At 35.2% G+C, this 60,972-nt stretch overlaps 2 protein-coding genes across 2 annotated transcripts; both read left to right on the plus strand.

Annotated features, from left to right (window-relative positions):
- Positions 1-37,374: 37,374 nt before the first annotated feature.
- LOC122304652 lies at positions 37,375-37,776 on the plus strand. Its single transcript, XM_043116911.1, has one exon. It carries the CDS (start codon positions 37,375-37,377, stop codon positions 37,774-37,776), a length of 402 nt encoding a protein of 133 aa, XP_042972845.1.
- Positions 37,777-44,051: 6,275 nt separating this feature from the next.
- On the plus strand, positions 44,052-59,987 carry LOC122303909 (vacuolar sorting protein 18). The gene is made up of 23 exons (XM_043115904.1): positions 44,052-44,553; positions 45,077-45,289; positions 45,388-45,527; positions 45,947-46,042; positions 46,296-46,363; positions 46,586-46,687; positions 47,623-47,767; positions 48,081-48,224; positions 48,322-48,441; positions 48,586-48,642; positions 49,693-49,752; positions 50,511-50,618; positions 51,296-51,438; positions 51,830-51,908; positions 54,034-54,096; positions 54,193-54,323; positions 54,606-54,711; positions 55,320-55,508; positions 55,719-55,946; positions 57,635-57,790; positions 58,514-58,675; positions 59,247-59,366; positions 59,590-59,987. Exons 1-23 carry the CDS (start codon positions 44,391-44,393, stop codon positions 59,761-59,763), a joined length of 2,967 nt encoding a protein of 988 aa, XP_042971838.1. The 5' UTR covers positions 44,052-44,390; the 3' UTR covers positions 59,764-59,987.
- Positions 59,988-60,972: the final 985 nt, after the last annotated feature.

A 60,972-nucleotide genomic window follows, 5' to 3' on the forward strand; every position in this document is an offset into this window, starting at 1 on the left:
CCAGGTGATTGAGCGTATTGGTGAGGTGGCTTATAGGGTAGATCTCCAAGGATCCACTCAAATCCCACTTGGTACTTCATGTCTCTTTGCTAAAGAAAAATCTTGGTCACTCCATGAGTCCTCTGGCCCAACTCCCACTTGTAGATTCTCTCAAAATATTGAGCCTTGAACCAAAAGCTGTGTTGGCCAAAATGGTGAAAAAGAAAGGAGTTTTTTCCAATGATAGAGGTCTTGGTTTGCTAGCAAGGGTAGAGGGATGAAGATGTGATGTGGGAAAATTTTCACAAACTGAGAAACACCCACCCACACCTTATGGGCAAGGTGTTCTGACCGAAAGGATTATGTTACATGTCGTGCTAAGAAAGACAATGGATAGTCAAAGAGCTCAGTTTGAAAGTTGTGTACTTGGAAGGAGGGAGTTATGTGTGAAGCTGTGAGCCGTGGATCTAAGGGACGGTGCAAATTGAGCCAACGCATTAAGAGAGATGCACAGTGATTAAAGCATTCAAAAGAAGTCTATTTTACTTTAATTTTCATAAGTCTATTATTGAGTTAATTTCCTATTGGTTGTTGTCTGGGTTCCTGTTAGTCATTTCATACAAATTCATTAGAGACGTCTAGGATATTAGTTTGTTTGGGTGCAGAACCTTTTTTTTTATATATAAATTGTCAATCAAAAAATCATTCTTCAATTTCTGAAGGCTTCACACCCTCGAAGTGAGACTATTTCTTCATTTCATATTTTTTGGTAGAGAGGTCTTTTTCTTTCTTTGTTTTTCCTTTTGGCCTTTTGTTTTGTTTTGTTTTGTTTTGTTCTTTTTTTTTTCTTTTTTTTTCACATAAGTTCTTACATACAACCAGTTAGCCAACGTTTGCATATCTTGGTTGTCCCTAGCAAAGCTGAAAAAAGATTCAAAAATGCAAGACTACATTTTAGAGTATGAAAGACCCTATTGCAGAAATGTTCAACAAATTACAGCAGGATGAAATGGAAGAATTAACTTTGACTTTATGGAATCTGTGGAGGAGAAGAAATGAAAAAGTGTTTAACAATGTTCTTGATTGATCCTAACACAATTTTACATCGAATCCAACAAATGCAACATGATCTTGCAGCAATTGAATCCAACACAGACAACCAGAGTCACAACAGTGCATTGAGGAATGACACATGGGAGACCCCTCCATTAGGTGTTTGCAACGTTAATTGGGATGTAGCAGTGGACAGATTGCACTACAAGATTGGTATTGGCATTGCAGTTAGAGATGAGGAAGGCAATTACTTAGCCACCATGAGAAAGAACCAACTCATTTGTCTTGACCCTTTAATTGCTGAAGCAGTAGGAGGATTGGCAGCAGGAAATTTTACACTTGATCTGGGAATGAGAAAGGTAATCTTGGAGGGTGATTCCAAAAGAGCAATAGTGGGGATCCAAAAACATGTACTAGATGAAAGCTCTTTTAGAATGATCATCTCATATATAAGATCAAGAATTAATTTGTTTGATGTTTGTGTTACTAAGCACATTAACAAAGAAGGCAATGTAATAGCTCATACACTTGCTAAAAATGCTCTGGTTAGATAAATGTATAGTGGATTTGAAGGAAACTTCCTATCAGGGGCGGAACTAGGATTTGGTGTCTAGAGGGACGATCGGCAAAGTGTATGGTATGTGTCAGCATAAGTAATATATACTTTTTGCATGCGACTATATAAAAAAATAATCATACGTCATAAAAATTGTGTCAATTTTTCTCAACTTACTCATATTTTTATAAGTTTTAAGAAAAATTTATAGATCAAGAATAAACCTAAAAAAGTATCTAATAATATAAACGTCGTTAGATTTTTTATTGTATAATTGTATTACTATTAATAAGTGAACAAAAAAGGGTACGTGAATAACTAATAAATTCTTTACAAAAGAAAATAAATTATTCACATATTCTCTTTATCTCTCTAGAAACGTCTCATCAATCATCTAGCTAGATAAATTTGTTACCTCCCAAATACAAGAATTTTTCATATTTGTTTTAACTATTAGATAAAATCTCTTGAAACTTTTAGCTAGTTAACTGATTAATATATGGTTAAGAACATCTCAAAGTTATAAAGGAAGATTATGTACAAGTGATAGGCAAAAAATTCAATGCAGTCGAGAATAACCCAAATGAGAAAAAAAATAAAAAGAATCATGTAACTATATATGTAAGCTCAGAAAAACAAGAAAAACTTATATGATATCATTGATATGAAAATAAACAAACCACATAATGCATATCAAAAGCAAATAAAGAGAAATAGAGATGTCAAATCAAGACTATCATGTTAATGGATTTAAAGATATTTGAATGATATACTGTATATTTGAGTGTTGGGGACAATCTTAAATATTTTAAGAATATTTATACTTAAAATTATAATTCTATAATATATAAGATTAATTTTTAAAATTCACGCCCCCAACCTACGACACAATTCTGCCCCTGCTTCCCATTGTTGGCATAGCATTCATTAAGTTCAATCTAATGAAATGAGTGTGTTTAAGGAAAAAAATAAAAATGGATGGATTTAGGTTGCATTTAGATGTTAAAGTGATTTTAAATAATTTGAATTGATCTATTTTATAGGTCTCATTAAAATGCATTTAAATATAAATAAATTGTGATATGTGTTTGAAAATATAAGATAGATTTAGATGAGTTTAAAGTTTTTATGAAAAGTTAATAAAAAAAAATAACGAATCATATCAATATTTAATTTGAGAGGAGTTCAAATCTTAAGGAGATATTTTAGGGCAAGTCTAGGGAGTGAGATGAGATGAGACTTTTGTGTATAGTAGTAAGATACTTTATGAATAGTAGTTAGATAGTTTGAATCTAACATTTCTTAAGTTTTAGGAAAGAAGAGAAAAAAAATTGTATAAAAAATATTATAAAGTTCAAATATTGTAATAATACAGTTTTATAATAGTATTTTTGTTTAGGGATTTGAGAAAATTGTAATTATTTTTTTTATTCGAAATTTTGAAAAAGTTGTAATTATTTTTTTATTTAAAAATTTGAAAAAGTTGTAATGATTAGTTTGAAAAAATTATAATAATTAGTTTGAAAATTTCGTACTTAAATTATGCTTGGAAATAAGATAGAAATAGATTAAATAAGATCAAATGAAAATTTTATGCCTCATCTAAGGCCCCCAAACTTACCCTAAATTTGATTTATAATGAGATAAAAGTTGAAAATTGAATAAAATATTATTAGAATATTATTTTTTATTTTGATATCTGAAAAAGTTGAATTGTTTATTGTATTTTATTTTAAAATTTTAAAAAAATAATAATTAGATAAAATGAAACGAATTAAAAAGTTTCTTATATCCAAACGGCCCCTAAATCATTTGGAGAAACCAAACATTGTGAGGTAGATGACTAAAAATAGTTGTTTTAAAAAAAGTTTATTCATTATTCTCACATCATATATAATTTATAATCTATAATTTTTTATTTTTTTCTCTTATTAAATAAATAGTATATGGAAGTTGAGTAGAATAATTTAATTAATTTATGAAGAGTAGAATTAAAAAATTAAAATTAAAAAATAATAAATATATATAATGTATAGTAAAATGATAAATACTCTTAAATTATGTAATTTTAAAAAATTATTATTTTTTAATTATTTAACATGACAAGTTAAAGATATCTGATCTATTATTTTTTAGTCGTCAAAAACGTTATATCTTTAAAGAACAAGATAATTAACTTTATCTTTTACTTTTTATCTTTTTTATTAGATTAAGAACATTACTACACAGCAACTCCACATCTAACATATCAATATAAAATAATAAAGAATAAAATAATAAATTTATTTTTTTAATAGTATGAAAAATATGAAATTACTGTATAGATTTATTCTTAGATTAAATACAAGAGTTATTTAAGGGAATAAAAATTACTATTTAAGAATAATAAAAGCATGTATATTTTAAGATTATCTTTAATATATAGAAATATGAAATCTAACTTAATAGTAAAATGATAAATATCAAAGAATTATTTACTTATATTTTTTATTTTTATTTTGTGGGTGTCTAATCTATCACCTTCACTCACATGGCCCACGTGATGTCCCATTCACTACCCTCTTGCAAGTCATCGGGATGACTGCCTCTGTCCTGACCTTCCCACATGTTTCTCTCGTACATGCGACAGGCTGTGTATCAATGCAAAAGGACAAGATTATCCCTATGATAATACGACGAACAACTTTAGGAATCGGGACAGGACTCAAATGAAAATTTAAGACAATGAGAAGTGGGTGTGGGACCCAATGCTAAAGCGATCCCATTGGATCGGAGATGAGTCATGATTGTACTTTAAGATAAGCCCGCCACCTGTTCTCCATCCATGTCGCTTCAGCTTAATAAATAAATAAATAAGAAAAAAGATGTTTATAATTATAAATTATAGAACTATCGCTTAATGATTTAAAGAAATATATATTTATATATATAAATAATTTTTTAATAATAAATTTTATGTCCCCACTGATCCTATATACTACAACGCGTAGTGCAATTATTGATTGTACAGTGTTGAGTATCTTTTTCTTTCCTCTGGGCTTCGTGAGTATCTTTTTTCTTTTTCTTTTACAAAAGAAAATAATAATATTAAATATAATTAAAGAGTATCTAAATTTTATATAATTATTTTTAAAAAAATCAAAATTTATTATTAAAAATTATTTTTTATATAAATTTTAAACTATTTTTTTAAAATAATAAATAATTATATAAAACTGTAAATATCATTTTTTGTATTTATAATATAATAATCTTGTGTTCATAAAAATAACAAATAAAATCTCCCAGCATTATCTCTTTTGGACACTATCTCCCGAGAGTCACAAAAGTCCAGAAATAGACATCGATCATCTCGCCAACCACTCCCGCCCAAACCCACTTCCGGTTTCATAAAACCACTCCTTTCCTCTCTCCTCCTCCCCTATAAATACATTCCTTGCCTCCCCCGGAAACCCACTTCTGACTGGAACTCGGAAATTCCGGATAATAATTTATTTCCAACGTTTGTGAAAAGCATCTGAGAAAATGAATTATTTAAATCGGGTTTGGATGGCAGCGAGCGTTGCAGTTGTGCAAGGCCACACAGACCAGGGGCATAAATTGAAATCCAGCGCCAATTACCTTCAACTCGGGAGAAGGAAGTTCTTCTCTGGGAACGACTCGTCGGATCTCCGGCCACTATCTGGGATGATCGGATCGGATCTCGACGGGCCATGGGGGAGTTCCGGCGCAGACGATGGGAGGAGACAGGCTGACGATTCTCTCCGCCGAGTCATGTACTTGAACTGTTGGGGACAGGGTTAAGCCGTGGCGAAATGAGTCGAAAATTAAATCGGAGGTGATTGAGTCTGTACTCGGGGGTAGCTGAGTAAGATCGTGCTGGACCGATCAGATCCGACGGCAAGTTGAAAGTAATCGCGGGGAGGATGAGGAGGTGTCCGGATGTAAACACTAATCAAGTATTGTACAGAAACAAGAAAACAGTTTTATCTGAAAATTTTCTGGTTGTGAAACGGAAACACCTTTAATCCTGCAGTTGGGATTGATATGTTTAAGCTAAATTCTGTATAACCCATTAGTGTTATTGCCTTAATGGGACCATAATTATTCAGATAAGATTGAGGTCTTTCATTCGCTAAGATGAATCCCGCGACGTTTGAGTTCAATGTTTCCTTAGATAATTACCTTAGATATTTTGAGGAGATTAATCTGTATTTTTTATTATTTTTGATGAACAAACCACAATTCATTAAAATCAAATTCATGTAAGAGACATTATAAGCATTTTTCGTCAATAGATGAGCGATACTATTCCCTTACCAACTAACATGATGTTAGTGTAGAAATTACACCTCTTAAAGTCTTGCATTAGTCTTTTAAGTATCCGTAATGATGATGGCAAAATCTAATGATTCTGCCGTATCTTTGTATTTAATTACAAGTGGCAATTCGTGTTTGTAGATTCGTGGCAAGTTATGTTTCGATCTTCAATTATAAAATTATTGGGTCAAATTTTTAAATCGTAATTTAATTTATTTAAATAATGTGTTACATCACTCATTTTAATTGTTTAATAAATTTGATATTATTTATTTAAATTTGATATGTTTTAACATAATTTTATATAAAAATCAAGATATATAATTGTTCGTAGTTATAATATCAAAAAATAATAATAAAATTATTTACTAAAATAATATTAAAATTTTTAAAATCTTAAACAATAATAAAAAAAATATTATAAGTTCTACAATCATAAATACGAGCAAACAATCATAATTATAAATTATACAATACAAGGATAAATATATTAAAAATTATTAATATCATAATCTAATAATAAAAAATTGTAATTTTATTGACGGGTTTAAATTGAAAAGTATAGTCATATTTGATAAAGAAATTATTAAAAATTTTAATATAAAATAAAATAAGATGATATGAGATATATTTTTCAAATAAGTCCTCAAATCTTATAATTTGAAGAATTTTGATGTTTTAAAAAAAATATAATATACTATTAACATGTCACTTCATAAAACATTTTGAAAATATAAAGTTAACGTTCAAAGTTAAATAAGATTAAATAAAAGTAATAAGAATCAACTATTTGGAAAGAAATGAAAAGTTAGGCAAGGGCGACTTTTTGGATGAAATTCGGGTCACTGATGGCCCCGCAATCGACTCATGGAGATAGCTAGCCAACAGGATGCCACTTCTGTGGGTGTCCCCTTCATCGGGAGCCGGGACCACCCAAGAGTCTGGACCAAACGACAAGTCCAACCTTCTCGGAGCCTCGGAGGTGGTCCTCTTCTTCCCCTTTCCCCTTTTTTTATTTTTTTTATTTTTAATCCAATTTTTTAGTAATAAATAGTAATAAGATTATCTTATTATAATAAAAATATAAATATATTAAGAAATATTAATATCACAACCTAATAATAATAAAATTTAAATGAATTATTGAAAATTGATTTTAGATTCAACAAGTTGATCTGTTATTAATTTATTTATTAATCATATTTAAACCAATCAATCTATTTTGACTCGAATTCATTTATATTAAATTTATATTATTTAATTTTATATCGTATTCGTGTTAAATTCATAAATTATGTCACATGTTACGCATCCTAATTCTTGTCAATCGAAAGGAATACCAAAGTATGACTTGCTTTTGTTCTTTCTTGCTTTTTTTTTTCTTTTTTTCTAGCAAAAAGTAATGTTTTTTACCATATTTATGAATTAATAAAAATAATATTTTCTTAAGGCCATTTTTTAAAATAGTCTATGCAATATAATATCAAGTTTCAAACTTGTTCATTCTTCATTTTTAGAATGTTTTAAGAATGAGACGAGATGAAAAAAAAAATTTAATAGTAGTAAAATAATTTGAATTGAAATTTTTTATTGAGTTTTGAGAAATGTGAGAGAAAATTTTGAATAAAAAATATTATAAAAAATAATATTATTTTTTAATATTATTTTTGTTTTAAAATTTTAAAAAAAATATTATTATTTTTCATATTTTGTATGAAAGTTTTGGAAAGTTATAATAATTAAGTAATGATTAGATAAGAAATTAAAAAATTTGAAATTAAAAAATATTTATATTTTAATAGTATCTAGAAAGAAAATTATGGAAAATCTTAACATAAGATCAAATGAGATTAGATAGAATGTGTTTATGAAATAAGCCATAAATCTTATAATTTGAAGAAATTTGATGTTTTAAGAAAATAATATAATATACTATTAACATGTCACTTCATAAAACATTTTAAAAATAAAAACTTAAGCTTAAGACCTATTTGATTAGATGAGATGTTTTAAATAGTAATGAATAAAATATTATTATAATATAATTTTATAATATTAATTTTGTATTGAAATTTAAAAAAGTAAAATTATTTATTATATTTTGTATGAGAATTTAAAAAAATTATAATGATGAGTTGAGATGAGATGAGATGAATTTTTAGTTTTGTGTAACCAATCTGAACCTAAAAGTTAAACAAAAATAAATAAAATAAAGTTTAGATTTATAGTTGATCTCAATTTATTTTATTTTATCTCATTATTATAATTTTTTAAGGTTTAATATAAAATATAATAAATAATTTAATTTTTTAAATATTAAAATAATAAAAATATTAAAAATAATATTTTATTAAAATTTAAATTTTTTTAATTTATTTTATTTAATTTACTATTGAAACTTCACCTAATTTCGGATCACTCAATGATGCCCTGGCCCCCACAGGTCACCTCATGGAGGTAGCCAACAAGATGCCACTTCGGATGTCCCCTTCATCGGGACCACCCAAGAGTCAGGGCCAAAACTTCAAGGCCAACCATCTTGGACGTGGTCCTCTCTCTCTCTCTCTCTATTTCTCTCTCTCTTTCTTCTTATTTTTCTTTAAATTTTTAATTTTATTTTTCATATTTACAAGATGCCACCTCTGTGGATGTCCCCTTCATCGGGACCACCCAAGAGTCAGGGCCAAAACTTCAAGGCCAACCTTCTTGGACGTGGTCCTCTCTCTCTCTCTCTATTTCTCTCTCTCCTTCTTATTTTTTTTTAAATCTTTTAATTTTTAATTTTATTTTTCATATTTTATCTTTCTTTTTTTTTTTTTAATTTTTCAACTTTTAGCGTGGATTAGAGGCGGTTATCCTTGATGTGTACAGTATTAAATTATATGAGTCAATCTTAATTCGATCCGATTTATTTAAATAGATAAATTCTAACATTTTAATTCGATTCTTTTTCATTAACATGTGATATAATATGACTCGTTTATCCTATTTTATAATTAATTTTTATTAGATTAACATAGACATAACATGTACTTCAACCTGTTTCATATAAATAGATTGAGCCAATTAATATATTTATTTATTTTGTCCTAATTAAAATAATTTTATATATAATATAAGGATAATGTAAATAATTCACAATTACAATTGGACTCATGCTAAAATATTTTATTTATAATATCTAAACAAATAATATATAAGAAAACTAATATTTTAATAAAACAAAATTACATATTAACAAAAAAAAAATTAATAGTTTGAGATACAATGTAGTTAAATACTAATGATAATATAAATAATAATATCACACATTCCCAACAATGAAAAAAAACATATAAGACTAAACCATTATAAAATTTAAAAAGAGAATTTACTCTTATTATACAGATTGATTACTGGTTTCGCAGGTTAATTTTCAATTGACTCGTTTATTAATTATATCTTATCGGGTCAACTCATTTTGACCTAAATTCATTTATATCGAATACAAATCTACTTATTTCGTATTATGTTTGTATCGAATTTACTGATCGTTTCATATATTACCACCCCTAATTTAGATTTTTTTTTAATTTTTTTATTAATATTTTTATTTTAGTTTTGAAGTTCTTTCCTCATTCCTAACATGTTTTCCATTTTTTTTCCTAATTTTAGTTATTATATTTTTTGTTGTGATGTCGTTATTTATTTTAGTTTTTATTGTTTGTTTATAGTTTTAACTTTTTATGAAATGGTACTCAAATAGGAAATTTACTATTTTTTAATATTAATGATACATTTTTTACCTATGTGCTCTTGTAATTAATTTTGATGTAACAAATGAAGTCATGTTAGTAATTTTGTCAAGACATTAAGTGAAGGGATCATTTTAAATTTTGGTATATATCTAGGGATTATCGAGTTCATTGTTCAACCGGGAAGAAAACGAGAAGATTGATCCACAAAACACGAAGAGTGGGCAAGCAAAACGTGCCCTTGTAATCGTGTTTGGGAGGGGGCATTAATTACACCCCACCAATAGGTTATTACAAGTTCACATGTTGTTCTACTGAATAGGTTTTGATAATGATCCTTTTATAGATTCATCTATGAAAACTTTGTTACGTCTTCTCCTTTCTCTAAATGATAAAATTTAGTGGACTTCTCAGATGTTGCTGATAGTGAACCTGCTAGGGATTTCGGTGTAGTCCCTAAAAATTAAGATCTTCTAGCTCCGCTTCTTCTTACTATGACCGAAGTGTCTCTTCCTCTTGCTTGCCTTTACTTGAATATGGAACTTTAGTAATGGTGTTTGGTGTATAATGATGGTTTGTATTGTGGTTGTGGATTGGAAGATCTATGGAATGAATATGATATAAGGAATGTTGTGGACGGATTGTGAGATCTCACTTTGGGATTGGTGCCACTTAGGATAAAGTAGTAATTATGGAAGTGAGGCTAGGGTTTAGGGTTTCCTAAAATATAGGAAATCCTTATGGATCTAGGGTTTATGGCTAGGATTTTTGGAGGCACTACATCTAAGTTAGATATAGGGTTTTATGATTTTATGGAATAGATCTATGATGGAATATGAATGAATGGAGGCTAAAATAGTGTTTGGTAAGTAGGAAAGTATATGGAAAGTATATGGAATTGGCCAAGACGGCTTGATCTTCTTGGAAAGGTAGATCTAGTGTGCTAGATCGATGAATGAACCAATGGAATGGAGAATGACATGATGAATGATGAATTTACAAAGATGATGAATGCAAAAAGTAAATAACAAATAAAGTAAATCAACAATGGAAAAGCAAAGCGAAATTGATCATAAGATTGATAAATGAATCATCACCCATCCACAAACGTCAAGGTGATAATCCTCTATTTGGGATTCAAATAGCCCAAGTGCTAAGTATCGAAAAGAGATCTCAAGACACTAGTCCGTCCACAAAGGAAATATGTCAAAAGATGTAAAAAGAAAAAGTAAGGGTCCTATTTATAGGTTTACAAAGTGGAAACTCTAAATAGGTCCCATAAATAATAAAATACTTAAAATAAATAAATAAAATGGTTAAATTTGGCCATCCATGGGTCCCACGACTTACCTTGAGCTAAAATGGCCCATCGCATGGGTTTTGTTGGCTTGGTTGCATGGCTAGTGGGCTACACGCATGGCCTGTGTGTTGGTCAAGCTATTGGCCTGCACATTGGCCAAGCTAATGGCCTGCGTGCTGGGCAGGCAAGTGGCCTGAGTATGCGTTGGGCCTGGCATGGCCTGCACACTATGCAGGTTGGCCTATGCGTGCGCATGGCTAGCCTGCACACTAACCTCACCAACATGCTGGTGCACGCCGTGCTGTGTGCTGGTTGGGCCAACAGCCTCGCTGGCATACTGGCCGTGCTGTTGGTTGGCTGCAGCATGGGCCTTGCCATGCCTGTGGCTCGTCGTGGGGCTAACAAGGCATGTCAGTGGTCATGTTGAGGCATGGCCCGATGCCCTTTTCCTAGGGGTTCTGATATTCCCCCTCCCTTCAAGCACATCCTTGCCCTCAAGGATAAATTGTGGAAACCTCAACTCCATATCATCATAATCTTTCCAAGTGGCCTCTTCCCTTGGCACTCCTCTCCATTGAATCAACACTTGCCACACTTTCTTTCTCTTCCTCCCGCTTGTGACCTAATCAAGTGCCTCCTTTGGTTGCAAAAGCATCCTCCCTTCTTCATCAAATCTTGGCAACTCCTCCCCAATGAGCTTTGGATCACTCTCTTTTTCAACTTAGTTACATAGAAAACCAGGTGTAGTTTTGATGTTGAACGAAGTTTCAACCTATATGCCACATCTCCCAACCTTTCAATCACCTTGAAAGGCCAATAATAGTTTTTGGACAGCTTAAATTAAGCTTCTTTTTCAATGTCATTTGTCCATAGGGTTGTAGCTTCAAGTACACACAGTCCCCCACTTCAAAGGCAACCACATGCCTTCCTTCATCTTAGTACTTTTTCATTCTTTCTTGAGCTCTTTATTTACCGTCACTAGGAGCTTATCCCTAGTGAGCAATTCCTTCTCCACTTCATCACTCTAGGTCGTGCCTCTCTCATAATTCAGCAAGATAGGTGGCGATCTTCCATACACAACCTCAAAAGGACTTCTTTGGATGGAAGCATGGAATGTAGTATTGTACCAATACTCGGCCCATGACAAGTAGTCACCCCACCTCATTTGTTCTTCATGGCAAAAACACCTTAAGTATTGCTCAAGTTTTCTATTCACCACCTCGGTTTGTCCATCGGTTTGAAGATGGTAAGATGAACTTGCCTTCAACGCTCCCTTGGAGCTCAAAGAGTTCTTTCCAAAAGGTGCTCATGAACACCCTATCTCTATCGGCCACAATACTCTTTGGGAACCCATGGAGCTTTACTACATTATCAACAAATGCCTTGGCCACACTCTTGGCAGTGTAAGGGTGAGTGAGTGGAATAAAATGGTCATACTTGCTAAGGCGATCCACCACCACAAATATCACCTCATAGCCATCATTAATATAGCTAGCCCCTCCATAAAATCCATTGTTAAGTCCTCCCAAATTAAGTTTGAAATTGGCAATGGTTGCAAAAGCCCGGATGGAGGTCTTGTTGCATACTTGGCATTTTGACACATATCACATTCCGCCACCAAGGTTTTCACTACCTTCTTGAGCCCTTCCCAATAAAAGAAGTGCTTCTCCCTTATGTAAGTCATCAACCAACCTGAGTGTCCCCCTTCTTTGCTATTATGTAAATGATCAAGGATCTCATTTCCCAAGTTTGGAACATTCGGCACATACACATACTCCTTGTAGTAGATAAGGTCATCTCTCACCTTGAAGTTCATAACCCTATCTCTTTGTGCTTCTAAAAGCTCAACAATCTCAAGGAATCTTGCATCAATCCATGTTGCCTCGTGAATTTTGTCCCATATCCTCCATTCGGCCTCACTCAAGGCCGACATAGAGGACTTATCCTCCTTATGTACAAGCCACAAAATAAACTCCCCTATCTTCTACTCAAAGCATCGGTTACCTTGTTCTCCTTACCCGGTTGGCACACAATGTCATACTCAAACCCAAATTGCTTGACAAGGAACTTTTGTTACTCGGGAGTGACTATCTTTTATTGAAGTAGGTGCCTCAAGGCTTGTTGATCCGTCACAATGGTGAATTTGCGGCCCAAGAGGTAAGGCCTTCACATCTTCACGGCATGTACTACTGCCAACATCTCCCTTGCATATGTACTCCAAGTCTTCTTCATTAGCCCCAATGCATTGGAAATAAAGGCCTTCTCTTGCACCAAAACAGCACCAATTCCTTCATCACTTGCATCAATGTACATTTCAAATGGCTTCTCAAAGTTAGGCAAAGCTAACACGGGGATAATGGTCATGACCCTCTTCAACTCTTCAAATGTATCTCTTGCCTCTTGTGTCCACTCAAAATTATCTTTCTTCAACAAAGAGGTAAGTGGCTTAGTAATAAACCCATAATTCTTCACAAATCACCTATGGTAGCCAGTTAGCCCTAAAAAACTCCTTAAGACTGAAACATCCTTGGACAATGGTCAATCAACCATGGTCTCAATCTTCATTTGATCCACCTTTACCCCCTCACCCGAGATAAAGTGATCAAGATACTCTAACTTCTTCTCCATAAAGGCACATTTGGAAACCTTTATGAAAAAATGGTGTTCCTCCAAAATCCTCAATACAACCCTCAAATGCTCCTTGTGTTCTTCAGTGGTCTTGGAATAAACCAAGATGTCATAAAAGAAAATCAAAATAAATCTTCGCAAGAGTGGCTTGAAGATAGTGTTCATGGCAACTTGGAAAGTGGATAGAGCATTGCACAACCCGAAAGGCATCACAAGATTCTCAAAGCGCCGGGAGTGGGTTCTAAAAGCGGTCTTGCAAACATCTTCTTCCCTCATTCTTATTTGGTGATACTCGGCCCTCAAGTTAATCTTGGAGAAGAATCTTGCCCCATGTAACTCATCGAACATCTCCTTCATCGTGGGGATAGGAAACCTATCCTTAACCATGGCCTCATTCAAGGCCCCATAATCTATACAAAATCTCCATGACCCGTCTTTCTTCTTCACAAGAAATACTAGTAAAGAGAATGGACTAGTGATAGGTCTTATCAAACCATTCTTCAATATTTCATCAACTTGCCTATCAATTTCTCCCTTTTGAAAGTGGGCATAACAATAGGGGAAACATTCACAGGTTTCTTCTCATCCACTAGCACAATTCGATGATCAAAGATCCTAGAATGTGGCAATGAAGTGGGCACCTCTAGGACCCCTCTATGGTCCTCCAAGACCTTTCTAACCTCCACAGGCAACCTCATCAATTCATCTTTGTTGCTCTCATCTTCACCTTTTTCCATATTGCAAGCAAGGTCATCTTTGGCCACAACAATGGCAAAACAATGGGCTTCACCGTTGCACAACTTTTCAAACATGATGGCCTTACAAGACTTGACTTCTTTTGATGTCAATGATTTCCATACCCTCTTCTTTGACCCGAGCTTGAATTTCATAGTCATGTTGTGGTAGTCATGAATCACTCTTCCAAGGCCCTTGAGCCAAGGATTGCCCAATACCACATCAAGACTCACAAGTGCAAAACATGAAGATCGGCCACAATCGTCACACCTTGTACATTAATCTTCACTTTTTTGACAAGCCCTTTACATCTCAACTTATCTCCATTAGCTACCTTCACCTCAAATGGCTCTATGACACTCGGCTTCAACCCAATTTTGGTGACAATATTGGCATTGATGAAATTATGAGTGGAGCCACTATCCACCAATAAAGTCACCTCAAACTTCGCAATTCATGCCATAACCCTCATGGATGTGAGTCTTTGAACACCCAAAATTGCATTTAAAGACAATTCGGCCTCCTATAGTGGTTCACTAGATTCGGCCTCCTCATGCTCGGAATCCTCATTAGATGATTCATCAAAGTCACCATCTATATCTTCATTCACTTCTTCCTCAATCAAAATATATGTTTGATCAGATCTACACTTGTGCTCCTTGCTCCATTTTTCTCCACATTTAAAAGACAAGCCCTTCTTGATTCTTTCTTGCACTTCCTCTCTAGACAATTTTTTTACTTCATAGGGCTTGGACTTCAAAGCTCTTCCTATATCCTCCTGACCCTTCCAAGAAATTTTGGTTTGTAAAGGTTTGGAAAATTTGCTCCCCACATCCTTGAATTGGCCTTTCTCCATGCATGTGCTTTCCTCTAAAATTTTCGCCATTCTCATCACTTCTTGAAGCCTTGTAGGTTGCCAACCATGGCTTCAATCCATCGACAAAAGTGCCAATCAATGTCTCTTCCGACCAACCCCTCACTAAGGTTTGGAGTTGCCGAAACTCTTCAATGTAATGGTACACTTTCCCTTCTTGCTTCAACTTAACAAGTTGCACATGATGATTGATGATGGGTGACGGGCCAAATTGTAACAAGAATTCCCTCCCAAAAGCTATCCACCCAAATTTTTTTCTTTCTTTCTCATATTGATCCCGGATCCAACACCAGCACTTACTAGCCTTTCCTTCCAAATAAAAACAAGTCATAGATACACTCTCATGTCTAGGTACCTCATAGGAACAGAAGTAATGATTAATCTTGTCCAACCACTCATATGGATCTTCCCCATTGAATTTGGGAAAGTTTACCTTTGGCCTCTTTGGTCCCCAGTCATAAGCCCGGTTTCCTCTTCTATCATCATGATACTCATCATCATATCTTCTCCCACGATGTCCTCTATCTCTTTCATGGTCATTGCATCTTCTCATAATCTTCTTCTCTTTATGGCTCTTGAAATCTCACATCTTAAGGTTCTTCTCTTACACTAGGCGTTCTAGTGCGTTGATCTGGATTTGGGATCCATCTTTCAACCACAACACGACCATTCTCCACTCGACCGCCTCTTCGCAAATTTCCTCCTTGTTGATCATTTATGGACTTGGTTACACTTGTCTCAATCCCATCAACAAAGGTATCGTGCCTTGGTTCATTGGAATTAGGTGGTGGCTCTTGGCCACGCCCTTCAACGAATCTCCTTTCGAGTCTCTCTATGTCCTCATGTATTTCTCTCCTCAAGCTTTCAATGGCCTTCTATTTTCCTTATTGCTTAGGTTATTAACATTCATGACCATCCTCAATTCGGCCAAAGAAATCATGACCCCATCAAGGACGTTATGAATCCTTGTGTTTTTCCTTTCGAGCAACTCTATTCGGTCCTGATGGGAACCAAGTGGCCTCCCGGGCCCCGATGTGCCCTCTTGCATGTTGCTTCAACTCTTCAACTTAGATAGGCTTGCAAACTAAGCTCGCAAATTGTTTAGAGTAGCTTGGACAACAACTTGAACTTTCTTGGTTGATAAATCTAGCCTCAAAAGTCCAATCTTGAGTTGTCCACCTTCGTAGGTGGGCAACCCCTCTTGCAACAAGCTTAGTTCGACCAAGGGTCCTTCACCTTCAAGAGTGGTCGACCCCTTAACCTATCTACTATGTCCTCCTCCTTAACCCCCGAACTACGATTTTACAACCACAACAATAATAAATCAAAAGAGTGAGTTATCGCGTCGTTTACCTCTAAGAGAAGTAAGGACTTCTCTAGATCTCCAAGCAAGATCAATACTCTCAATGAAAGCACCAATTAATGTTAGAGACCTCGGTCTAGTCCTTGAACATTAAGATCTTCTAGCTCCGCTTCTTTTTACTATGACCAAAGTGTCTCTTCCTCTTGTCTGCCTTTACTTGAATATGGAACTTTAGTAATTGAGTTTGGTGTATAATGATGGTTTGTATTGTGGTTTTGGATTGGAAGATCTATGGAATGAATATGATATAAGGAGTGTTGTGGACGGATTGTGAGATCTCACTTTGGGGTTGGTGCCACTTTGGGAAAATTAGGCTTTGGTGTTAGGGTAGGCGCCACTTAGGGTAAAGTAGTAATTATGGAAGTGAGGCTAGGGTTTAGGGTTTCCTAAAATATAGGAAATCCTTATGGATCTAGGGTTTATGGCTAGGATTTTTGGAGGCACTTGATCTAAATTAGATCTAGGGTTTTATGATTTTATGGAATAAATCTAGGATAGAATATGAATGGATGGAGGCTAAAATAATGTTTGGTAAGTAGGAAAGTATATGGAATTGGCCAACATGGCTAGATCTACTTGGAGATCTAGTGTGCTAGATCGATGAATGAACTAATGGAATGGAGAATGGGGTGATGAATGATGAATTTGCAAAGATGATGAATGCAAAAAGTAAATAACAAAGAAAGTAAATCAACAATTGAAAAGCAAAACGAAACTGATCATAAGATTGATAAACGAATCATCACCCATCCACAAACGTCAAGGTGATGATCCTCTATTTGAGATTCACACAGGTTGCACCCAAATAGCCCAAGTGCTAAGCATCGAAAAGAGATCTCAAGACACTAGTCTGTCCACAAAAGAAATATGCCAAAAGATGTAAAAAGAAAAGCTAAGGGTCCTATTTAGAGGTTTACAAAGTGGAAACCCTAAATAAGTCTCACAACTAATAAAATACTTTAAATAAATAAATAAAATGGTTAAATATGGTTGTCCATGGGTCCCACGGCTTGTCTTGGTGCTTGCCTTGAGCTGAAATGGCTCATGGCATAGACTATAGGCGTTTTTGGCTCGGTTGCATGGTTGGTGGCCTACGTTGGCATGGCTAGTGGGCTGCACGCATGGCCTGCGTGCTAGTCAAGCAGTTGGCATGCGTGGCCTGCACGCTGGCCAAGCCTAACATGGCATGCACATTGTGCAAATTGGCCTATACGTGCGTATGGCTAGCCTACGCACTAAACTCACCAGCTTGTTGGTGCACGTCATGCTACGTGTTGGCTGGGCCAATAGCCTCGCTGGCATGTTGGTCGTGCTGCTGGCTAGTTACAGCATGGGCCATGGCATGCTGTGGCTCGTCAGTGGGGCTGACAAGACATGTTAGTGGTCTTGTTGAGGCATGGCTTGGGGCCCTTTCCTAGGGGTTCTGACAGAACCGCCCACCTCACTGCAATTGAATTTTATAATTTAAGGAAAGTTTTGAAATTGGACAAAACATGGACCTCAATAAATGAGTTTATCATTTTAAAACATGTGTGTATATATATACATATATATTATAAAATAAAAATTATTATATATTACATTCTCATTTCCATTTATCTATTATATATATTAATACAAAGTTGTTTTGCTTAAATTTATGGATCTGCTTTTGATTTTAAGAAAAAACTAGTAGTTTATGAACAATGTCTCATTGCTAATAATATAAAATAAAATAAGAGCAATTTTGTATACAGCATGTCTCTTTGAAACTATTTCACATCAACGTAGCAGTGTTATATATAGCATGTATATTTAATTTAAAATGCTGAAAGCTATGGTAAATAATACTATAATAAAATAGCAAGGATTTACTTGAGAATAGTTTCTGGGATTTAAAAGTGAAAATTGGATTAACAACTTTCCAGAGGTGTTCCATTATCATTTCTTATTTTCAGCCTTCTATAACCCCCTATCTTCCACACCTGCACCTTATAGCATTGGCATTAGTCTCTCTAAATTTGTGGTTAAAACCTAGCTAGAAACGTCATCTTAAAGCATTCCCAATGTGCTATGTAAAACTCATGTATCTATAAAATATGAAGGAATTAGTTCAAAATGGTTATCAAACAGATGTTGCATTCCATCTACATTTTTCAATCTGCTATAGGAATATCGCTACATCTAATGCATGGTGCATATGTGTAAATAATTTTTAATAGGGTTCTCTCTCCCATGGGAACTTTTTTTTCCCCCATTGTTGAGGTTTTAGCTTATTTCATTTTCACCCCCTCTAGTTTATTTGGCTCCATCCTCCTTTGAGTTATTTGTGCCCGTTGATTCCATCACCCATCAATTTGCATTCTTGTGCTTCAACTTTGCTCTCTTTGGTTCAAACATCCCAATTTTCAGCCGAGGTAAACATTTTGAAAACTTCTCGTCACTCCTTTTCCAATTTAGCTTTCCTCTATTTGGTTTAGCTTTGTATCTACGCCTCTTTAGCCACCCAGAAAAGTAGCTCCTCTCATTGTCCTCCACAAACCGAAAACACAATCTCATCAAGCAGTTGCTCCGCTAATTCCATTTGATTCTCTCTATTGTCCCACATTTTTTGATCCTTGTTTGAATGTTGAAGTAAAGACATGTTTCTTCCTCTTCGCAACCCAAATTCCAATTGCTGCCTAAAAAGCTCAAACCCTCAACAAAATCGATCATTTTGATTGCCCACAATCTTTTGATTTGGTTGCTGGGTGTTGAACCCAATGTTTCAAGTTTCATGTGATTATAAATCTACACATGGATTTTGATGATAACAAATGAATTCAAAGAATAAAGAAGTTTCAAGCTCAAGTTGTCCACACAATGGAGTCAAGCACATCAAAGAACCAAGCATGAGCAAGAAGGAAATAAGTTCACATTAAAGTCATAGAGTAATGTTGTAAATCTCTTAAAATTTGAAATTAGGATTAATGCTCAAAATTAATATTTTATCATAAAGCATTAAAATACATTTTCCACATGTGCATGAATATTTTTGAAAATTAACTTTGAAAATATTAAAGATGATTGATTGTCATCTTTTACATGTGCATGCCTTGATTAAATGGTTGAATTTTGAAAATATTAAAGATGATTGATTGTCATCTTTCACATGTGCATGTTTTATTTGAATATTTTCAAAAGTGATTGATACTTTTTTAGACTTATACAAAAGATAGATGATTTTGTTTGAAAAATTTGAAAAGTATAGTGTGCTCCTTTTGTCATATACAAAAAGTAAAATATTAGGTTTGATTTTTTTGAAAAAGTGAATGATGTTGTCTTTGACAATTGAAAAAGAAGAACCTTTTATTTGAATTTTTTGAAAAAGTGAATGATGTTGTTTTTGACATGTGAATCTTTTTTAATTTAAATATGAAGTCTCATATGCCTATAAATAGATCATTTGAGAGCTTCATATTTACAACACCAAGAGCATACAACATTCATTTAAAACTTTCATTCTCTCTTCTCTAAGTATTGAGCCTTAATCCTTGTTCATTTTGAGAGATATAGTTTGTGCTGTATTGTTCTTATTTCACTCATTGAGGAGTGTTTTCTGATAACCTACCCACTATCAGCTTTTGTATAAGAAAAAGGGTGTATAACCCTTGTGCGTGTAGAAAGTATTCTACACGGGGAATAGTTGAATCACCACGTGTAAGGTGATTGCAAGTGTAGAGGGTGTTCTACACGGATCCTTTGTAGCGGTGTTGTTCAAATGTGTAATAGGTTTCTATCTCCACCTGAAGGAGGTTGAATAGTGAATTTGGGAATCCTCAAGACGTAGCTTGAGGCGAGGACGTAGGCAGTGGGGCCGAACCTCGTTAACATACTGAGTTTGCTTCTCTCTTACCCTTACTCTTTATATTTATTGATATTTCATATTTTGTTTATATTTTATATTATATATTTGATTTATAATTGTTATTTTTTTAATACAACTCAATTCACCCCCTCTCTTGTGTTAGTCATCTGTGCAACAATTGGTATCAGAGTTAAGAGCTCTATTATAAGATTAACTATCTTTTAAGTTAAGATCTTATGGCTAACATTGCACCTTCATTTGGTGAAGGTCAATCTAGCAGTCGGCCTCCACTCTTTTGTGGAGATAATTACTCATTTTGAAAAATTAGAATGAGGATATTTCTTCAAGCTCAAGGTAGAGAAATCTGGAAATGTATTGTAAATGGACCTTATATTCCAACAAAAGTGGTTGATGGAGTAAAGGTCAAAAAGGAAGAAGAAGAGTTTGATCGTGAAGACAATAGACTTTATACTTTAAATTTAACTGCTATGAATTTATTATATAATGCTCTTAATAGAAATGAATTTAATAGAATAATGAATTGCGCTACGGCAAAGGAAATTTGGGATAACTTGGAAGTAACTTATGAAAGAACTTCGCAAGTCAAGGAATCAAAAATTTATATTCTTACTCATGAATATGAAATGTTTAAGATGAATGATGATGAATCTATTTCTAGTATGCACACTCGTTTTACTAACATCATAAACAGCTTGACAGCTCTTGGCAAAGTTTATTCCAAAGTGGAGATAGTAAGAAAAATTCTCAATTTTTTATCAAAACGTTGTGAATCAAAAGTTACAGCGATTCTTGAAGCTAGAGACCTCAAGAAGCTCGAAGTCAATGAACTTATCGGGTCACTTATCACCCATGAGTACACATTGAAAAGAGGAGAAGAAGAAGGAAAGCCAAAGAAGAGCTTAGCACTTAAAGCTGTTCCTCATGAAAGTGAAAGTGATGAAGATGAGGAAAATGACGATAAAGATGAAGAAGTTGCGATGATAACAAGAAGAATTCAGAGGTTCTTGAAGAAAAATAGAACTTCTCCGAAGAAATCCTTCAAAAAGTTTTCCAAGAAAGATTCAGGTAAAAATGACACTTTAATTTGTTATAAATACAATAAACTTAGTCATATCAAGCCAGATTGTCCTCTGCTAAAGAAAGATCGAAACAAGGGCAAGAAAGCAATGAAATCTACATGGGATGATGATTCAAGTAGCTCAGATAGTGAAGCAAGCAATGCAGAATCAGCAAATCTTTGTCTTATGGCTAAAGATGACATTGAGGTAACAAATCTTGATAATATTGAAAATCCTTCATATGAAGAATTGCAAAATGTTTTAGAAGAGGTTTATGAGGAATTTGAAAAATTGGGTATCAAATATACTGCTTTGAAAAAGAAAAATTTTTCTTTAACAAATGAATTGAAATTTTAAGAAAAGAAAGTATCATTTTGAAAGATGAAAATCTTAAATTGAATAAGAAGAAAACCGATTTAGAAAATATTGTTGAAAACTTTACGAATGGAAAAAGAAATTTTGAAAAACTTCTTGGTAGTCAAAGATGTGTTTTTGACAAGCCAGGTTTGGGATATATGCCAAAACAAAAATACAAACCTTAAAAAAATTTCTTTGATAATCATTCTACATCAAAAACTAATATTCAAAATTCTTTTCATAAAAATAATTTTGTCAAAAAATGATATTATTATAATCATTCAAGTTTTTCATATATGTCACATGCTATTTGCAATTTTTGTAATAGAAATGGTCATAATTATCATACTTGTCCTATTAGAAGAAATCATACAATGACTATTATGGCCATATGGGTACCTAAAAATCTTGTTTCTTCTAATACTAATAAATAAAGGATCCAAAGAACTTGGGTACCAAGAAAAATCATTTTAATTGTTTTTATATGTATGCATGAAGTCTTCCACAAGCAAAAATAAATGGTTTTTAGATAGTAGATGTTCAAGACACATGACGGGAGACAAGACTAAGTTCTTTGATCTTAGATCTAAAGAAGAAGGACACGTGACATTTGGAGACAACTCGAAAGGGAAGATCGTGGGAATAGGTAAAATTGGTAATGAATCTTCTCTCATAATTGAAGATGTTCTACTTGTTGAAGGTCTAAAACATAATCTTTTGAGCATAAGTCAATTATGTGATAAAAGATTTACAGTTACTTTCAAAATGGATAAATGCATTATTTTGAATGATCATGATTCTAATATTTGTTTTATTGCTTTTAGAAGTAACAATGTTTATACAATCAATTTTGAAGAAATTACCCCACAAGATGCAATTTATTTTTCAGCTCAAAATGAAACTAGTTGGTTATGGCATAGAAGACTAGGTCATGCCAACATGGAACTTATTTCCAATCTTTCAAAAAATGATCTTATGAGAGGTTTACCAAAAACATATTTTCTTAAAAACAAAATTTGTGATGCATGTCAATTTGGTAAACAAACAAAAACTTCTTTTAAAACTAAGAAACATATTTCCACTACTAGACCATTGCAACTGATACACATGGATCTTTTTGGACCAAATAGAGTTGCAAGTCTAGGAGGAAAATATTATGCATTTGTTATTGTTGATGATTTCTCTAGATATACTTGGGTCATCTTTCTTGCTCATAAAGATGAGGGATATAATGTCTTTACCAAGTTATGCAAGAGAATTCAAAATGAAAAGGGCTATACTATTTCAAGTATCCGAAATGATAGGGGAAAAGAGTTTGTTAATAAAAATATTGAAACGATGAAAACGGTTTTGTGCATAATTTTTCTGCTCCTTGAACTCCTCAACAAAATGGGGTAGTAGAGAGAAAAAATAGATCTCTTCAAGAGATGGCAAGAACAATACTCAATGAGAACAACTTGCCTAGTCATTTTTGGGCCGAAGCGGTAAGTACTGCATGTTATGTTATAAATAAAGTTATGCTAAGGTCTAAATTAGATAAAACCCCCTATGAGCTTTGGAATGAGAAAAAACCCAACATTGGTTACTTTCATGTATTTGGATGCAAATGTTTTATTTTGAATGACAGGGATAATTTAGGCAAATTTGATGCAAAATCTGATGAAGGTATCTTTCTCGGATATTCTACTAATAGTAAAACTTATAGAGTATTCAATAAAAAGACTTTGACTGTACAAGAATCTATACATGTAGTATTTGATGAATCTAATTCTTCACTCTTCAAGAAATCTATTGATGAAGAAACAGGAGGTATAAATAATACGGAAAGTTTCAATCTCAACAAAGAGAAAACAATAGAGGAAGTTCAACTTGGAGCCATCAGGAAAGATCATCAAAATTTAATACAAGATGCAACCAAACAGTGAAAATTTGTGAAAGATCATCCTGTGGAACAAATTTTGGGAGAACCTTCACAAGGTGTAAGTACTCGATCATCTCTTAGAAATATTTGCAATCATACTGCTTTTCTATCTCAAATTGAACCCAAAAATATTGATGACGCACTTCTTGATGAATCTTGGATTCTAGCTATGCAAGAAGAGTTGAATCGATTTGAAAGAAATGATGTTTAGACACTTGTTCCTAGACCCAAAAATCATACTATTATTGGAACAAAATGAGTTTTTAGAAACAAGAAAGATGAGTCCGGAGTCATTACTAGAAATAAGGCTCGACTTGTAGCCCAAGGTTTTAATCAAGAAGAAGGAATCGATTATGATGAGACATATGCACTTATCGCAAGATTAGAAGCTATTCGAATGCTACTTGCATATGCTTGTTATAAAGATTTCAAACTTTTTCAAATGGATGTTAAAAGTGCTTTCTTAAATGGTTTTATAAATGAAGAGGTATATGTTGAGCAACCTCCAGGTTTTGAAAATCATATTTCCCCAAATCATGTTTTAAAACTCACAAAAGCACTATATGGACTTAAACAAGCTCCTAGAGCTTGGTACGAAAGACTTAGTGGTTTCTTGATTGAAAAAGATTTTTCAAGAAGAAAAATCAACACAACTCTTTTCATTAAATATGAAAATGATGATATTTTTTTTATTCAGATTTATGTTGATGATATAATATTCGGTGCTACTAGTGAAAATATGTGTCAAGTTTTTGCTAAGACTATGCAGGAAGAATTTGAGATGAGCATGATGGGAGAACTTACATTCTTTCTCGGATTGCAAATTAAGCAAACAAAAAGTGGGACATTCATCAATCAATCAAAATATATTAAGGAATTACTGAAGAAGTTTGGGATGGAAAATGCTAAGGAAATTGGAACACCAATGAGCCCATCAACTAAACTTGATAAAGATGAATCCAGTAAACCAATTGACTCGAAGATATATCGAGGTATGATTGGTAGATTATTATATTTAACAGCCAGTAGACCAGATATTATGTTTAGTGTGTACTTATGTGCACGCTTTCAATCATCTCCAAAAGAATCACATTTAATTGCAGTTAAGCACATTCTTAGATATCTTAGTGGTACAATTAACCTAGGGTTATGGTACCCTAAACACACATCTTTCGATCTAATCAGCTACACAGATGCAGATTATGCTGGCTGTAAAATAGATCGGAAAAGCACTAGTGGAGCATGTCATTTCTTAGGTCATGCACTAGTTTCCTGGTTTAGTAAAAAATAAAATTCTGTTACACTATCTACTGCTGAGGCAGAATATGTTGCTGCGGGTAGTTGTTGTGCTCAAGTTCTCTACATGAAGCAACAACTTGAAGATTTTAAACTCATGTATAATCACATTCCAATCAAATGTGATAATACAAGTACTATAAATCTTTTAAAGAACCCAATACAACATTCTAGAACTAAGCATATTGAAATAAGGTATCATTTTTTTCGAGATCGTGTGCAGAAAGGCGATATAATATTAGAGTTCACAAACACACACAATCAGTTAGCAGATATTTTCACAAAACCTTTATCGGAAGATAGATTATGTATGATCAGAAGAGAAATAGGTATGATGCATGCTATGAATATCTCTTAAAAGATAGACTAGAGTCAATAAAAATAGAGATAGATTTTTTAAATACTTTTACATAAACTTGAGATTCTTAGCCTCATGTTTGAGACGCTCATTCTCTTCATACAATATCATGTCATTCTTATCCATGGGAACCGGCAAGCGGAATGAAGAATCTAATAAAGATTTCAATTGTTTATTCTTCTGCCGAATGATTCCTTCCCTTGTGTGAGACTCTTGAACAATTCGTTGAAATACAACAATTTGTTATTTGAGCTTTTCAACTTCATGATTTTTGGCTTGTAGCCGCTGAGAAAAAGCAACAATAGAGGAAGAGTAGCTAGTCTCAAGACTCACCAAGTCATAAATAGCATTAGAATCTGACTTATTAGTCAGATTATTATTTTCTTGCTGCAACATAGCACCAATGGCAGCTGCAGAAAGGACAAGGGGTTGAGATACAGAATACCTCATGGATGGATCTAGAGAAATGTTAGAAGAATGAGCCATTGAGAAAAGAATAGAAGGCTTAAAACAAGAATGTTGAAGGAATGCAGATGAGTTATAGAGATGAGAAGAAAACTTGATGCGGATTGGATGAACTTCAGGACTGATTTTATAGAGATAGCATAAAGAATAAGACAAACTATTGTCTCTTCAAATCTTATTTAGTCAAAAGAAATACAAGATATGCTGGACACACATTGTCAAAAGTTTTCTTACTAAGCCAGCGAGATTAACAGTAGATTGTCTCTATTTTTCTAGTAAACGATGAACCTTTGATGTTATCTGCCGATGTTGACCTTGTATCTGAACCCTTTCTCGTTCCAACTCCTCTATTCGTGGTTGCAGATCATGAGCATACCAATCTGCAAATTTTTTCAACTCTTAGTTTTCTTACTTTAGCATTTTATTCTCACTATCCTTATTAGCAAGCTTCTGTCGTAACTCAGATATTTGCATGTTAAGATGATCAATCTCACTCACCCTCACCATTAACCTCCGAGACATGATCGTAACAGAGGCAGCATATTGACTACTGAGCATTTTTTATTCTGAAATAATCTCAGAATCAGCCTTACTAGAAAAACGGTTCTCTTCTCCTATCATGGTATTGATGGCCTAAGGAGAGAAGATTGATGATTGATGCGTAAAGGGTTCCTGATTCAAGTCTGGAACATTAGTGGAAGAGAATTGCTCAGCCATTTTATCGTTGTGGAAAAACAGAACTCAGGTCAAGAAGCGATATATTTTTTTTTTGCATCCGATAGATGAAAATGATCATTTTTTTATAGAAACTCAAAACCTTCAATCACGTTTGTCAACAACATCAGGCGATTGTTTAAATCTCCAGCCGCACTAAATTCATAGAGTTAGGCCTTGAGACTTTGCAGCATTTGTCGGGTCACGGACGGCTCATTTTTCAACTATCTACAGTGACTATTAAACGCATCGTTTTCTTCAGTTCATTTACTTGTTGCCAATCCTTTTTAATGATGTCAAAAGGGAGAGAAGTTTTAGACTAGAACATTAACATTGTTTAAATTGCTAAACTTGTTATATATGCTTGGAATTATATTTATACTTTTGCTTGAAAAACTAATGCATATTTTCAGGGGGAGCTTAAGTATTAATACAGGTTTCAAGTTCTATCAAGTATTTGTCATCATCAAAAAGGGGAGATTGTTGAACCCAATGTTTCAAGTTTCTTGTGATTATAAATCTACACATGGATTTTGATGATAACAAATGAATTCAAAGAATAAAGAAGTTTCAAAATCAAGTTGTCCACACAATGGAGTCAAGCACATCAAAGAACCAAGCATGAGTAAGAAGGAAACAAGTTCACATTAAAGTTATAGAGTAATGTTGTAAATCTCTTAACATTCGAAATTAGGATTAATGTTCAAAATTAATATTTTATCATAAAGCATTAAAATACATTTTCCACATGTGCATGAATATTTTTGAAAATTAACTTTGAAAATATTAAAGATGATTGATTGTCATCTTTTACATATGCATGCCTTGATTAAATGGTTGAACTTTAAAAATATTAAAGATAATTAATTGTCATCTTTCACATGTGCATATTTTATTTGAATATTTTCAAAAGTGACTGATGTTTTTTTAGACTTATACAAAAGGTAGATGATTTTGTTTGAAAATTTTGAAAAGTATAGTATGCTCCTTTTGTCATATACAAAAAATAAAAGATTAGGTTTGAATTTTTTGAAAAGGAAAGTGTGCTCCTTTTGTCATATGCAAAAAGTAAAAGATTAGGTTTGAATTTTTTGAAAAGGAAAGTGTGTTTCTTTTGTCATATGCCAAAAGTAAAATATTAGGTTTGATTTTTTTGAAAAAGTGAATAATGTTGTCTTTGACAATTGAAAAAGAAGAACCTTTTATTTGAATTTTTTGAAAAAGTGAATGATGTTGTTTTTTACATGTGAATCTTTTTTAATTTGAATATGAAGTCTCATATGCCTATAAATAGATCATTTGAGAGTTTCACATTTACAACACCAAGAGCATATAACATTCATTCAAAACTTTCATTCTCTCTTCTCTAAGTATTGAGCCTTAATCCTTGTTCATTTTGAGAGATATAGTTTATGCTGTATTGTTCTTATTTCACTCATTGAGGAGTGTTTTCTAATAACCTACCCACTATCAGCTTTTGTATCAGAAAAAAGGTGTGTATAACCCTTGTGCGTGTAGAAAGTATTCTATACGGGGAATAGTTGAATCACCACGTGTAAGGTGATTGCAAGTGTAGAGGGTGTTCTACACGGATCCTTTGTAGCGGTGTTGTTCAAAGGTGTAATAGGTTTCTATCTCCACCTGAAGGAGGTTGAATAGTGAATTTAGGAATTCTCAAGGGGTAGCTTGAGGCGAGGACGTAGGCAGTGGGACCGAACCTCGTTAACATACTGAGTTTGCTTCTCTCTTACCCTTACTCTTTATATTTATTGTTATTTCATATTTTGTTTATATTTTATATTATATATTTGATTTATAATTGTTATTTTTTTAATACAACTCAATTCACCCCCTCTCTCGTGTTATTCATCTGGGCAACACTGGGTATGAAGGACGGAATTGTAGTTTTCTTCACAAGCTTGCACAGTGTTCATAGAACCTACGAGGACTATGATGCCATGAGGATGATTTCTTGGAACCTGCCATTAGCCGCACTAGACTATGAGTTGATTTCTTCCAAAGAAGACTTGGTCCGACTTTCTTCTCAGCTAACGTCAGCCAAGGTGGTCTTCAACAATGCTTGGGGCTACAGGTATAAAGAGGTTTTGGAGAGGTTGAGGGACCTCTAATGGAGTATCTCTAGACCTTACTGAGTACCATTGACTTGAAGACCCTCAAGCCCAAACACCAGTCACTCCAGTTTGTTAACTCCTTAGGCAAAAATCTAATGCTCGATGTCTTTCTAAATCTAGCCTAGAGTCCTTGACTTGTAAATTTTTTTAAAGAGGATGTACTAAGGCCATGAACAATATCATAGATGATGTGATTTTATACTTGTACTAGTTCTGCATTATTCCTTGTTTTTCCTATTGATTTCTATGCTTTTGTGTCTTTGCTCCATTTTTCTATACGAGCTTTATTGAATGTTAGTACCCTAGGGTGGCCTTGGGCCTTCCTAGTCCTACTTGTTTCTTACCTTTTTAGTTTTCTCGTGTTGCTTACTTGGATATAATTGCACGAAAGCGAGGTGTGAAATGCTTGAGTAAGCTGTTTCCTCCTTCGTTGTTGTGCAGGCACGAGGGCCTCGCTTTAAGGACTAGGTGGGAGATAGGCTTGACTAGTCTCTTTTATGTTATGCCTTTTGCACCTAGCATGGATTCTTTTGCCCCTGAGTGATGGGTAATTCGGTTGCTTAGGTGTGAAATGTTCATATTTTAGGGCAAGGGTTGAGATAATCGAGGGACTGTTAACTTTTGTAGCTTGCCGTGAGTCAAAGGACTTCGTCTAAAGGGTAAGGGTTGAGCATTCAAGGAACTGCCATCGCCCATATTTTGCTGCAAGTCAAAGGACTCGACTTTGGAGGCGAAGGTCGAGCAGTTGAGAGACTATCATCGCTCGTTGTTTGCCTCGAATCAAGCAACTCGACTTAGTGGGCGAGGGTCGAGCAGTCGACTGTCATCACTTGTTGCTCACTGCAAGTCAAGAGACTTGATTTTGGGAGCAAAACTTGAGCAATCAAGAGACTGTTATCACTCGTTGTTTGTTGCAAATCAAGGGACTCGACTTAGTGGGTGAGGGTCGAGCTGTGACACCCCCAGATACTACTTGGGATCAAATGGACATCTTAAGTGTCAAGACATGTAACACAATGTTACCTACCCCCGTTCATGACATATAAGATGTAATGTTCCTAACATGCATCTAGCATTATGCAATATTCGTAGAGGATAATTTTTTTTTAGCAATACTATGCACCAAACTTATAATATCCCAAATAGTTAAAACATAATCCATACGTACTTAACAAAATAAACATCCATGATTACAGTACGGGTCTCAAAAGACTGTAATCTCAAAATATGGAAGACCAGGTTCTATAATGACATTACCAAAATATACTAATGGGCTAGTTCGTCAAGTAACTCGCGTAACTCGACTAACAATGCCAAAATACTATCCAAAAACTTAACTATGGAGGCTGTAAGCTCTGCATCACATCTACAGCATCTAGTCAACCTCCTTCAGTTTGCTAGTGTTTGCTTCCTACTTTGATCCTGACACATTGTCTACCATTCGGAGGGAATAATAGTTGGGACTATAACAGTGAAATTTGATTACAAATCTCGGCAAATTAATAGGAAACTCCCACACAGGTTAAAGATACATGCATGGAAGTAAAGACATGAATGCACAATAAAAGTCGTGAGTAAGCATAGCATAACTTAACATATAGCATAGTATAACTTATATAACTTGAACTGAAACGTGAACTAAACTTAGCTTGATATGACATGAATGTAAACTTAAAACATAACATGGACTTGCAACATAACATGAACGTGAACATGCATAACACAAACATGAACTTGAACATAACATAAATGTGAATATAACATGACATTAACGTTAACATGAAATATAACATGAACGTGAATATAGTATAACATAAATGTGAACTTAAACATAACATGAACATAAACATAACATAACATAACATGAATGTGAATATATGAATGTGAACTTAAAACATAACATGAATGTGAACATAACATAACATAAACGCGAACTTAAATATAACTTAAAAGTGAACATGACATGACATGAACGTGAACTTAAAACATAATGTGAATGTGAACTTGAAACATAACGTGAATATGAACGTGAACTTGAAACATAACATGAATGTGAACATAACATAATATGAACTTGAACTTGAAACATATTCTTATCCTATGGTGTCACCATGATAGGGTAGCCTTATCTCATGGAGTTACAATGATTGTGTAATCTTATCTCATGGGGTTACCATGATTGAGTAGTCTTATCTCATGAGGTTACCATGATTGCATTTTCTGATCTCATGGGATTACTATGATAGTGTATTCTTATCTCATGATTATGATTATATATTCTTATTTCATGGGATTACCATGATTTAATAATGACCATGAACTGAACAAAAACTTAACTGCAAGAGGACGTACATGAATATAAGCCGAAAGACATGACGTATTTGACAAAAAATATTTTGTAGTATGGCATAATGTGTAACAGAAAACAAGCAATACGTGACAGAATATCTTACATAACAGATAAATAATTTGTGACTAAATAAATTCTGTGTAATAGGTGAATATGTAATAACTTGGCATGACACATATGATAACATACATACATAAACTGTAGTTCCTTTACTCATCACACATACACACTAAACTGATAGTAAGTTAAAAGTTAATTTACCTCGATTTTTGCATTTATAACAAACTCAAGCACAATCACAAGGAACTGAAAGTAGTGATTTCTAAAAGTTAACACTCCCTCATGTATTTTAGCCAGTATGTATTGTGTTTCTTCCAGCGAAACACATCTTAAAATGGGAGCTGAGAAGCCTTGCCTGTTCAACACCCCATCTATCAAGGTGAAACAGGTCACCTTGTTCTTGACCTTCCTCACCTCCCAGTTTTCGTTCTGGGAGTTTTCTAGGAGTTTCTTGGTGTCTAAGAACTTTATCACATCTACTGCTCACTATGGTGCCCCTGCCCTTACTTCCAAGACTCCAATCCTGATGGTGGGAACTTCTACTATTCTGGTAATCGCTTGTAGTGGAAGGGTGGACTCCTTCTTTCTTGAGACAGTTCATACCAATTTGTCTGCCTTCCAGTTTTCTCGTCATTGTATTTGTTAGATGTTGAAGTACCAGAAATGATTGCACTTCTACTATATCAACTACAAATATTTTTTTAGTTCTTCACCTTTCGCTACGAACTCTCGTTAAACTTGGTTGATGACCACTTGGGAGTCGGCTCTCGTTTCAATATCTATGACACCTAGCGCTTCAACTAGTGAAAGGCCTGCCATCAATGCTTCCTATTATGCTTCGTTATTGGTGGTTTTGAAAGCGAGTTTTATAGCATAGTGGTGTTCTTCCCTAAAGTCCATTGTAATGTGCATCCTGGCTCCCTCTCCAGCACGATATGACAAATCGTCAACGAAGACCTGCTAAGACTTTCCTATTGGTGCGTTTGGAATTTTTTGGTGACCTCGACTATGAAGTTGGCTAGATATTCCTTAAGCTTCTCAAAGGCCTAGCTGCATTCATCATTCCAGGAGTGTGCCTTTTGCAACGCCTTGAAGAATGGTAGGCACTTGTCCGTTGAACTAGAGATGAATCTATTGAGCGCTGTTATCCATCCTGTCAACCTTTGTACCTCATTTATGTTCTAAGGTGGCATCATATCCATTATTGCTTTGATCTTTTATGCCCCCACCACCACCAACGATCAATAAGCATTGGTAGTGGTGGGGCATCTCGTTGCAACTCCAATTCTCTGCCATTAGAACATCTTTCCCTCTACTTATGAGTTCTTGCACATAGCATTCTTGTGTTAGTACTTGCTCCCTACGGGCCTCCCTTACACCTACCTCCTTTGGGAACTTCAATTTTAGTTGATAGGTGGACATCACATCCCTCAGACTATTTAGGGTTTGGCACCCTAGGATGTTGTTATTGGAAGATGAAGCATTCACTACCAGAAAGTCAGTTATGGTTGTGGTAGTGCGAGGGCCTTTTTTGGCAGAGATTGACAAAATTATAGCGCCTACGGGCTGTTATCCTGAGAACCATTTCAACAGCATGGGTGATGGAAGTAGTTGGCTAAGATCAATCCACATTTTTGCAAGGGCATCCCAAAAAAGGATGTCGGCTGAGCTACCTTTATCTATTAAAACCCTCTAAGTGGTAAAGTTCGCAACTAGCTAGGTTACCACCAGTGCATCATCGTGGGGTAAAATACCCCTTGCAATTTTCATCGTCGAACGAAATGGCGACCATATTCGGATGCCTTATTTGTTTTGGAGGCCTTTCTGCAGAAATACCTTCTCGTATATGCCATCCTGCTAGAGAAGGTGGGGCTTCTCATGGTGAACCCTCTAGCTATGGTTTGGATCTCACCCAGGGGGCCATCGTCGCAGCCTAGGCTCATGCAAGGTGCATTTCGGGTATCTCCTTAGTTTATTCTTTATCGTTTGGGGCTTTTGCTCCTGCATGGCCTTTCGAGCCATTCCACCCTCTATTTTGACGATTGCCCTCAGGTCATTGATTGTTGGTGGACCATGTGTTCCAATTCTCCACTTCACTTCATTTCTTTTTTTTTTTCTTAAAGGTGTAGTAGTGTTCGACCCTATGGCTTTATGTATGATGGTATGTACAAAAGTGACGACTTCTTCAAACTTGGTTGTTACTGTCTTGAGTGCTTGATTTGTTTTCTGCTTGCACGTTCAAATTGGCATGCACTTGGCTGGCACCCTGCCTTCTTGACGATGTGTTCCTCTCTTGCCTTCAGTCGTGATGGCCTCTCTTAGCCCTTTCTGGGGCTTTTCTACTAACCGGTCTATTAGACCTCCTTTCCACTTGCTCCAACTCATTTTTCCTCAAGGCTGTTAAGGCCCTAAGTGGATCTTCAGCATTGATGAATCATTTGACCTGTCTATGAACTCCCGCAACATTGTCAGAGTCTTTCTTACCAACTCTGTCATGAAATGATTTCAGGGCCAAATGCCTCCTAAGAGCACTGCTAGCGTAATCTTCTCATCTTGATCATTTATTGTCATGTGTTCTTTATTGAATTGTGCTAGGTATGCCTTCAAACTTTGTCCTCCCGTTATTTAATGGTTAGGAGGTCTGCTACTGGCCGCCTCCTTCTTTTACTCTCTATAAACTGCACAAAAAACAGCTGGGCTAGTTTTCCAAAACTATCAATTGAGCGGTAAAGCTCCAAACCATCCTCTTGCTACCCCTTTTAGTGTCAATAGGAAGCCTTAACAAGCCATTTCTCCAGGAAACTCGTGGAGAGCCATGTAAGCCTTAAAGGTATCACAATGCTTGAGGGGACCTTCAGATCTGTCATACATCTCCATTTGCAAGACTTTGAACTTTGGTTTTAGTGGTGTTGCCATTACCTCCACACTATAGGGCAGGTTGGTGTTATTAAGCAACTGGTCAATTGACGGAGATGCTTCCATCCTTTTGGTGATCTCCTCATACTTACCCATGAGGCTGCATAGCTCATGGTGTTCTTTCTCCTTTTTTCCTCGTTGGCATTTACTCATTTGGCATTTCATGATTTGGCACTCGTTTTTGACTCAGTGACACTTATTCTCTTTAGAGCTTCATTTTCTTATTGAAAATTTTCCACCTCCAGTGCCATTCTCCTTATCTTCTCCTCCATCTCTATGAATATTCCTTTCATATTCCTCTAGGTAGCCTCTTGATTGCAAGTTTCCTAAGAGCGCGTGGTAGCAAGCATTCGAAGAACATGTTAGTTTTACAAAGATCCCACAGACGACACCACTCCTATAGACATATTTCGCATCCTGACCGATGAGTTCAATGAACCTGCAATACAATAAACATGAAGGGCCAGTGGGTAGGTGACACTTCTGATGCCTAAGTTAGTTTTTTTTTTCCTCTCTTGAAAGAGAGTTGGTGATAATACATGAATCCAAATTTTACCTATGGTTAGACTTATATACCCTCCTCAAGTGGGACCTCTACTTCGTATGTACTTGGGGTGTCCGTCCATTGTACTGGAAACCATGCCGTCATATTTAATGTAGTGTGACTTCCTCAAGTTGTGTCTCCTACAACAGGTGGTGAAGTGTGGATTTCCTCCCTATGATCTGTATCTGATTATTTAATATGGCGTCGCTCTCCTGCGGATTATTTGGGTAGAGGCATACCAATATGAGTGTTGTTCCATCTTCTTACGTTGATCCTTTTCCCATGTTGTTCTTCGGCTGTCTTTTCCTTTACTGTTCACCTAGTTATATTCTTGCATTTGGGCCTTCTTAAGGTGGACTGGCCCCAGCCTAGTGGGGGATGAATATATCCTCTCCATCTGACATAAGTGCATGGAGGGAAATGTGAATGGCTAGTTTCGTTGCCCGGATTTTCTGTTCTTGAAGTTGGAAAATTTAGATGCCAGTTGTTGTTATTTATAAATAACCGTAGCGCAAAAGAATCAATGATATCAGTTTGAAAAGTTTTTAGATTCGAAAAGTCTATTTTGGAGGAAAAAAGTTTGTTATCAGTTGGAAGAATTGATATGTTCAAATCCCTATCTCTATGTTATTTCAAAGCGCAACATTGGTTTTAGGATATGTTTTCGAGTGTATGTTTCATAGAGGGTGTCTCCAACATGAGATTATAAACTTCTTAGTAGTGTTATTTACTTAAAGGGTTTGTATTTACTGAGGCTCCCCAACATAAGGATTATTAATTTTAATTAATATGAAATAGGACATAATTATAGGCTTATAGCACATTGTATAGGGGGGAGATATTGCAAATATCAAAAGATATGAGAAAATTGTGAATTCATAGATAATTAAAAGAAATATTTAAACGACTATAAAAATATTTAAATAATATACAAATAAAATAGATAAGCTGATATTATACATTGTAAAAGTTAGTATATAAGATAAAAAATAGGTTTTGACGTTGTATTTTAAAAAATAAGATAAAGAAATTATTAAGAATGCTTTTAGTTAGTTTATACAATCTATGCATCACACATTGGGTTATATATAAGTTTGGCTAAACTATTAAAATAATATTTTTTGTTATATCTTTATTTAACATATTTAAAGATCATGTCTTTTAAATCCACGTAGTATTTATTATTTTATTCTTTTTTTTTAACATAGAGAGTGTGAGGTTTTGAATCCAGGTTTTCTATTTAGAGAACTTGGTCATATGTCATCAGGTCATTAGACTCTTGACTTTATTTTATTTTAATGTATTTTATTTACGGTCATTTTTTTAATGGTAATTTTTAAAATAGTGATAGTTTTCTCAAATAGTGATTTTAATCTATCTTCTTATCTAATGGTAATTCATGTGTTGTAAAATATTTGCAGAAGATTTTATTGAGAATAGTATAAGAAATTCAGAGTAAAATACTCATTTAGACTCCATTTGTTTAAGATACTCTTAACCTATTTCATATCATCTTATTGATTTCAACATCCAAACATCATTCAAACATAAACACTTTTTAATTTCAAATTTTCAAAATTTTCATCTAATCATTACAACTTTTCTAAATTTCTAAACAAAATACAAAAAGTAACTCAACTTTTTCAAATTTAAAAATAAAAATTATATTTTGACAATAGTTTAACTTTATAATATTTGTATTCAACATTTTTCTCTCCTTTTCCAAAACCGCATAAAATATCTTAACTTAAACCATTTTATTACTATTCACAAACTATCTCACTACTATTTACATATTTCTTATCTTATCTTATTTCATCTGTGTAACCAAACGAAAACTTAGATGAGCGATAATATCCAACAAATATATTGGATGCTATAGACAAAACAAAATTAAGTTTCGGCTAAGTTTAGCTTAAGTTTGCATAGGATTTTACAAATCCTAGATATTGTAATTTTTCAAATCCTAGATATTCCATTACCACCACATGCATGTTGCTATCTTTATTATGGTGTTCTATGCTTTTCTTCTTCAATTCTCTAAACTATCCTTCCCTCATCTCACTTATGCCATACTTGATACTTCCCCTCTCTCCATAATTCATTTCCTCTCCAAGTTTCCAACTCCCCCCTCCCTATATTTTCTTAATGCTATCCCTAATTCAGACTCAAATGGCCTTACTCCTCAAGATATGGACATGTTACCATATAAAACCTTAAAATTGAGACCAAAGACAAGGAAAACTAAATGGGATGGTAATCAAAGTGAAAAATTGAAAACTGAAATGGCTTTTTCTCTAATGAAAATAGCTAAATTAGATAATAAAGAATTTTCAGCCTAGTATTCATGGGAACACTGATAGAGCATCTAAGGCGAAGAGTAGGAGGGGGTCTGAGTCTTCTAACTTAGTGAGAAGAACTGTCTTGCTAAGGGTAAGGTTGTCCTCTAGTTTGTTTTTTCAAACAGAGAGGGAGGAAGATGTCTGAGGCTTTGCTCGAAAAATGGGGTAAGCTTAGGCTTACTGAGGTTGAACAGATAAAGATACAAGTTGAGTTATTAGTAGATGAAATGGTGTCAAAAAGAGGCCAAATGAGTTTGCTAGGTCTTATAGTGGTGGATAAGCTAATAAACAGAGAAGCATTCAAGGGCAGAATGATGAAGATATGGAAGCCAAAGGGAGTGATACATTTTAACACTGTTGGGGACAATCTGTTCTTAATTGAGTTCAACAATACACTTGATATGGAGAGGTCAAAAAAGGGAAGCCATGGACTTTTGATCAAAATCTAGTATGTCTCAAGAAATATGATGCGATGATAGCTCCAAAAGATATAGTTTTTGATACAGAAACAATGTGGATCCAGCTTCATAATATCCCTCTGGGGGGAATGACTAGAACTGTTGGTGTAAAGATAGGGAGCAGTGTGGGAGAAGTATTGGAAGTGGATGTGGATGAGGAAGAGATTGGATGGGGTCCTTGCCTACATGTTCAGATCAAAGTTAACATCACAAAACCTCTCATGAGAGGTATTATCAGTTCCTTCAATGGGAGCAAGGTCTGGGTTGCCTTTCAATATGAAAGGGTTCCAAACTACTGCTTTTGCTGTGGTACTATCAAACATGAGCCAGCTGGTTTCCTTGAACCTGTAGCAGTTAGGTCGATGAATTGGATGAATGAAACTCAATATGGTGTCTGGCTTCGTGCATCAAACTAGAAAGGTGTCAAGCTGAAATAGGTTAGCAAGGATGGACCTGGCCATATCCATGAGAACTGTTCAGCAAACAAGGTTGATGGTGATGACGAGGAAGCATCAACAAATTATAAGGGTAAATAGCCTGATACGCGTAAAGATGTGGCAGATTCTCAGGAAGGGACCAAAACTTAAAGCGAAGACTTTGCTCATGTCAAATCTTGGGGCAGGGAGGACAGCCTGGGCAAAAGGTTAGGTATGGTCCCAATTACCTTACTCAAGGCCATTTCTAAGGAAAAGGACAATACTAGCATGAATGTAGGGTGGTCTCTTGATAAAAACTTATTAGAGACCGTTGGTTCAAAGGCTATGTCTTTAGACTAAGGTATAGCCTTTGAACCAAGATAGATAGACATCCCCTGCTTTGGGAGGGGAAAGCATAAAAGTGCACTGAACAGGCAGCATGGGTCTTTTAGGTACATGAAATACAAAATAGAATGGGAATTAGGGACAAAAGCCATATACTCGAGGAGGTAGATATGAACATGACCTTAACAGACCAGGAAGTGGAAGTGGAGGGCCTGAGATATAAACCTATTAGAACATGATAGACAACTTGACATGGTTGATGATATGCATGAGCTAGAAACAAATGGTATTTCGACTAGGGGGTGTACCAAAAGAAAGGCAGTTTCTAAGGCAACAACCAAGAAGAAGGGAAAAGTCACATTGCAACAGAAGGAGAGTTGCACCAATGTTTTGGCAGAGGCTGAGTTCTAGCCCTACCATTTTAGATGAGTATTATAAGTTGAAACTGTCAAGGGTTTGGGAACCCTCGAACAATTAGAATCCTTAACATGTTGGTTAAGGAAAAGTGCCCAAACTTGATTTTCCTCATGGAAACCAAGTGTTCCAAAGTAAGGATTGAGACTGTCAGGAGGTCTCTTAAGTTTGATAGTTGTTTAGTGGTGGATGGTAAGGGAAGCAGTGAGGGATTGGCTATGATCTGGAAGGATAACATTGAAGTTCAGTGGATTAATTTCTCTAGATGGTAGAAAAGTGTCTTCATAAAAGAAAATGTGAATGATCCTGCATGGATGCTAACTGGCTTCTATGGTCATCCAATGACATAAAAAAGGGCACAAAGCTGGGCCCCTCCTAAAAATTCTGCAACCTACTGTTCCATAGCATGGATGTGCATTGGTGATTTCAATGAAATTACTAGTCAAAGTGAAAAGGCGGGGGCAGTGACTAGACCATATAAATTAGTTAGAGGCTTTTCTTGAGGCTATTGAGTCTTGCTCTTTAACTTCAATCAATACAAAGGGTCTAAAGTTCACAAGGTCAAATAAAAGGAGTGGTAGAAGGTTTGCTAAGGAAAGACTCGATAGGGGTCTAGCCAATGCAGATTGGAAAATGAAATTCCAAACTGCCACTTGCCTTGTGCTATCAGCTATAAAGTCTGATCACTCTCCTCTAGTTGTACATTTAGTCAAAAAGGCACTAGAATGCAGCAAGACACAACCAAAGTTCAAATTTGAAGCTACCTAGTCTCTGAAAAAGGAGTGCATTGGTATTATACAAGTTGCATGGTCAAAGATAACAAAGGGCTTTGATGTTAGTTCTGTAATTAGCAACAAGCTAGTAAATTGTTCTAAAGCCTTGAAGATATGGAACTTAGGAAGGATAAGAGAAAGGCAAGCCTCACTCAAACAGAAGATGGAGAAAATTGCAGAATTACAAGAAACTGATGCGTGCAACTAGGGTCAAGCCATCAAATAGCTTCAAGAAGAGGTGGGACAAGCTATGGATGAGGAGGAACAAAAATGGAAGCAGGGGGCTAAACAACATTGGTTAAAGCATGGTAATAAAAACACTCACTTCTATCACTTGCATGCTAACCAGAGAAGGAAGACCAACTCCATCACTCAGTTGATGGATCAAAGTGGCATGATGACTGAAGACAAGAAGGAGATAGCTGTTTTTTTCTACAATTATTTCTCTAACCTTTTCTCATCTTCAGGTCCAACTGATTTCCAAGAGTGTTTACAAGGAATGGTTCCAACAGTAACAGAAAGTATGACCCACACGTTACTAGCCAAGTTTACAGAACAAGAGGTTAAAGAGGTTGTCTTCCAAACGAATCCTCTTGGATCCCCAGGTCCAGATGGGTTCCTAGCCCATTTTTACCAGACTATTGGGATAGCATTGGCAGAGAGACCTGCCAGTTTGCCCTTGCTACCCTTAACCAAAGAGGCTCCTTAACAGGTTTTAATGATACATTCATCACACTTATTCCCAAAGTTAAGGACCCAAAAAGAGTAACTGAGTTTAGACCTATAAGCTTATACAATGTCAATTACAAAATAGTTGCCAAGGCTTTAGCTAACAGACTTAAGCCTATCCTACCTGAAATAATTTCAATAAACCAAAGTGCCTTTGTTCCAGATAGACTCATCACTAATAATGTCGTAGTTGCATACGAGACACTCCACTCTATGCAAACAAAAATGAGAGGCAGAGCTGGCTACATGGCCCTTGAGCTAGACATGAGTAAAGCCTATTATCGAGTGGAGTGGGGATTTCTCAAAGCTATGATGGAAAGGATGGGGTTTGATCATAGATGGATATTCCTAATCATGAATTGCATGTCTTCAGTTTCATATTCTATTCTAGTCAATAGAGAGGTCACTCCCTCTCTAACTCCCTCTAGGGGCATTAGACAAGGAGACTCCCCCCTCTCCTTACTTATTCATCACAGTTGCTGAAGCCTTAACCTGCCTATTGAATCAAGCTGAATTAAAAGGCAGCATCTCGAGCATTCCTATCGGATCAGGCCTAACTTGTGTTAATTATCTATTTTTTGCAGATGATAGTCTTTTTTTCTGTAAAACTAACTCTTGGAATGGAGTAAGATGTTGTACATACTGGAGGTTTATGAAAAGGCATCGGGCAGGTAACAAACAAAGAAAAAAAACCAATATTTTCTTTAGTAACAGCACTCCTATTGAGATACAAAGAAACATATTAAGTATTTCAAAAGTTAAAGCTTCAGGCACCAGGCACCTTTGAAAAATATCTAGGACTACTTGTTGTTTTAGGTAAATCAAAAGGAGTAGTCTTCCATTCTTTTATTGACAAAACCTGGCAAAGAATTACAAATTGGAAGACAAAATACCTCTCAGCTATGGGGAAAGAAGTACACGTAAAGGCTGTCCTACAAGCTATCCCAACATACACCATGGGCATATTCATGCTCCCCATGTTAATCACCAAGAGACTTAACCAACTTATGAGAAAGTTCTGGTGGGGTTTTGAGGAGGACCATTAAAAAATACAATGGATAAAATGGGATTAGCTAAGCCAAGGAATGGACAAGGCTGGACTAGGTCTCAGAGATGTTAAGAGTTTCAACATTGCTATGCTGGCCAAATAAAGTTGTGCCTACTCCAAAATCCAAGTTCACTGCCTACTCAGATTCTTAACCAAAAGTATTTCCCCCATGGGAAGCTGCTAGATTAAAAAATGGGGAACAAACCATCCTACACTTGGAGGAGTATCCAAAATGGTCTACACCTATTGAAGGAAGGGCTAGTATGGAGGATTGGTAATAGTCAGCGGGTCAACATATGGGAGGACAAGTGGATTTCTCAACCTCGCACATACAAAATCTAGTCAATCAAGCCTGAGGTAGTAGAATAGTTTCTAGTAGCCAACCTTCTTGATGAAGATCTGAGATAGTGGAAGGAACCAATTCAAGATAAACTTTTCTCTCCAATTAAGGTAGAACTTATCAAGTCCATTCCCATTAGCATAGGTGGGAGGGATGACCAATTAGTATGGAGTGGTACAAATAACAGTAAATTCTTTGTCAGCAGTGCATACCACCTACATAGAGAAATGGAGACCAAACAAGTGAGGGGTCCCTCAATTCATGATCCTCTCTCTAGCATCTAGAAAACCATGTGGAAGTTGCAGTACCTCAGCAGTGAGGATGTTCTTGTGGAAAGCTTGTAATGAGGCTTTGCCTATTATGGCAAACCTGATGAGAAGACACATTGTTACTGATAGCAACTTCCCAGTCTGCAAGATCGAGAGTGAAACAACAGAGCATGTATTACGGAGCTGTGAGGCTGCAAAGGATGTGTGGAGTCAAGGAAGTAGAAAGATCCAAAAAATGAGCCTCAACTATTTTTCCTTTAAAGAAACTTGGAGCTATCTATTTTATCATTTAAAGAGGGAATAGCTCATGGAAGTGGCAATGATCTGTCGATTAATATGGGCTAGAAGAAATGGCTTCATCCATGGAAAGGGTTTTATGCACCCTAACAAGATTATCAGCAAAGCTTCTAGTGAATTAGAAGTATACATATCTAGTCAACATTACCAAAAGCCCTGCCCAAATAGCTCAAATGAGGGGTCCACAATTGCTTGGCTCAGGCCTCCAACAGGAACCTATAAGATGAACTGAGATGCATCCATTAATGCTATTAAGGGACTAGTGGGAATTGGGGTCATTCTGAGAGATGATGTAGGGAGTAGTATTCCTTTCAAGCCAAGAGAAACTTGCAACTGAATGCTTTTAGTAGGGAGGCTTATGTTATGATGATGAGTGTTGTTTTTTGCAAGGAGATAAGTATATCTAACTTTATACTCAAGGGAGATGCACTACAGGTTATCAGACTTCTAAATGGCAACTCTCTCAACTGGAGCTATGGTGGATTATTAGTGGAGGATGCCAAAAGAGTGCTAAACCAATTTGTTGTTTGGACTGCAGTTCATACTAAAAGAGAAGGCAACAAAGTAGCACATGCACTTGCAAAGAATGCCCTCACCCTTTTTGAAAGATTTGTTAGAATTTAAAGTTACTCCAAGTTGTGTTCAACAGATTATAAGAAATGATATGTTTGTAATCTCTTGTTAAAAAAAGAAAAAGCAGAATAGTAGGAATGCCTCTTTTTATTCTTTCTTTCTTTCTTCTTCTTCTTCTTCTTTCTTTCTTTGTTTTTTCTTTTTTTTTTTAATGACAAAAGATGAATATTTTAAAGAAATTGAAGTGAAATTTTCAAAATATCTAACCATCACAACTTTTGACAAAACTCCATTATTTGTACTTTTAATTTTTAAAATAAAAAATTGAAAAACACGACGAATGGCTAACTACATTTAGGTAGCGGAACACTATGAGAAAACTCTTCCAAGGGTGGCGTGACCACCCCTTGGCCATCACGGGGGTGGCCCAAGCCACCATCTAAAGCCATGACAAAAGTGATAGATGTATTTTGTTGGATTTTTAAATTTTTAATAAACATTAAGTTGATAGGTTTTATGGATGGTAATGCACCCCTCGATATAAATCAAGTCTTCAAAATCAAATATTATTTCATGTAAAATTCACATCAATATTAAATTCATTGCAATTAAATATCTAGCTCCAACCAAGAATTGGAAACATTCCATAAAAGATATGGTAATCCTAGTGGAGCTAGTAAAGACAAGGCTCATAAAAGAACGGTTAGATTTAACCGATTCAATTAGAATCAACTGGAAACCAAATTGATTTTAATGTATTTTCTAAATTATTCAGAACCGCTTTAATTAGCTAATCCGTACAAATTCTAACTAATTTCGAATTGAACTGAATTGATCCTTATTAATGAGTAAATTTGCACAACATATTAGAATGGAGGAAATAATGATTCTAAGCCCACGTTGATGATTCAGACATCGATATAATACTTTTCGCATTCATCCATAAAATAAATTATAAATAAGTCAATAAAAATAAATAAAAGAGAAACACAGATATTTACATGGTTCGGCATAAAAGCTTATATTCACGGATTGTTTGGGGGCAAAATTCACTATAATTTGTGATTTTACAATATCTTATGTCTTCACATATCTTTCAATATAATAGATGAATTTAGTCTAGGCGTATAAAAGTCCTACATAGAGAGCTTGTCCAAAGACCCCCCTTCATTTGTAGAGATCTCATCCTTTTATAGATATTTGTTTTCTTTCTTAGAGTGACAGAATCCAACTTGCCTTATAAAACTTTTTCCTTTTAAAATTTTTAGCCATTTTTTTTAAAAATTTTTCTATTCTCTGCCTTATCTTCTCCATGTCTTATTTCTTCCTTATCTTATATCTTTACTTTATTTCCTCACTTATTATTAGTGATGGGTTTTAAAAGGTAAGAGCCAGTCAATTTGGTTCCTAATATTGAAATAAGTAAGTTCATATTTTCAACTCTTTTATACATATTCTAGATACTTAAATTGCATTACGAACAATATTAAAAATAACAATGAAATAGCAATAAACGCACGAATGATTTTCAGTCATCCCTCAGGCTCATTCCCAATCCGATTGCGAAGTTTGGAACCTTCTTAGAGGAAAATATCGAACGGCTGAAAGGAGTTATGGCCAACTGGTAAATACAAAGTTTCCAGCCGGGAGCTCGAAACGACGTCGGCTGTTTGTTCCTCTGTGTTCTCTGTTTAGAAATTTTGAACCTCTCTCCGATTTATATTTCTGCAACTTCGATTTCCGGCAAGGTGGTCTTACAGGGAGTGAATTGGGGGTTCTTGGGTGATTGATATTTGATACGACTTGAAATCGTTTTGAACTCAAAGATGGATTTAGGGAGACAGGTATTTATGGTGGATCTTCTAGAGAGGTACGCGGCGAAAGGTCGCGGCGTAATCACCTGCATGGCCGCCGGGAACGACGTCATTGTATTGGGCACCAGCAAAGGCTGGGTCATTCGCCACGATTTCGGTGTCGGCGACTCGTCCGGTTTGTTCTTTTCCAATTTCACGATCTAATTCTAAACTGAATTGCTTATCTTTTATGGACGAATTCATTTCGTATAAAAGATATATGCTTGCTTCACTTCGTATGCGAATGCCAATGCCTCTGTAGCTCATTAATGGGAATTCGGGATCCTATAAGATTGCTTTAATGGTTTTTTTTTTTTTCGTTGTTTCGTGTGCTCGATTAGTGAGGTTAGGAGAATTACAGCTGGTTAATTCTGAATTTTCCGCTTAGTTGCCTGAGATGCTGTGGTTAGGAAACACTTTTTAGTCGTAAGACTGACTCGGGAAGTGATTTTTTATGCTGGAACCTAAATAGTTTAAATTTTCTGTATCTCGTGATCAACTCGAACTTGCCTTCATTTTTTAGCGGAGCTTTAAATCATCCACATTTTTTTGGACTGGATTGGCATGGTTTGGTTCTGTTCCTTTTGTACTTCTTACGTGAGCTTTTCAATATGTAGTTGCATAAGGTAATGTTATTTTCTTGTTTACTTGAGCTATAGAGATTGATCTTTCTGTGGGTCGTCCTGGGGAGCAATCGATCCATAGGGTTTTTGTTGATCCGGGAGGAAGCCATTGTCTTGCAGTCATTGTTGGGAGTGGAGGTGCTGATACTTTTTACACTCACGCAAAGTGGACCAAGCCCCGGGTTTTAAGCAAATTGAAAGGTCTCGTGGTGAATGCCGTTGCCTGGAATAGACAACAGATTACAGAAGGTAAGTTATCCGTGTTGGCCTTTGGATTTTTCGAAATGTGAATAATAAATATTCGTGTTGATTATTTTTAATTTATTTTTTGGTGGTTTTGAAAACAGCTTCTACAAAGGAAGTCATTCTTGGTACAGACAACGGCCAACTTCATGAGATTTCTGTGGATGAGAAGGACAAGAAGGAGAAGTATATCAAATTTCTATTTGAATTGACTGAACTTCCAGAAGATTTCATGGGTTTGCAGGTGCTATATTTTTCTGCCTTTTCTTCTTGAACAATGATTGTTGGTTGCCAGATTTTGCTTCTTTTTAACCCTTTCGTACTAGTCTTACTTCGATTGTCTGAATTATAATACTTGTACATGTAGGCTGCAAGTGCATGTGCTATAAGTTTCTTTTTTTCTCTGTTATCTTTTTGGATTCACGAAGTTGAGAAAGATCTGTAGGTAGACAAAATGCAGGAATGCCTTTTTCATTAGGAGAGGGAGAGAGAAAGGGAGAGGGGGGGTGGGGGGTTGCTAGGAATTGAAATAGCAGCTGGAAAGCTAGATTAAACCAAATCTGTCTTGATTTTCAGAAATTTCACTTCTTTGTGAATGGATTATATCGATCTGCAACTGTTTGTAAGGAATTCATCATTTTAGTCCTATTCTTTGTAGTGCAGATGGAAACAGCTAGTGTACTCACTGGAAATAGATACTATGTGATGGCTGTTACTCCCACACGACTTTACTCTTTCACTGGAACTGGATCACTGGAGGTAAGTATAACACCCATTCTAACGTTTGGAGTTGGAGTGTGTGTTTTGCACTTTCAGTGAGTTTTGATTACTTATATAGAAAAAAGTTAACATCCATTCTTCATCTGTCTTTTAGAAGTGAATGACTTTTCTACAATGAACATGTCAGATTGTGCACTGTACTCTGTAGCAATTTGTTATATGCTTATTGCATATGTCCTATAATTGTGTGGTATATTTGAATATTGGGCTTATTGTCCATTTTAAAATTTAGGCTCTTTTTGCAAGTTATTTAGATCGTGCTGTGCATTTCATGGAACTTCCTGGTGAAGTACCCAACAGGTAAATGCTATTTCTTATTCAAATTTATTTTATCACCTTATGGACAAAATCAGTGACAAACTAAATGCTTTCGTACTTTCAAAATTTTAAATTGGAGATATCAATTTTCTCTATTTCATCTATGCTTTCATAGTTGTGCTGCTTGCCTGGAAGTTTGTCTCCTGTTAATTCTTTTGAACATTATGAATATGAGAGCTCCTTGATATTTTGGTCAACTTTCAGTGAACTTCATTTCTTCATCAAGCAAAGAAGAGCCATACATTTTGCATGGCTTTCTGGGGCTGGTATCTATAACGGTGGCTTAAATTTCGGATCGCAGAATAGGTAGAGGATGAAAATATTGATTTTTTGTGGCTTATGTCAATTTGATTTCTTACGTTAGCTAGTACTTGTTTTGTGGTTTAATTTTTGGAACGTGCTTTTACTTGATGCTGCATCAGTTGTAGTTTCAGTATGAAATTTTCCTTTATTATATAGTATGAAATATTAAAATAGTCCCAATGAATTGCTTTTTGGACAGACTAGTACCTATATTCTAATTTTAAAATTTTTGTTTCTTGTGCTTTGAAATTTGATCATTATAGTCATTCCAATAGTAAACCATTGCAAAAGCTACACCGACATCAATGAATGTTTCCCACGTGTCCTTTCGCATGCCATGTGTTAAAAAATATTTTATAAAAATTGTAAAAAAGTCGTTTTAAAAACTAAAATTGTAAAAATGGTAAAATAAGGCATTGCCTAGGTTGCCCAACCATTTTTGGGCCATGTGATCCGGCATAACTTGGGTTGGTCCACGCATCGTTTGGGTGGTACCAGACACTACTTGAGTCATGTGCCCCAGTCATCGTCAGGGCTGTGCCTAGACGTGGCTTGGGATGACCTAGGCATTGCCTAGGTCACACCCATTAACTACCTCGGCCACCTAGGCTTTGGCTGTCCCAGCAGTTTTTTTGCCTTTTCTAAAATTTTTAAAAATTGTTAACATTAGTTTTTAATTATTTTGATCTTTTTTTTCACATGTGGCAGTAATGGAGCACGTGGCACTTAGTCATGAGTGTTGACATGACATATGTAGTAGATTATTGATAGTTTACTAAAGGAATGACTAAAATGATCAAAGTTGAAAGTATGGGGAGCAAAAAGTTCAAAATTAGAGTATAGGGACCGACCTGTCCAAAAGGCAAATCATAGGGACTATTTTAGTATTTAAACCATTTATCTATTCATTCATTTTAATTTGTAAATCCCTTTGGCAGTTCACCAAATGGAGATGAAAACTTTGTGGAGAACAAAGCTCTATTGGACTATTCAAAATTGTCTGAAAGTGCTGAAGTTGTTAAACCCAGTTCAATGGCAGTGTCTGAATTTCATTTCTTGCTTCTTATTGGGAATAGGGTCAAGGTGAGTATTTACTTAACACTCATGTACCTTTACTTATCAAGAGGCCCATTGTTTGTCAACCTCATGACTGCTAGATAATTCTTGGTGCTGGTAATAAGTATTATGTTCTGAATCAATGCTGGTAATAAATATGAGGTACATTAGTAACTTGGGCTATGCCTATTTACTTCAATAAATGTTATTTTACTTATCAACATAAATAAATAAATATGAGGTACATTAATCTTGTAACGTCTATAATGGGATTTTGTAGTTTTTTTAACATAAATATGCCTGAACAGCTCATTTGCTAAGTACCTTTTTATGTTTGTAGGTTGTAAATAGAATTAGCGAGCAGATCATAGAGGAACTTCAGTTTGATCAGGCATCAGAGTCCGTTTCAAGGGGTATCATTGGATTATGTAGTGATGCCACTGCTGGATTGTTCTATGCATATGACCAAAACTCTATATTTCAGGTTTTTATCTTCTGATGACTTTATCTCCTGTTTTTTGGTCCATGTTGCATGAGAAAGTACTTTTTTCCTATACTCCTGATTGAGAACACAATGTTAGGTGTCTGTCAATGATGAAGGTCGAGATATGTGGAAGGTTTACCTGGACATGAAAGAGTATGCTGCGGCTTTGGCAAATTGTCGTGACGCACTCCAGAGAGACCAAGTATATTTAGTACAGGTCATGACTAATTGATTCTATTGCTTTAAACACTTGGTTCTGATTATAGACCTCTATTGTTATTATGTTCTTTGTGCTCAGCATACATTCACCTACTAAATCTTGTTATCTTGGTAGTGTATAATAGAGTTATTGGTGGTGCAGGCTGAAGCTGCATTTGCTTCCAAGGATTATCTCAGAGCAGCATCTTTCTTTGCAAAAGTGAGCTCTCTATTACTTAATTTATTATGTCAATATATTTAAGTTAGAATATTGATAATTTATTATGCGAATATATTTAAGTTAGAATTACTTATCAAAAAATGTATTTAAGTTAGAATATTGATGTGTTGCCTTGGATTTGGTTATATTTATTTGATTTCTTGTGGATGAACTTGATATTCATGATATCATCCCAAAGACATACTGAAAAATCCCATACATGTTTCACCTATTGGGCTCATTCGATTTTGAACAATGGCTATAACTCTAAAGGGTTCCCACTACCTGATCACCCAAACAGTTCCAACCTTTTTTGTTCTCAATCGGTAAGACATTTCTTAATATTCCTGTCAACGAAATTTTTGCTATTAAACTTGACTAAAATGAAATGTCTTGCCCCCTGTCCAGACAAACCCACCTGATTTTAAGGTGAGTAAGCCACTCCTCTCTCAATTGGGTATGGTCACAACCCGTGTTTGATCTTTTGAAGGATATTACATGTGATTTATGTAATATGTGTTTTCAAATAGAACTTTGATTTTCATCTTTGAGTCCTCTGATCATGAGGGTGTTTAACATAGATACAACTCGTTGTGATCCTTAATTTATAACACTACACTCTCCTCCTACCAGTTTTCCATGGTCTTTTTATTACCATTTCTAGTTTATGCCTGAGAGGAAGATACCTTTATTATTCACTTATCTTTCTTCACTTCCTCTTTCGGTGCTCTGTATCTTCACATTTCTTCAATTCCAATTATGCTGCTTCATTATGTTATCATTGAATTGGCTCTAACTCGGTAAATAAATGTATATCAAGTTTTTATAACTCTTATTAGCTCATGCAGCAAGAACATTGAAGCTTTTATCCTTTACCTAGCCCGGGAGTTTCTTGACAAATCTTTATTGGAGAAATCAGAAAAATTTTGAATAGTACTTAGACTGATTCTTGAGAAGTTTGATTCTATATCAATATGGATTTATGAGCTCTTTCTTTTGGTTATTTTATCCAGAAGACAATGTTGTAACTGACAGGCAAATGTTTTGCAGATTAACTATATATTATCATTCGAGGAGATCACTCTAAAGTTTATTAGCATAAGCGAACAGGTAACTGGAGTATTATTTTGTTCATGTGGCTTTGTGAAGATGCAGGGCAAATGATCTAAACTGCTGCATGCATTCTATAATTTTGGCTGCAACACAATTTTGATAGTTATTTCACATCAAGTTACTTGCTGTAACTAGAGTTGTATGGAATATAGCTTTCATATTGCCTTTCAAATTTATAGGGTTCATGCTGTGTTAAATTAATTCCAATTGGTCAAATACCCTTGACACAGTTTACATATTTCTTGACTGCAAGCCAACTCATTATGAGAATTTGTAGAAGGCTCGTGCAAGCTGCATATTTTCAGCTTTTGGTTGTAATTGCTGTTACCTACGTAAAAAACAGAAAGGCAGGATTTCTATTGGAGACGATATCTGGCATAATCTACTTATAAAAAATATATATATATCCGGCAAAATCTTTGCTTTATTTTTTGATGATGCGGAATCTCATCAACGCATTGTCTTTCAAACCGACCCTTAGGGAGTAAACACCGGATACAAGATCCCATCTGTTGGAACCATGTTTCAGGTAGTACAGGGAACTCCTAGTGTAGCATCGAACTCAGGATGTTTGAGTCTACAGCTCATCCCAAGCCTGCCCTTTGACCATTAGGCTGCACCTTGATGGATGCATATTTTGACTTTTGTCTATGGGATTTCCAAAATGATGGTTTTAATTATAATATGCATGAATTTGACTAGATTTTTTCGGACTGCAATGGTGAAACATACATTTACAATTTGCTTGATTGCAGGATGCTTTGAGAACTTTCTTACTGAGGAAGCTTGATAGTCTTGCAAAGGATGATAAATGCCAAATAACGATGATCTCCACTTGGGCTACTGAATTGTACTTGGACAAGGTTTTGTTTCTTTTAATGCATGGCTCTTGGAGGGATAACTTGGCTCTCTCTCTCTCTCTCTCTCTCTCTCTCTCTCTCTCTCTCTCTCTGCTATGCTAGACGGCTCTGTAAAACTTGGTTGTTAGTATGAATTAGGAGATCAAGATGCTTTGGTTTAATTTGATTCATCTTATGAAATGAGAAGTATTTTGATACCATTTTCCTTGCAATTTCTTTCCAATGATGTCTGCACTAAACAGTTCAAAAGATGTTCAGCACAAAAGTAAGTGTGTTTGTTTTTTTATTTCTTTTGAACCTTCATTTTGTCTCTCTTGATCTGAGTAATGTGGCTTGTTGTTGCTTTCATTAAAATAATCAAGGATCATATATGGTTACTCTACATTTAAATTCTGGCCAAAACAACGGTGTATTAGTTTTTCTTGGTTTTTTGTACATTCACAATTTCTGATAGGCAAACCAGTGGTCTTGTTAGCCTCTCTTATGCCTCATCTTGTGGACATGGTGGTGCAAAGGCATCAAAGCCGTTTTGAAAATCTGTGTCAGAGTTTTAGATTTCTTCAACATGTCTTATTGCATCTGAAAATTTTCATCCATCCCTTCACTCTTATAGTTACAAAGCACTGATTTATATGTTGCCGTTTCAAAACTAAATTCAGATTTCATAAAATGACTTGTAGATAAACCGGTTACTCTTGGAAGATGACACTGCTGTCGATAATCGTAGTTCAGAGTACCAATCGATCATTAAAGAGTTTCGAGCTTTTCTTGGTGACTGCAAGGATGTATTGGATGAAGCAACTACAATGAGACTTTTGGAAAGGTACTTTTATAAGAAGCCACTATAGATAGGTCAAAAAAAAAAAAAAAAAACAGATGAGTTTCTGAACTATTCTGTCTCAGCATGTGAGATTTGCTGTAAATGTCCCAATATCTGGCTTTTCAGAAAGAGTGAATAAATTATCCTAGATTTTGACTGTGTTCTCAAATAGCTTTAATCTTTTAAATGCATAGTGTGTAGTTAAGTTGCTAACATAAATTATGGTAACTTGGTTCACTTTTCGTGGTAAAGTGTATTATTGCTGTATATGTTTACTTATTTCTCAAGTACTGTGATGGACACTCATTTTGCATATATGTCAATTTATCTTGGATTTCTAGTCGGTTATAAGATTGCTAAAATAAACTTGTTTTCCGTTTGAAATATGCTACAGTTATGGTCGGGTTGAAGAATTAGTATATTTTGCTAGTCTGAGGGAGCAGTATGAAATTGTTGTTCACTACTATATTCAGGTGCTTTCGAAAGCCTTTTGAATTTCTCGTGGAATGTTGTTGTTGTTACCATTGCTGCTACTCATAGTTTCTGTAATCTTTTGATTTTAATTTTCTCATTCCCAGTCCTGCTATGTTTTTCATCATCATAGATCTTGGAGATTTTATTTTATTTGGTTTGGGAAACTTAGTCTAGCCTTGTAATTCAATTGGAAAATATGGGTTTTTGGTTCTACAGTGTGTTTTCCCCTCACCTCCCAGTCTTTTCCCCCAAGCACCACTTTTTTTTTTTGATAAGTAAAAATTTTATTCATCAAATGCAATAGGTGCAGCCCATGTACACGGGAAGTATACAAAAGCAACACCTAAATACATTCTAAAGCTAGAAAAATGAGGACAAAAACTCATTGACCGCCCCCCCATTAAGTACAATAGCTGAAAACTAACTAAACAAGAAACACAAAAAAATTTCCAGAGTTCTCAGTTCTTCTACATTGCATTCCCTATTATTAAAACACCTCTCATTCCTTTCCAACCAAATGCACCACATAATGCACAAAGGAATTATCTTCCACGCAGCTGCCACTTGAGAGCAAGTATGAAGTCTAGTCCAACATGCAAGTAAGTCTACCACTGCTTTTGGCATAACCCAGGATACTCCGGATCTTCTAAACACACCATCCCATAACACTTAAGCCACATCACATTGTATAAGTAGATGACCCACTGATTCCACAGCTTTGTTGCACTTGAAGCACCACTCCATAAAAATCATTCCACGCTTTCTCAAATTGTCAATTGTTTGAATATTCCCAATTGCTGCTGTCCAAACAAAAAAAGCAACCTTTGACAGAACATGAGCCTTCCAAATACTCTTTGATAGGCATTAATTTGATTAATAGAAAAAGATCTTAGTTGTGGGGGATTTTCAACACAAAAGCCCTACGAACAAGTAGTTGTATATTCACCAGTATTAATTGGATGAGTACTTGTCCAAGAAACACCTCCTACTTATCCTCCTTTGGCAGGTAAACCTCGGGACTGCTTACCAAGTCCTAAAGAGTCTTAGAAAACAGACCTTTAGCTTCTACTGGTTTTAATAATGACATAGATGGCACTGAATTAGAAATATTAAAAGTAGTGTTTTGTCCAGGGAGGCTTGAAAGGTGTGTTTGGTAAACAGCATTGACCCTCTCCTGACACCAGTAAATCATTTTTCAGCTTTTCCATTTTGAGTAAGAACCCCAGTCTATCACAACTGGGGACCAATACATTCACTTCTTAACATACCATAAGCATGCTTGTTGCCTTTGATGTTAGTTCACACCCCATAGAACTTAGCTTTATGATCTGGGCACTTAGATGTGAGTTGGGCAGTTTTTCTTTGGCTGGAAACAAAAACAAATAAGAATGGTGGAAAACAAAAATTAGATTTTTTATATTTTATATTTTTATTCTTATGATGAGGAATCCTGGAGACCATGCAAATGCAGTATGTCTTCAACTCGGTTAAACCCCGAACCTGTGTAACATTTCACCAATGGGACATGACCTGAGAAATTGATTGCACCCAAGGGTTTGAACCTTAGACTTGGAGGGAGCAAGCGACCAAGATCAAAGCCTTTACCACTTTAGCCAAACTCTAGGTGTTAAAGAAGCTGATATAGTTCAGGTAAATATTTGTCTTTTCACCAATGGGACATGGCCCCTAGAAATTGATTGCATCCAAAGGTTTGAACCTTGGAGGGAGCATACCACCAAGACCAAGGCCCTTACCACTTTAGCCAACCTTTAGGGGTTAAAGAAGCTGATATAGTAGTTTGATTAATGAGATCCATAGCAATCTAGTTAAAATGGAAGTTTGGTTTGCCAATTTTTTTGTGTACCCTTTCATATTATAATGTTGATTGTTTAGGTCGTAGAAGCTTATTGTATGGATTGGAACTGATAGGCTGAAGAGAGAAGTTATTTAATCGGTTTGCTTTAAGATAGAGATGATGCATTACATTGATAGTTTATTAAGTAAAAACTGTTAATTTTGTAATCCAATTGGTTGATATGATTCTACTTATTAAAAAAAAAAAAATGGTTGATATGATTCTTATAATTGACACCATGCCCCCACCTCCCTCGTTTTTTGATTCAGCAAGGAGAAGCAAAGAAAGCATTGGAAGTGCTCCAAAAACCTGCTGTTCCTATAGACCTTCAGGTAGAATCAGAACATTCCCCCCCAAAAACAAGATATGTGTTGGTTGCTCTTTTTCGCCAACTGTTGACCTCTGTAATGATTGAACTTCTTTTGTAGTACAAGTTTGCCCCAGACCTCATCATGCTTGATGCATATGAAACTGTGGAGTCATGGATGGCCACAAACAACCTGAATCCGAGGAAACTGATTCCTGCAATGATGCGTTATTCAAGCGAGCCTCATGCCAAGTAATGTGCACCTAGTTGCATCTTTGTTCAGCTATAAGTTCCTTTCACAATGTTAAGACCTGGGTTCACAAATTTCTTGTGATACTGTCAACTCTGGAATTTGTTGCACAGCACCTGATAAACCTTGCATGATCCTGGAAAGTGTCAGAAATGCCAATATTATTAATTTTCCACCCCTTTAATCCAATGGACTTTGAGATCCTTGAAATTTCAAACACTTCTAATTTTTGGTTATCATAGAAATACAAAATTTATCATGGTACAATTCCCTGTCTTTTGTAGGAATGAAACACATGAAGTTATCAAGTACTTGGAATACTGTGTTCATCGTTTGCATAATGAGGATCCTGGAGTTCACAACTTGCTGCTCTCTCTTTATGCCAAGCAGGTTGATTTGCTAACTTCAGAGTTTTGAAATAATTCCTTGAATGTATGCTTGTAAATCAATGGTGGCATAATGCTTTTTGCATGCTCCATCACATGTTTCATTAATCGCTGCACTTTGTATGGGTGTCATGGTGCGCTGGGATATGCTTGACTGATGCACGCTATAAATGAAATCAGCATGTCCAAGCATTACTATCAAATCTTGACTTTGCGTATTCTTTGATTAATGTATTATATTTACTTATCAAAAAAAATCTTGGCATGTCTTCTGTTTTTAAGAACTCAATGTCATGTTAGTTTCTGAGAAATGTATCATTTTTTCCATTAATAACCTCTATGGATCATATACATTGGAAGTTGGTCACACTTGTGTCACATTTGAGACATATGTACTTCATTTTATTAATCTTGTACGTGTGTTGCACATGGATACATGCATATGAATGTATATACGTATATATTTATATAAAAGCATAACTTTTGGCTAAAGTTCATCCATCACCATTTTAGATCTTTAATCTATTTGATGTCCTATAGAATTTATCTTCGTAATAAATCACATTGCACATGGAAATTGAATGTTTCTTTTTCTTTCAAAATTCTATTCAGGAAGATGATAGTGCACTTCTGCGTTTCCTGCAATGCAAGTTTGGAAAAGGACAGGAAAATGGCCCTGAATTCTTCTATGATCCCAAGTATGCCTTGCGCCTATGCCTCAAGGAAAAGCGAATGCGTGCCTGTGTACATATATACAGTATGATGTCTATGCATGAAGAAGCGGTTGCTCTTGCCCTACAGGTGACAGTTCAATGCTAACAATTTTGTTTAATTTGTATCTTGTCTGTTGTAGTTTTTTTTAACTGTAGCTGTGTCATTAGTCTTCGTAAGTGTAAACCTATGCAGAATCTGAGATTAGACACTAGCTTCGAACCTTTAACGGTTATCTTTTCTTTCATTTAGAAGGCATTTTTATATGGTTGTTGAGTAGTTCTCCTTTTGGTGTGCTAGGTTGACCCTGAGCTCGCAATGGCTGAAGCAGACAAGGTTGAAGATGATGAAGACTTGAGAAAAAAGCTCTGGCTTATGGTTGCCAAGCATGTTATTGAACAGGAAAAGGGAGCTAAAAGGGAGAACATACGGAAGGCTATAGCATTTCTAAAGGAAACTGATGGCCTTTTAAAGATTGAGGATATATTACCATTCTTTCCAGACTTTGCTCTGATTGATGACTTCAAAGTGAGAATTCATTTCTATGGTTTTCTTCTTCTTGTTCTATTGGTCACAATGATTCCATTCTTACATAAGGCTGCTTTTCTTCTCCTGGAAAATTAATAAATCTTTTGTAGCAGTTCTTGGCTTCTTAAATCAATCTTTTTCTGCACTCTCCTCCTTTGGAGAGCTTCTGTTGACTTTAAATGGGCATAACTTCCATGATTATGCTGTATCCTTTTCTTTTTCTAGTTTGGTGTCTCTATTGTGTACATATTTTGTACTTGGATTGTGACTTTTGAACTTTTTAATGATATTTTATTACAAGTTAAATATATATTCTATAATTATGCTCACGGTTCATTTTAGTTATCCAACAGTTCTTTGTACCAAGTGAGTCCAATTCAAATGGTTCTCTTCTTCTCACATCCAGATGGTTTTTCTACCATTAACTCTGGGCAAATTCATCCGTTTGATATGTGGATTTCTTTCTTCTTTATTGTCCAAGTGTAGTGGCAGTTTTCTGGGGTCCCAAAGTTAAAGAGCTTCTGGTTTAACTTCGTGTATAAATTGTTGGGTTTTTCCCCTTTTGTTAATTTTTGGAGTCGTATTTCATCTTGCACCAGAGAATGAATGTATGAGCTGCCCTTTCAGCAATCCCATAAGCTCGTAATGTGCAAGAGGGGTTGTTGGGTTTTACCCCTTTTGTTAATTTTTGGAGTCTGGGCTTCATCTTGCACCAGAGAATGAATGTATGAGCTTCCCTTTCAGCAATCGTATAAGCTCATAATGTGCAAGAGGGGTTGTTTTCTCCAAGGGCTAAGGCGTTTAGGACTTTCTTGCATCTTGCCTGTAGTTTTTGAGCCTCATATCCTTCTTTTGTTTTTCCCTTGGTTCACATAGCCCTTGTTCTTTTGTGCATTTGCTATTTTTCACCAAAGGCCTTAGTCCTAAACAAGAGATACCGACAATTGAATGCGATGAGGACTTCAAAGTTGGAAAGAACTATTAATTTATTGAAGATTTAAAATTTCTGAAATTTCCTTAACTGCCACAATTCACTCAGTGTTCTGCTGTGTGGGTTAAAAGATACTGAATGAGTTGACACAGGTTGATTGTTTTTTGCATGTGACATCATCAATCTTCTTTCTAAAGAAACAAATAAATCTAGTGGTGAAATGGTAGGAAAATTCAGGAAGGCAAGACTTAAATCAGAGAGCAGTAAATGCAAAAGGAAAATAAGGTTTAGAAGACGATCAAACTTCTGTAAACTTGCTGGTGTTTTGAACTTGTAGTACGTCTTTTATCTCACACTACTCCAAATACAATCAAACAAAAGAAAAGAAAAGAAATGTGCTACCCTACTTTAGAAAAACTCAATTTTCTTATGTGTCTTCAATTCTGGAGTGTAGTGGTGGGTTCTCTGTTTTCTCTTCCCTGGATGAAGCTTTAGGTATCTCTTTTGTCTTTTGCTTTCATAAGAGACCTGTTTTTAAGGCATAAGAGACCTGGTTTATTCCTTGTTTCTTGTTGAATAAATATATATTGTGACATATTGCCTCTTTGGAAATAGTTTTTTTCCCCTTTCAATCAAGATTGAAGATGATGTATCTAAATGTTCCTATCTCTAATGCAGGCCAATTTTCAGATATTTTATCTTGTTTAAATTTCCTGTTGATACAATTAATTCTTAAATTTCTTTAATATGTATGTAGGAGGCAATTTGCTCATCACTTGAGGATTACAACAAGCAAATTGAACTACTTAAAGAGGAGATGAATGATGCAACACATGGTGCAGACAACATCAGAAACGATATAAATGCACTTGCCCAAAGATACGCTGTGATTGATCGTGATGAGGAGTGTGGGGTATTACTCATCCTAATTTTCAGTTACCATGGACAAGCTGATAATTAATTGAATCAAGCTCCACTTGGTGTTTTTGTGTGCACGCATGTGCATGTCTTTGTAGATAATGTGCATTAGCAAATGTGCCACTTGTGTTAGATTGGAGCTGAAGCAAATTATCATGCTTGATTTGGTTTTCTTTGACAGTGGTACATCTAGTTTCCTAAAAACAACTTGGGCAGGTTTGGCAAGTGGGATGAGACACAAAATTCTCATCTCATCTCATCATTACAACTTTTTCAAATTTCCACACAAAATATAATAAACAATTCAACTTTTTTAAATTCCAATTCAACCTTTTAAAATCTCAAAACAATAATAATATTAAAAAATAAAATTTTAAGCTTTCATCTAAAATAAAAAATTCAAACCTACCCTTAGAGTTCCCGAACCAGCCTCCCTTAAACCAACCCAACCACCTTCCCCCACCCTGTAGTTGCATGTAGGGTTGAGAGTGGTGGCATAAAATTTGTTTATAGTACTATATGCTATATAGTTGTCTTAGCTAATAATTGAGCTTTTCCCCCTTAAGATCTGAAATGGAACTTCTGTTGCAATCTTTCTGATGCTTTCATTTATTAATTACTTTCGTAAGTAATATGTTTTTTCCTCCAGAGTTGACTAATTCTTTCTGATGTTGTGAACTGATTGCGTGCCTATAACTGTCTGTACGCCAATTATCAGGTTTGTAGGCGTAAAATTTTAACTGTGGGAAGAGAGTACCAGATGGCTCGGGGTTACTCATCAATAGGACCACTGGCCCCTTTCTATGTCTTTCCATGCGGACATGCCTTCCATTCACAATGCCTGATTGCCCACGTCACACGTTGTACCAACGAAGCTCAAGTAAGTTGTGGTGTTTTCCTTCTGCACTATTAGTTGATTTTATTTTAGCATGAGTGTCAATGTATGGCTAGACTATCATCATTTCTAGTTAGTTTATCACTAGCCCAGTCAAAAGGCTTTCTTACTGCACAAAATTGAAGTAAAATCATCATGTTCTATTATTTAGTAACTGGTAATGTTATTAGCAAGATGTGGTAGTTAACTAGATGGAGCACATCTTAAAATATGCTGCAGCAAACAACGTTGGAAGCTTTTTTTTTTCTAAATTAGAAATTTTTGTATATAGATTGATTTTTATCACAGAAACAGGCACATAGTCAAGACCATTGACGCCTCTGAATGTGCAGTTAGTTGTATTACTTAATTCTTCTGTGGCCATTATGGAGGAGGAAAAGAAAAGCAGAGTTGGAAGCTTAATCAATAATTTTGGTTCTTCATCTGTCTGCCTGGCTAGTGAATACATGTCTTTGACTTTTTAGGATTGGTATTGTCGTTTTTGCATATATTCCAGTAACAGGGTCTCTCTGGCACGATCTAAATTCTGTCCTCCCTTTTTGGATGAATGTTGCAGGCAGAGTCTATTTTGGACCTGCAGAAGCAACTTACTTTACTGGGTGGTGGGGAAGCAAGGAAGGATTCAAATGGAAGCGTAACTGAGGATTCCATAACTAGCATGACCCCTGCAGATAAGGTCTGTATTTCTATGTGGTTCTTAATTTGCATTTAGGCAGCATGTATTGGTGTACAAGAAGGCATCTGATTTGATTCAAACAGAGTTTCATGGCTTTGTTGTAGACCACCATTCACTTTTCACAAAAATTGCAAGTCTTGTTTCCTTGTCAGTGTTCAAACACAAGCCCATAGCTTCTCAAGAATAAGCTAAACTGACTAATTATTGTGCAATTAATGGGCAGCTCCGATCACAGCTGGATGACGCCATAGCCAGCGAATGCCCATTTTGTGGTGACTTGATGATCCGTGAGATCTCCTTGCCTTTTATCCTGCCGGAAGAAGCACAGCAGGTTATGTCATGGGAAGTAAAACCACATAATCTTGGAAACCAGAGGAGCCTTTCTTTACCTGTATGATAATGTCATGTCTGCCCAGGCTGTGCCTGTGTTCTCAGGGAGGTATGCTGTTGCCAGTAAGGTTGCCTTGCTATTTTCTTTTGCCTTCTGTGGTAATGTAATTTCCTGATGATTTGATTTCCTTAAGCCGATATTTATTTTTTCTTCTATTGTACAATCCATTTGAGAGTTTGTTTATTTATTTTTTATATTATGATGAATTATAAATGTAATTTTGATGGAAATGTAATTTTTTTTTTTTTTTTTTATTGGGAGTAACTAAACTTGTGTGTGTGTGTGTGTATATATCTCCAGGTTATTTGCAAAAATCATCAGCACTATTTTTAATTATTTTGTGGGTTTGGTGACCCTAGTAATATTGTGTTCGTGTATTTGTATTAACATTTTCTTTTATTTTTCCTGTAGTTCGTCAATTCAAAAAGAAAAAATCTATTCATCTTACTTTTTATCAGCCTCTCATCATCCGATGATGTAACATTAGATGATTGGAGATTATTTATTATATTTTATTTTTAAATCTATCATCTAATGTCACATTATTGGATGATAAAAATTAGGATGATAAGTAGCATTACTCATTTAAAAAACATAGCGATAGAGAAAAGGGATCTGTAATTCTTAATGCATGTAGGATGCTTATTACCCCCATAAACATGATTAATTGTGTATTAGTAGCACTTACATTAAGCTCAGCTGCTTTTAGTTTGTCATCATCAAGCAACAAACAAACAAACAGAACCACCAATTTGAAATATGTGCTAAAGACCAAAGAAATTACACGTCTTAAAGGATGGGGAGCTAATAGGTTTTTCCTTTAAAAACCATTTTTTAGTTGTTAATAGTTTTTCAAATTAAAATTTCTAAAAAAACTTGTTAGTTTTCCTAATCTTTTTACAATGTGAAGGGTGACCATGTATTTTTAATTATTTTTATTATGATTGTTTATTTTTCAGTGTGCATCTAAATTTAATTGATGATGACATGATAAATATGTGTCAACTTACAAATTTAACAAATAAAATCATCAAAGATTTTAGGGCTCGTTTAAAGAGTTAAGGGATCGGCAAAGATGTTTATCATGTCAAACATCTTAAGGGTAAATAAAGGGTAAACGAGCCCTAAATCTTTCAAAGTTTAAACCTTAAGCTACTTCCAGCCACTCACTCTAGCCCTGCAAGCAGCCGCTCCTCCACACCTCACCACTCTCTC

The sequence above is a fragment of the Carya illinoinensis genome, chromosome 3, assembly GCF_018687715.1.
Source record: "Carya illinoinensis cultivar Pawnee chromosome 3, C.illinoinensisPawnee_v1, whole genome shotgun sequence".
NCBI lineage: Eukaryota > Viridiplantae > Streptophyta > Magnoliopsida > Fagales > Juglandaceae > Carya > Carya illinoinensis.

Excerpts from the sequence above, each read along its gene's own strand:
- LOC122304652 (XM_043116911.1), top strand. The coding sequence starts at position 37,375 with ATGATAGCTCCAAAAGATATAGTTTTTGATACAGAAACAATGTGGATC.
- LOC122303909 (XM_043115904.1), top strand. The coding sequence starts at position 44,391 with ATGGATTTAGGGAGACAGGTATTTATGGTGGATCTTCTAGAGAGGTAC. Across the intron at positions 48,643-49,692 it reads CAGCATCTTTCTTTGCAAAA|ATTAACTATATATTATCATT; the intron begins GTGAGCTCTCTA and ends AATGTTTTGCAG. Across the intron at positions 59,367-59,589 it reads GCATGACCCCTGCAGATAAG|CTCCGATCACAGCTGGATGA; the intron begins GTCTGTATTTCT and ends ATTAATGGGCAG.